The sequence below is a fragment of the Nomascus leucogenys genome, chromosome 17 (genome assembly GCF_006542625.1).
Source record: "Nomascus leucogenys isolate Asia chromosome 17, Asia_NLE_v1, whole genome shotgun sequence".
NCBI lineage: Eukaryota > Metazoa > Chordata > Mammalia > Primates > Hylobatidae > Nomascus > Nomascus leucogenys.
This window is the reverse complement of record NC_044397.1, coordinates 47,850,247-47,922,002: the sequence shown is the minus strand read 5'-3', so window position 1 is coordinate 47,922,002 and position 71,756 is coordinate 47,850,247. Positions and strand designations below refer to the sequence as shown.

Sequence of the window (71,756 nt, the reverse complement as noted above, 5' to 3'; positions counted from 1 at the left end):
CAACGGCCAGGGATGAAAGGAGGCCTTGAGCTCAAGGGCCCCGCAGTCTTCCGCGGACACCCTTCTCTGGGGTCGCAGGTATGAATCCATCACCCGGAGATCCCTCAACAACTCACCAGACTGCATTCCCAATCCCCTGGGACCCGATTCCTGCACACAGCCTTTTTCGGGATGGGGGTCCCAAGAGCAGTTTTCAGCGGCCGCCTCAGGGTCTCCAATCGCCTCTTCCTCCAGCGGAGCCGAACACGGAGAGGGCCCCAGGAGGCCCTGAGGTCGAGACTTTCATAGTCCCGCAATGGTAGTGGCAGGCAGCCCTTTTCCTGAGGCCAGGCCTGCTCTGCCTGCACCATTGTCCTTGCTTAGGCAGACTGACAGCCCCGACAGCCTGGCGCCCGAGGCAGCCTCACGAAAGCGCATGCGCCAGTGGCAGGGCTCCAGGCGCCAGCGGTGAGCATTGGCTTGCTTCACAGTGAACGCCTTCGTTGCCTGGCGACAATTCCCTGCCGCTTAGCGGAGAGGGGGAGCTCTGTGAGGGGCTCTCGCCTGTCTTCTCTGGGGGGATCGTCGGGATACTCCCACGACATAGGACAGGGCAGGGGCGAGCCAGCCTGAGGAAACGTCAAGGGAAGGCCCAGGGATACACCGCGAAATCCCTCAGGATCCCAAAGGATCCGCGGGAGGCGTCAGGCCTGAATAGACGGAGTGGGGGGTGAGTCTCCTTAAACGTTGCCCCCCTGTGATTTCTGACTACAGCAGGGCTGTGTTCCCCGGGGCTGCCCTCTCCCGGGAGGGGCTTCCTGGCGGAGCAGAACCGCGCTGTCTCAGAAGCTACCGGGCTGTGTGTTTCCGCGGGAGTGTTGCGAGTGTTAGCTGCCGGCGTGTGTATGCGGCTGTGTGTGTGTGTGTGTGCGCGCGCGTGTGTGTGTCTGTGTGTGGATGTCTCTGTGTTGTGTGTCTGTGTGTGGGTGTCTGTGTGGCTGAAGGTGGCGTCCGCTGAAAGGTTTATGGCTCAAGCACTGCAGCGCTCGCTGTTTTTTTTCGGAGTGGACCGACCTTGTGGTCCGCCTCTCTGTGCGACTCTGCTTGGGCTGCGGGGCTCGGCGTCCTGTACTTTTTCCGTGGATCCTGAATCTGCGGTTAATTGGGGGGCTGGCTGAGAGGCTCAGGAGCCCAAATCACCACCCCCTGCTGAGCAGCAACTCTTCTAGAAAGAAGAGGAGTTCAGTACCCCCAAGAACGGAAACCTCCGAGTGCCTCCTTTCCCGGTGGCCAAACCAGGGCCAGACCCTGGCAGTCCTGTGCGCAGGCTCCTTGAATCCACCTCGAATTCGGTTCGCAGCCGAGCAGGCGCTTCACTTCGTGAGGCGGGAACTCCTCCGTCGTCTCGGGATTTCATTCCGGGGACGGAGAGTGTGAGCGGCAGTTAGGTCAGATGGGGTGAGGATGCAATCTGATGAGGTGTGGATGGGGTCCCGCACCTTCAGCTGCTAACTAGGTGGTGACAGATGACTCAGAAGGTGCTTCCCACTCCACCCCCGCATTCACTTCGTCGCACAAGCCGTCCACACCATGGCCCGATGCCCAGCTGGGAGTACTCCAAGGTGCCGTTCCGGGGAAGAGTTGGAGCGCAAACCTGGGCCATTCTGTCCAGCTCCCTATTTCGGCTGTCATTCTGTCATTCCGGGAGCCACAGGGGAGTGCGATGGACTGAGGCTGGGTGGGATGTGGCCCGCACACCGGCCTCCTCTTTTTCTGACTTCCGTGTTTCTCGTGGGCCTAGGGTTTCCTCTGTATGGCTCAAAGGCTTCCACAGGAAACGTTTCCCTGTTGACGGAGGATGACCCTCATGGGGACCATGGCATGAGTGTTTCCTTCTAAACACTGTCAGGGTTTGAGCACTAGGGTGCTGTGATTCTTTGGGAAGGGTAAATTCTCGTTACATCCGCCAACAAGGAAACTCTGGTTCTCCCACTTCTATCGAAGTGCTGCATGATTCCTGTAGGATGAGAAGCAGGCAACCGTGTCTGGCTTTCGTCGGCTAATCCAAGCTCTGTTTCGTTTCATGTACGCATCCATCGTCCATGTGGAGGGGCTGTTGGTGGGTGGGACTTCCTTTCGCCCCAGATCTTTTGGCTGCCAGGGACTTCATGGGGCACAAGGGACTTGCAGTAGGCTGACGTCACTCCAGGTCTTGGTTCCTGGTGTCTTTGTGGGGGTGGGGTTGTTTGCGCCCTGCGGGATGCTCTTGGGTCCTCTGGCAAGGATCCCTGAACTTGACTTGGACTCCAGCCCAGATCCCCTCGTTCTCCCAGGCGAGTCTTGATTTTCTTGCGCTTTCACGGGGGATCCACCGTGCCCCTCAGCAGCACTCGTGGACACCCATTTCAGTCTTGCAGTCGCCGCAGACGGCCTCTGAGACACTCTCTGATCCTCACGTGCCCCCGTGGGATGCTAGTTCCGGGGGTGAGACCTCTTCTCCACCGTGTCCTTCCCTTTGTCGTGGTTCCTGCTTCTCCCGGACTGCCCGTGGGTGCTGAGAAGCGGGAGCCCCTCAACGGCCAGGGATGAAGGGAGGCCGAGAGCTCAAGGGCCCCGCAGTCTTCTGCGGACACCCTTCTCTGGGGTCGCAGGTATGAATCCATCACCCGGAGATCCCTCAACAACTCACCAGACTGCATCCCCAACCCCCTGGGACCCGATTCCTGCTCACAGCCTTTTTCGGGAAGGGGGTCCCAAGAGCAGCTTTCAGCGGCCACCTCACGGTCTCCAATCGCCTCTTCCTCCAGCGGAGCCGAAAACGGAGAGGGCCCCAGGAGGCCCTGAGGTCGAGACTTTCATAGTCCCGCAATGGTAGTGGCAGGCAGCCCTTTTCCTGAGACCAGGCCAGCTCTGCCTGCAGCATTGTCCTTGCTTAGGCAGACTGACAGCCCCGACAGCCTGGCGCCCGAGGCAGCCTCACGAATACGCATGCGCCAGTGGCAGGGCACCAGGCGCCAGCGGTGAGCATTGGCTTGCTTCACAGTGAACGCCTTCGTTGCCTGGCGACAATTCCCTGCCGCTTAGCAGAGAGGGGGAACTCTGTGAGGGGCTCTCGCCTGTCTTCTCTGGGGGGATCCTCGGGATACTCCCACGACATAGGACAGGGCAGGGGCGAGCCAGCCTGAGGAAACGTCAAGGGAAGGCCCAGGGATACACCGGGAAATCCCTCAGGATCCCAAAGGATCCGCGGGACGCGTCAGGCCTGCCTAGACGGAGTGGGGGTGAGTCTCCTTGAACGTTGCCCCCCTGTGATTTCTGACTACAGCAGGGCTGTGCTCACCGGGGCTGCCCTCTCCCGGGAGGGGCTTCCTGGCGGAACAGAACCGCGCTGTCTCAGAAGCTACCGGGCTGTGTGTTTCTGCGGGAGTGTTGCGAGTGTTGGCTGCCCGCGTGTGTATGCGGCTGTGTGTGTGTGTCTGTGTGTGTGTGCGCGCAGGTGTGTGTGTGTCTGTGTGTGGGTGTCTGTGTGGGTGAAGGTGGCGTCCGCTGAAAGGTTTATGGCTCAAGCACTGCAGCGCTCGCTGTTTTTTTTCGGAGTGGACCGACCTTGTGGTTCTCCTCTCTTAGCGGCTCTGCTTGGGCTGCGGGGCTCGGCGTCCCGTACTTTTTCCGTGGTTCCTGAATCCGCGGTTAACTGGGGGGCTGGCTGAGACGCTCAGGAGCCCAAATCATCTCCCCCTGCTGAGCAGCAACTCTTCTAGAAAGAGAAGGAATTCAGTACCCCAAGGAACGGAATCATCCGAGTGCCTCCTTTCCGGGTGGCCAAACCAGGGCCAGACCCTGGCAGTCCTGTGCGCAGGGCTCCTAGAGTCCACCTCGACTTCGGTTCACAGCCGAGCAGGCGCTTCACTTCGTGAGGCGGGAACTCCTCCGTCGTCTCGGGATTTCGTTCCGGGGACGGAGAGTGTGAGCCGCAGTTAGGTCAGATGGGGTGAGGATGCAATCTGGTGAGGTGTGGATGGGGTCCCGCACCTTCACCTGCTAAGCAGGTGGTGACAGATGACACAGAAGGTGCTTCCCACTCCACCCCCGCATTCATTTCGTCGCACAAGCTGTCCACACCATGGCCCGATGCCCAGCTGGGAGTACTCCAAGGTGCCGTTCCGGGGAAGAGTTGGAGCGCAAACCCGGGCCATTCTGTCCAGCTCCCGATTTCGGCTGTCATTCCGGGAGCCACAGGGCAGTGGGATGGACTGAGGCTGGGTGGGATGTGGCCCGCACACCGGCCTCCTCTTTTTCTGACTTCCGTGTTTCTCGGGGGCCTAGGTTTTCCTGGGTCTGGCTCAAAGGCTTCCACAGGAAAGGTTTCCCTCTTGACGGAGGATGACCTTCATGGGGACCATGGCATGAGTGTTTCCTTCCAAACTGTCACGATTTGAGCACTAGGGTGCTGTGATTCTTTGGGAAGGGTAAATTCTCATTACATCCGCCAACAAGGAAACTCTGGTTTTCCCACTTCTATCGGAGTGCTGCATGATTCCTGTAGGATGGGAAGCAGGCAACGTGTCTGGCTTTTGTCGGCTAATCCAAGCTCTGTTTCGTTTCATGTGCACATCCATCGTCCTTGTGGAGGGGCTGTTGGTGGGTGGGACTTCCTTTCTCCCCAGATCTTTTGGCTGCCAGGGACTTCACGGGGCACAAGGGAATTGGAATAGGCTGGCGTCACTCCAGGTCGTGGTTCCTGGTGTCTTTGTGGGGGTGGGGTTGTTTGCGCCCTGCGGGATGCTCTTGGGTCCTCTGGCAAGGATCCCTGAACTTGACTTGGACTCCAGCCCAGACCCCCTCGTTCTCCCAGGCGAGTCTTGATTTTCTTGCGCTTTCACGGGGGATCCACCTTGCCCCTCAGCAGCACCCGTGGACACCCATTTCAGTCTTGCGATTGCCGCAGACGGCCTCTGAGACACTCTCTGATCCTCACGTGCCCCCGTGGGTTGCTAGTTCCGGGGGTGAGACCTCTTCTCCACGGTGTCCTTCCCTTTGTCGTGGTTCCTGCTTCTCCCGGACTGCCCGTGGGTGCTGAGAAGCGGGAGCCCCTCAACGGCCGGGGATGAAGCTAGGCCGTGAGCTCAAGGGCCCCGCAGTCTTCCGCGGACACCCTTCTCTGGGGTCGCAGGTATGAATCCATCACCCGGAGATCCCTCAACAACTCACCAGACTGCATCTCCAACCCCTTGGGACCCGATTCCTGCTCACAGCCTTTTTCGGAAAGGGGGTCCCAAGAGCAGCTTTCAGCGGCCACCTCACGGTCTCCAATCGCCTCTTCCTCCAGCGGAGCCGAACACGGAGACGGCCCCAGGAAGCCCTGAGGTCGAGACTTTTATAGTCCCGCAATGGTAGTGGCCAGGCAGCCCTTTTCCTGAGACCAGGCCGGCTCTGCCTGCAGCATTGTCCTTGCTTAGGCAGACTGACAGCCCCGACAGCCTGGCGCCCGAGGCAGCCTCACGAATGCGCATGCGCCAGTGGCAGGGCTCCAGGCGCCAGCGGTGGGTGTTGGCTTGCTTCACAGTGAACGCCTTCGTTGCCTGGCGACAAGTCCCTGCCGCTTAGCGGAGAGGGGGAGCTCTGTGAGGGGCTCTTGCCTGTCTTCTCGGGGGGTATCCTCGGCATACTGCCACGACATAGCACAGGGCAGGGGCGAGCCAGCCTGAGGAAACGTCAAGGGAAGGCCCAGGGATACACCGCGAAATCCCTCAGGATCCCAAAGGATCCGCGGGACGCGTCAGGCCTGCCTAGAAGTTGTGGGGGTGAGTCTCCTTAAACGTTACCCCCCTGTGATTTCTGACTACAGCAGGGCTGTGTTCCCCGGGGCTTCCCTCTCCCGGGATGGGCTTCCTGGCGGGGCAGAACTGCGCTGCCTCAGAAGCTACCGGGCTGTGTGTTTCTGCGGGAGTGTTGCGAGTGTTGGCTGCCCGCGTTTGTATTCGGCTGCGTGTGTGTGTGCGTGTGTGTGTGAGCGCTTGTGTGTGTGTGTGTCTGTGTGTGGGTGTCTCTGTGTGTGTGTGGGTGGGTGGGTGGGTGTTTGTGTGCGTCAAGGGGGAATCCGCTGAACGGAATACGGCTCAAGCACTTCAGCGCTTTTTCTTTCTTTTCCGAGTGGCCCTACCTTGTGGTATGCCTTTCTGTGCGGCTCTGCTTGGGCTGCGGGTCCCGGCCTTCTCTATTTTTTCCGTCTTTCCTGAATCCGCGGTGAACTGGGGGCTGGCTGAGACGCTCAGGAGCCCAAACCATCTCCCCCTTGCTAAGCAGCAACTCTTCTATAAAGAAGAGGAGTACAGCACGCCCAAGAACGGAAACCTTCGAGTGCCTCCTTTCTGGGTGGCGAAACCAGGGCCAGACCCTAGTGGTGCTGTGCGCAGGGCTCCTTGAATCCACCTCGAATTCGATTCACAGCCGAGCAGGCGCTTCACTTCGTGAAGCGGGAACTCCTCCGTCGTCTCGGGATTTCATTCCGGGGACGGAGAGTGTGAGCGGCAGTTAGGTCAGATGGGGTGAGGATGCAATCTGGTGAGGTGTGGATGGGGTCCCGCACGTTCACCTGCTAAGTAGGTGGTGACAGATGATAGTGAAGTTACTTCCCACTCCACCCCCGCATTCACTTCGTCGCACAAGCCGTCCACACCGTGGCCCGTTGCCCAGCTAGGAGGACTCCAAGGTGCCGGGGAACAGTTGGAGTGCAAACCCGGGCCATTCTGGCCTGCTCCCGATTTCGGCTGTCATTCCCGGAGTCACAGGGGAGTGGGATGGACTGAGGCTGGTTGAGATGTGGCCTGCACACCGGCCTCCTCTTTTTCGGACTCCCTTGTTTCTCGTGGGTCTAGGGTTTCTTGGGTCTGGCTCAAAGGCTTCCACAGGAAACGATTCCCTGTTCACGGAAGACGACCCTCATGGGGACCATGGCATGAGTGTTTGCTTCTAAATACTGTCACGGTTTAACCACTAGGCTGCTGTGATTCTTTGGGAAGGGTAAATTCCCGTTATATCCACCAACAAGGAAACTCTGGTTCTCCCACTTCTATCGGATTGCTGTATGATTCCTGTAGGATGAGAAGCAGGCAACCGTGTCTGGCTTTTGCCGGGTAATCCAGGCTCTGTTTCATTTCGTGTGCACATCCATCGTCCTTGTGGAGGGGCTGTTGGTGGGTGGGACTTCCTCTCGCCCCAGATCTTTCGGCTGCCAGGGACTTCAGGGGGCACAAGGGACTTGGAGTATGCTGACTTCACTCCAGGTAGTGGGTCGTGGTCTCTTTGTGAGGGCTGGGGTTGTTTGCGCTCTGCGGGAGGCTCTTGTGTCCTGTGGGAAGGATCCGTGAACTTGACTTGGACTCCAGCCCAGACCCCCTCGTTCTCCCAGGCCAGTCTTGATTTTCTTGTGCTGTCACGGAGGATCCACGGTGCCCCTCAGCAGCACTCGTGGACCCCCATTTCAGTCTTGCAATCGACACAGAGGGCCTCTGAGACACTCTCTGATCCTCACGTGCCCCCGTGGGATGCCAGTTCCAGGGATGAGACCTCTTCTCCACCGTGTCCTTCCCTTTGTCTTGGTTCCTGCTTCTCCTCGACTGCCCGTGGGTGCTGAGAAGCGGGAGCCCCTCAACCGCCAGGGATGAAGGGAGGCCTTGAGCTCAAGGGCCCCGCATTCTTCCGTGGACACCCTCCTCTGGGCTCGGAGGTGTGAATCCATCACCCTGACATCCCTCAACAACTCACCAGACTGCATTCCCAACTCCCTGGGACCCGATTCCTGCACACAGTCTTTTTCGGGAAGGGAGTCCCAAGAGCAGATTTCAGCACCCACCTCACGGTCTCCAATCGCCTCCTCCTGCAGCGGAGCCGACCACGGAGACGGCCCCAGGAGGCCCTTTGGTCGAGACTTTATAGTCCCGCAATTGTAGTCGCAGGCAGCCCTTTTCCTGAGACCAGGCCGGCTCTGCCTGCAGCATTGTCCTTGCTTAGGCAGGGTGACAGCCCCAACAGTCTGGCGCCCGAGGCAGCCTCACGAATGCGCATGCGCCAGTGTCAGGGCACCAGGCGCCAGCGTGAGCATTGGCTTGCTTCACAGTGAAAGCCTTCGTTGCCTGGCGACAATTCCGTGCCGCTTAGCGGAGGGGGACCTCTGTGACCGGCCTGGGCGTTCGGCTGTCGTCTGTCTTCTCTGGGGGGATCCTCGTGACCCTCATGGGGACCATTGTATGAGTGTTTCCGTCTAAACACTGTCACGTTTTGCGTACTTGGCAGCTGTGATACTTTTGGATCAGTAAATTCCCGTTACATCCGCCAACAACGAAACTCTTGTTTCCCACTTCTATGGGATTGCAGCCTGATTCCTATAGGATGGGATCTAGGCTGCCAAGTCTGGCTTTTGCCTGGTATTCTAGGCCCTTTTTCATTTCATCTGCACTTCTTTTCTCATTGTGGAGTTCGTCGGTGTTTGGGCTGTTGCTGGGTGTGAGTGCCTCTCACCACAGATCTTTTGCTTGTCTGGGATTTTAGTGATCTCACGGGTTTTTCGGTAGTTTGACCGCACTCCAGGTTGTGGGTAGTCGTCTCATTTTTGGAGCCCGGATTTGATGCACTTTACAGTAATCTCTTGGGTCCTCTGCCAAGAATCCATGAACTTGGGTTTGACTCCAGCACAAACCCTCTCATTCTCCCATTTGAGCCTTTATTTCCCTTTGCTTTCTTTTTTTTTTTTTTTTTTTTTTTTGAGACAGAGTCTCGCTCTGTCACCCAGGCTGGAGTGCAGTGGCGCGATCTCGGCTCACTGCAAGCTCCACCTCCCGGGTTCGCGCCATTCTCCTGCCTCAGCCTCTCCAAGTAGCTGGGACTACAGGCGTCCGCCACCACGCCCGGCTAATTTTTTTTTTTGTATTTTTAGTAGAGACGGAGTTTCACCGTGGTCTCGATCTCCTGACCTCGTGATCCGCCCGCCTCGGCCTCCCAAAGTGCTGGGATTACAAGCGTGAGCCACCGCGCCCGGCCTCCCTTTGCTTTCATGGGGGATCCACAGTGCCCCTCAACAGCATTCCTGGGCACCCGTTTCAGTCTTGCAATCACTCCAGACTGTTTCTGAAACACTCTCTCAACCTTATGTGCCCTTGTTGGATGCCAGTTCCAGGTGTGAGACCTCTTCTTCTTGGACTTGCCTTTATTGTCGTTCCTGCCTTACCCAGACAGCCGTGCTGAGAAGCAGGACCCCCTGGGAGCCCCTGGATGAACGGAGGCAGTGAGCTCAAAGGCCTCGCAATCTTCCGCTGACACCCTCCTCTGGGGTCTCAGGTATGATTTCATCACCGGGAGATCCCTCAACAACTCACCAGACTGTATTCCCTTCTCCCTGGGACCGTATTCTTGCACACAGACTCTTTCGGGAATGGAGTCCAAAGAGAAGTTCCCAGCGCCCAACTCACATTCTCCAATCGCCTTTTCCTCCAGCGGGACGCGACTAATGAGACAGACCGTGGATGCCCTATGGTAGTTATTTTAGGCTTCCACAGTGATTGTCGCAGGCAGCATTTTCCTTAGACTAGGCCGGCTCTGCGTTCCCATTTTCCTCTGCTCAGGCAGGCTGACAGCCCTGACAGCCCTGACAGCCTGGCCCTGGCGCCTGCCTCGCAGATGCGCATGCGCCAGGCGCGGGACACCTGTCGCGAGCGGTGAGCCTTGACTCGCGAGTCAGTGTATGCCACCGTTGCCTGGTGACAAGTTTCTCCCTCTTGGTGGACCAGGGGACCTTTGTGGACATGTGTCGGCGTTAGACTCTCGCTCCTCTTCTCTGGGGGATCCACGGGGTAGTCCCACGATCCCAGGAGAAGGCAGGGATGAGCCAGCCTTAGGAATTGTCAACAGTGCCCCAAGGCCTCCCCAAGCTCTCTCTGTGGTCCTGGCTTTGCCTACTCCAAGGTGCTGTGACCTTAAGCAAGTCACTGCCTCTCCTGCAGGCCTTCTGTTAGGACAGGGATAAATGGATCAGAGAGAAAACAGAAAAGGTTCTTCCAGCCCTCCTCTCTTCCGCCCCTTCACTGTCTGCCTGGTAAAATGGTACCTCTTGGTCTCATTTGCTACTCATTAAGTCACCTGTCCTGTGGGAAAGTCCTCACGTTGGTGATATGAGGTCCCACTCTCTACCCTTTAGGAATTGCAGAGTCTCATGAATCTGTGTGTGTTCATCCCAGGGTCACTTCGCACCTACACCTCCAGACCTCTAGGTCGCCCTGGGTTAATACTGAGACTAGAGGGAGAAGCAATTACAGGAGAGAAGGAGAGGAAGTGAGGAGGCATAATAGGGGATCTGGGGTTTGGTGATGCAGGAGGGACAGGATCACAAAAGATTCACTGGATATGAGAAGCTCACCCACGGAAAAGCTTCTAAAGATGGGTAAGGTGGTGCTGGGGCCACAGTGCCATTGGCCAAGGCAGACGTCAGCTGGGAGGGAGTGGAGGAGATGAGAAAGTTAGAAGGAAAGGGAAGGCCCAGATCAGACCTTGATGCGCTCTTCTTCCTAGACCAGCATGGTTTTCATTACTCAAATTCTCACAGGGCTGAGATCTTGGTTTAAACAAATCACTCTGGCTTACCACTGAGCTCAGAAAAGACTGCAGGGGCCTTGGGCAGAAGCAGGGAGACTGAGACCAGAAAGGTAGCTACTGTGACAATTATGCAGGCTTAGGTGGGAGAAACCACACTGATGCTGACTAGGTACTCTGGATTTCCACCTCTGTAAGGCAGCTTCCTCACCTATTCAGTGAGGACACAGCCACCTGTTGCAGAGCAGTTTTGAAGAAGAAACAAGGTTCACAGGCCCAGCTCAGCACACAGTAGGCTCTGAAGAGGCCTCCCTTACTCAGTTGAATGAGCCCGGAACATTTGAACTGTTGCTTGCTGTGTGACCCCGGGAAGGTTACTTCACCTTACTGAGCTGGTTTTCTCCTTAAAGTGGGGTGGGGTAGACATGTCAGGATGCAGAATGGAGCTGGACAGAATGTAGGCATTTCTGCTGCATCTGGAAAGTAAGATAAGTGAGCTCACTGTCACAAACGGCACAGAAGAAACTAAATTTGCACTTGGTGGAGAAAATTTAACTCTACTAATATAAACTGACAATTGCTACATGTTTACTGGGCACCTGGTGCAGGGCTAAGAAATCTGCCATTATAATCTGATGCAGTGGCACTGAGCCTGCAGAGTCAATGTGCACTCACAAACTCAACCACTGTCATCTCACGTAACCCTCACACATCACCTGTCTGAGGTAATCCCCAATCTCCACAGTACAATTCAGGAGACTGAGACCAAGGTGGTGAAGGATCTTAACCAAAGCCAGGTACAGTGGAGTTCTCAATGCAAAAGGAACTCACCCCTGCTGCGTGAGGTGACCTATGATGCATTTTACTTTCCATCAAAACAGTAATTGCTGCTCATCGTGGTACAAGAAGGAAACCACAGAAGAGAATGAAAATGGAAAACACACATTATCACCAATGTTGTCTCCCAGAGATGAGCATGGTCCCCATGTGGAAGTCTCCTGTCCATTTCTCCCTTGGCCTGCACACATTATGATAGTGGCAGCAGATCTGTGCTGGGCATTTACCAGGCTGGGCACGATATCAAGCACTTTACAGATGTCCCTTCACTTATTCCTCAATAAGTGTTATGTCCCAAGGACACTGGGGCCCCTACAGAGACTACTTTTCCATAGTCGGTACTGGGTCTGGGTCAAATCCCTGTGTGTGTGCAAAGCTAGGTCTATCATTATTTTCTGATGGATGAAGTGGAGGCCATGCTGTGAATGTGTGCACCTGTAAGTCTTTGACACAGGCAGCTTTCTCTAAAATGCACAGCCTGCCTTACGAACTTAACTCCTCCCACACCTCAGACCAGCCCCTGTAATTGCCCTTTGTATGTTCTCACCTGGCCTCATGATCATCTCCTTCCAGGTGGGTCTCCCTCCTTCCATGTGGCCCTGCATGGCAGGCAGGGCGCATGCTAACCTGTCATCTGGTAGTTTGGAGTGAGTGGAGAGGGCCAGTGTCCTCTGGTTGAAGGACAACTGCTCCATTGTGCAGTGTTTTTGTTGTTTGTTAGTTTGTTTTTGAGATGGAGTCTAGCTCTGTTGCACAGGCTGGAGTGCAGTGGTGCGATCTCGGCTCACTGCAACCTCTGCCTCCCAGGTTTAAGCGATTCTCCTGCCTCAGCCTCCCAAGTAGCTGGGATTACAGGCACCTGCCACTACATGCAGCTAATCTTTTTGTATTTTCAGTAGAGACAAGGTTTCACTGTGTTGGCCAGGCTGGTCTTGAACTCCTGACCTCATGATATGCTTGCCTCGACCACCCAGAGTGCTGGGATTAAAAGCATGGGCCACCGTGCCCTGTCTTTTTTTTTTTTTTTTTTTTTCTTAATAGTTCAGGGCTCTGACTCTCAGCAAGGTGTCCTGCCCCAGGGTTCCCCTTGACCCATTTCAGAGGGGTGGTCGGGTGGGTCACTGGTTCCTCACCCTTGTGCGAATCCAGAACTTGCATCCTGATGGGGGAAGCAGGAAGCCCTACCTGCCCTGGAGGGCATAACCCCAGCCCCAGGGCAGGCGGAAAACTCTCCCATCCCTGAGAAGTCCCAGCCCCAATACTGGCACTCAGGCAGGACCTGCCCGAGTGGGACCTGTCTCCACCTTCCTCACACACCTCCCTGACCCTCACTCAAACTCCTGTTACCTGGGAACCTCTACCAGACCTGTGCTTCTTCCACCTGGGGAGCTCCCGGGGCCCTCATTTCACCCCATTCCCTGAAGCCTGGCTGCTGCTGCTGCCCCACCCTCCAGCCAGAGGAGGGCGCTCCCTCGTCAGATGTCCCTGTCACTATGGGCGTCCTTCCTGCTGTGAGCTCTGTGGCCTCGCACAGGCTGCTCAACACCTCTGAGCTCAAATTCCTGCTCCCAGAGGGAAGCGGGTTATGAAGATGAGAGGGGGAGAGAGCGAGCTGTAAGGGAAGCAGGTGACACGGGGCTGGACAGGGAAGGGCCTGGCTCTCAAGGAAGGGAGCTTCTCCAGGTGGCTTCCTCCTCTGTCAAATGGGCCCACGAATACCCTATTGATGGTGAGAATTAAGAGATACGAAACCCATTCGTTCTTTATTATGATGATTTTTATTTTCACAGTAGCACTTAGCACCTGCCCGCCCTCCACCTTCTCCACCACCCAGCAGGAGCGGGGCGGCCTGGATCTGTTTTCTGCCCCTGACCAGGGGGCCGCGTCTTCAGCAAAGTCTGCGGGGAGAAAGGTCCCGCTCCTGGAGGACAGCGGGATGGGAGAGTCCTCTTCACATGCAGCCCCGCAGAGTCGGATAGAAACGCTGCCACTGCCGACTCCATGCTGCCGGGAAGGGCACTGTGGAGGCCACTTTCTGGAAAGAAGAAACCGTCTGAACACAAAGTTGCTCAAGCCATGTTCATCTATCTGCCAGGGAAACGGAGGCCCTGAGTGCCAGAGCCCAAGTCACCCAGCAAAAGAAAACTCTGGTGGAGCCCAGGGTGTCCAGCCCCTGTCCACCCAGCCGCCGTGGTCAAGGTTAATAAGGGCAAGGGGCCAAGCAGAACCGCCTACAAGGAACCGAGTGTCCACAAAGCAGGGAGCGAAGAACGTTTCTCCTACCTAGAGCGCAGCCCTTTTGCGGAAGGCACAGTCCGGGCTCCGGGAGCCAGGCAGGGATCCGGGCCTGGTTGTGGAGGGGACGCCTGGGCTGAGCTCACCTGCTGGCAGCGGCAGCCCCTGGAGTCATGGGGTCACCGGCTTGTGGAGAGGGGCTGGCGCTGTTCCTTGGCCCCGTTCCCCGCCCGCAAAGGGCCAGGAGGTCGGGCTCCCGGCGGTGTCCAGGCTCTCGCCCGCCGGTGCCCAAGCCGTACCCAGCGAGTCCCCTCCGCCCAAACACCTGGTGCGGAGGGTCCGACCCGGGGTCATCTGGCAGGGCCCTGCGGCTCCTGCGGGTGCCCAGGAGCGCGGAGCCCCTTCCCACTCGGACTCGGGTGGCCTCACCTCTCCTGGGGCTGCGTCCCTGCGGGACGCCAGGTTCCCGGATTCTTCTAAGTCGCCCTGGCTCCTGGCAGCTCCTGGTGCCACGCGGTCCTCCACGGTCTCCTCTGGACCTGAGAGGGACAGTGAGATGGGGCTGGCGGGGATGGGGGTCCCCGCGCTGTGAGAAAGCCAGAGGGGCTGCTGCTGACCGGAGCCGCCTGGGTCTGTTCCGGAGCCGTCGCCCTGGGGCCCCTCCGCCCCGCAAACGCTCGGGATGCGGTTTGGGAGTGAAGCTGGACACCGAGCACCATCCACGCTCAGCCCCACGGGGCTCCAGGAGTCCCGAGCCCCTGCACTTGCATTTTATTTAAAAAACCTGAGGGTTAAATTCGGGCAAGTCAGTTGCCTCAGTGTTTGTCGCCTGCTGCCTCTATGTCGGCTTCTTTTGCTGGCAGTCAGAGACCAAGCCCCCACGCCCTCCAGGACTCCCTATCTGGTGAGGCCATCCTCCGCAATCATGAGCAGCACTGAGGTGCTTCCGACCAGGGGTCACTGCCCCAGCCGGTGAGAGGCCCTGCAGTGGGGACTGGAGATGTGCGACGCAGCCTCCCAGAGCCTGCATCCTCTTGCCCAAGGAGGCTGCACACCCTCACTCAGGGCTGTGAGGGGGAATGAGGTCAGCTCACAGGCTAAGGGGCCGCTGAAGGCAGTTTTTGTCGACAGGTGATTTAGGAGCCTGGAGGAAGCAGGTTAGGGGTGTGTGTGGGTGTGTGTGTGTGTGTGTGGGTGTGTGTGTGTGTGTGTGAGAGAGAGAGAGAGAGGGAATTCTCCCATGCCAGGACATCTGTGTGTCTCAGTAGAGTAGGAGTGAACAGCAGCATCCCTGCAGAGGAGCAGCATGTGGACAGAGTCACAGGCTGGTTGGATCACAACAAATCCTTGTGGGTCAAGGAGAGCGGGTTCCGTGGTCAGCTGCGGTCTGGGTTTTGTGTTTGTCTTTTCCTGCTGTTCCAATAAGCCAGGGCACTGGGGCCAGATTGCCCTCAGCCATGGCCAAGTGTTCCCTGACAAGCTGGGGAGGATGAACTCCCCTCCCAACACGGGGACATAGAAGATCAGAGCAGCCTGCCCAGTGGGGATCTGAGCTCAGAGAGTGGAAGCCACTGTCTCAGAGTCACAGAGCAGGTCAGTGGCAGGGCCCATGTCCCTGACCCCCAAGCTCTATTTCTCTGAGAAAATATTCCACCCAAGAGCATGAGAGTTCTCTGAGCATGGACTCCCTGGCAGCTGAGGTCATTTTACCTGTTAATCAGTTTTCATCCTCATTGTGTGTGTGGTTTGTATCAAAGTCCTCATTGTAAGGCAGAAAACAGGCTCAGTGATGGGGCAAAGGCTGGTGCAAGGCTACAGAGCTCAGAAGTGGCTGAGCTGAGACAAGAACCAGCAGGCTTCCTTCACCGTTGCTCTGCTCCATCTGGAGGTTGGACAATTTGCCTGTGTGCCAACAGCCACAAGCCTTTGTTGGCTCAGGGTAGATATGAAAAGCTGGAAACCATAAAGCTTTCAGCCCCACTCATTTCTGCAGGGGCAGGTGACTGTGCTTGGCATGGGCTCCCCATTGCTCAAAATAGAGCCTCCTCTTCCTGCTGGTGGTCCCAGAAATGAGTCATAGGTGGGTGAGGTTGGAGCCAGGCCTGGGCAGGATGATGTCTTCTGGGCTAGGCTGAAGACTCAAGCCTTGCAGCTGGACAAATTATGACTTTGGTTCTGCCTCAGTCACTCCGAGGCTGGACAACTCTGGCCATATCTCTCTGTAAGCTGTGGTTTCCTTACCTTTAAAATGGAGACAATGGCACCTCTCTCCCAGAGTAGCCACTGGGGCTTAATAAGGCCTCAGCATGAGAAGATGGTGTATTTGTGAGTTTTCCTTGGTCTACGGTGACCTTCTTGTGGGTAAGGACCAAGTATCACTTGGCTCAGGACCCAGACAGGCACAGCACAGCCAGAACCAGAGAGGCCTAGGCCTGGGTATGATTAGAATCCAGGCATCTGGCCCAGTTTTTCTGGCTCTGTCTCCTTCCCCGTCTTTTCCAAACTGGTCCAAGGACCAGATCTGCCATGCCGCCCAGACATCATGGTGGCCCTGTCTGAACAAGCAGCCTCAGAATTTCTCTGGTGCCAGCTGGATGACTCAGAGAGAAAAACTGGTCACCAATTTCTGCTTCAAGTGGGTAGGGAAGAAAGCTACCACTTGCAGCTACTTATTATGTATCACCAGCCAGGCACTTTTCCTATTTAGTGGTCACCTCAGCTAAGTCATAAAGACACAGAAAGGAGTGCCTTGCCCCAGGTTCACAGCTGATAAGTGGGGTGTGGGAGAGGAGGTGCTGAAATCCACATTTATCTAAACCTTTCAGACTCGTGCATTTCTCTATTTTTACCACATTGTCTCCTCCTTGGTGACAGCCTGGGCTGCTGCTCCTGCCTCTCACTGGCCTCTCTGCCTCCAAGCTGCCTGTGCCTTAGGAAGCTCCATGTTGCGCTTTCAAACCAGCAGCCCAATCCATCCCTCACCTACTTGGTGCCTTTCAGTGACTCTCATCCTGAGAAAATGACTCTGGCTCCTAGGTGTCCACACATTTGTGGCCCTGAGCATGCTGACCAAAATAAAACTGCATGCCTCCTTTCCTTCCAGTGAAAAGAAATCACTGGATATTGCAACAAAATTTAAACTTACTAATCATTTAGGAGAAATCAGAGTATCCTCTTTCATAGATAAAAAACAGTATTCAACACTAAAAAGAAAGAAAACAATTCTCTTAAATGCTGCCACACTTGGAAAAACAATGGAAAGTAAACACTGGAATCAGCTAGACCTGCCAGAGTTGCTGAGGGAGGATTAAATGAGTTATTATGTAATTTGCTTAGCAACAGCGCTTGGCTCATAGTGCTCAGTAGTATCAGCTATTCTTGTTTTTATCGTAAATAGAAGAGAAGCTAGGAATGAATCCATGACCTTAGATGGGCATCCTCTGTCTTCCCCAGGACAGGGGTTCAGTGTCATTTTCAAGGAACCTAATGAAGCAGCCTTGTTCTTCTGGGGTGATAACCGAGATTTGTTGCCTAATGGTCATAAAAAACTAGGATGTGAACACACAAGAGTGAGGTTAAAAGCAGAAGTTTAATAGATGGAAGAAAGAGAAAAGCTCCCTCTGCTGCAGAGAGAGGGGTCCCAAATGGGCTGCAGGATCCACAGTGAAATGCAGGGGATTTTATAGATGCCTGATTCGGGGGGGCAGTGTTTGATTTACATAGGGCACGAAAGATTGGTTGGACCAGGTATGTCATTTGCATGGAGCATGAAAAATTGGTTAGAGGTACGTCATTTGCATGGATCATGGAAAGTTTGCATAGGAGGCAAATTTGTGTCCATCCCCACCCTAATCTTGTATTATGTAAGTGGGTCTTAAGTGGGTCTTCTTCCTGAGCTGCATCATATTGCCCATTCCTTTAAATGTAGTAACAACAACAACAAAAATTGAGCCTCTATGTTGGACATGCCTGGCCCACAGGTAGCCCTTCTCTATTGGTACAGCTGCCAGCATTCACCCTTCCAAGCTTCCAGCTTGCTTATCTATGTTTGCAGCTGCATCTTTCAGGCTGATGTTTGTTAGTAAAAAAAAAAAAAAAAACTATTTGTCTTCCTTTTGCTAAAGGGAAGCTCTGCCAAGTACTCTTTTATGCTCACTATCTGTCAAATAATTTTTTTCTACTTTCTGTATCATTAAGACTCATCACTCAGAGACAACAAAACACTGTGACATTTTGATATAACCCTTTCCAAAGGTGTATATTTTTCACAACTTTGAGCATGCATTGCATACCATTTTTTCACTGAACACAATCTCTCATGAACATCTTTCCATAACTTAAAAGAAGCTGTGTGCCAGAACAGTCCATCATGTTCTGTTTTCTTTCAGTAAACAGAAATCTTTAGAGATGGATCATTTTCCTTACAAGCAGACACCAAGTAAGAGAAGCAGGCTTTAAAGCAGAGAATAGCAGCTCATGTATGCTAATTATTTGCTTACTTATCTGGCTCCCCTATTGATGGCATCTTGAGGGCCAGTATGAACACGTCATACAGTCTCCAAGCAACCCACAGTAAGCCCACCATAAATAGATGTTGTGGCCAGCATGGGAGGTGCAATGGTGAGTTGCTCTCCTTCCTCCCTCCTGTCCCCCTCCCCTCCTCTCCCCCTCCCCTCCTGTCCCCTCCCCTCCTCTCCCCCTCCCCTCCCCTCCCCTCCCCTTCCCTTCCCTTCCCTTCCTCTCTCACAAAACTTAGTCACAGAGAGAGGACAGCAGGGAACATGGTGAGGTGCTGACGATTCTGGTCCACTGGATCCCACCATCCCTAGGACACTAAATACCGTCCTAGTCACCACCCAGCAAGTTACCACCACATCATTTCCTGCATGTTCCAAAATGAATAAAGGTAATTAAGCATAAGTGCAAATAAAAAGTCATTTCTCATGTTTTTAGTCTAAACTGTCACAGTTTAGTTTACTATTTTAAGTTCTTTTCGTGCTAAAACATTTGTTTTTGTTTATTTATTTATTTGAGACGTAGCCTTGCTCTGTCGCCTAGGCTGGAGTGCAGTGGTGCAATCTGGGCTCACTGCAACCTCCATCTCCCGGGTTCAATTAATTCTCCTGCCTCAGCCTCTAGAGTAGCTGAAACTACAGGCGCGTGCCACTACACCTGGCTACTTTTTGTATTTTTAGAAGAGACAGGGTTTCACCGTGTTTGTCAGGCTGGTCTCACACTTCTGACCTCAAGTGGTGCACCAGCCCCGGCCTCCCAAAGTGCCGGGATTACAGGCATGAGCCTCCATGTCTGGCCAATCATTTGTTTTTTTAAAGTGGCAGCCATAGGTCCTGTCCGTCTGGATATATTTTGAACTTTTGTATGTTAAATATAACACTAAAAAACTTTATTATGTTTTAGGTAATCTAAGATTGGTGTACACAAACAAACTTTACAGATTACTGTAGGGTTCAGGAAATGATGTATATAATATGACATTTATATCTTTAGTTTCTTATGTATAAATCTTCCTTTAGAAAAGATTGGCTTCTTTAAAAAATGTCTCCAAAAATTTAGGCTTATTTTATAAAATGGCACAACAGTAAAAAAAATAATAATTTTTACCTTTCTAAAAAAGTAAAATACTCTTTTGCCATTTCATAAAACAAGCCTGAATTTTTCATACTATATAAATACTGGTACTCAAATCAAATACCAACTATTTTAATCAAAATTATTTAGACAGTCTATTTATATAATTTTATGATTTTTGACTACAGTGATAGGCATTCACAAATCTTTCATAAATCAAGCATATTAGTATTAGGTTTTACGTAGTAGTTATACACGAAAGATTGGGCCGGGCACAGTGGCTCACGCTTGTTTAATCCCAGCATTTTGGGAGGCTGAGGCGGATGGATCACGAGGTCAGGAGTTCAAGACCAGCCTGGCCAACATAGTAAAACCCCATCTCTACTAAAAATACAAAAAAAAAAATTAGCTGGCTGTGGCAGCATATACCTGTAATCTCAGCTACTCAGGAGGCTGAGGCAGGAGAATCACTTGAACCCAGGAGGCAGAGGTTGCAGTGAGCCCAAATCATGCCACTGCACTCCAGCCTGGGTGACAGAGCGAGACTCCATCTCAAGAAAAAAAAATTTGAAGATCTTTTCAAAATGGAGATTTTTAATTAAAAATTTGGTGCTTTCAAATACACCAAAGTCTTGTGTTAATCACAGTAAGTCTGGGGATAGTGAATTAATTTTATTTTTTTATGATGTGTTCAAAAATTTTTAGTTTAACCTAATATTGATTGATGATGAGTAAACACATTGAGTTTTTTCAAATTTCATAGGTCTATTAAATTGTCAAAGATATTTTTAATCAAAAAATTGTCTTTCAATATTGTTTCAGGGATTTAGATCTAGTTGAATCCGCTCAACCTGTTAATCAGTGTCATGTGCCAGATTCCAATTCACTAACAGTGTGCCTGTATGACTTTTCTTTCCATAGTCTTTGAATTAAATTTTTATTACTTATTTGAATGTTACATAAGACAGCTCATACATTTCAAACGAAACCACAAGGTAAAATGAGTTCTGGCTTAGTATAAAAAAGCTGTTGGCAACTCAGTATTACATATACGGATGGATGTGGCTCAACAAGAATTTAGACAAAAATATTAAACTATAATGTGTTGCCATGATTTAGTCTCTAATAAGGTTATAAATAAATCCATATTTCAGCACATATATCCAGTTGTGTTCAAATACCTCTAAAATTGGTATATCAAGAATTCTTAGGCTACTGAGAAAACAGATTCTGCTATTACCCAAGAAATCAACTGGAAGGCATTTTTATAACCTTACACCACATAAGGAAAAATTGAAAGGTAGTACTAATAAATGCAAACTACATCACCTAGAAAATGGTAATCTAGAATGTCACTGTCAATATTTAAGAATTTGAAATTTTAGTATGAAAAATTTGGTAAAATAAAGCTTTTATTTTCTTTTTTCTTTTTTTTTTTTTTTTTTAGATGGAGTCTTGCTCTGTCACCCAGGCTGGAGTGCAATGGCATGATCTCGGCTCACTGCAACCTCCGCCTCCCGGATTCAAGCGATTCTCCTGCCTCAGCCTCCTAAGTAGCTGGGATATACAGGTACACACCACCATGCCCAGCTAATTTTTGTATTTTTAGTAGAAATGGGGTTTCACCATGTTGGTCAGGTTGGTCTCAAACTCCTGACCTTGTGACCCACCCGCCTGAGCCTCCCAAAGTGCTGGGATTACAGGAATGAGACACTGCACCCGGCCTCTTTTTTTTTTTTTTTTTTTTTTTTTTTTGAGACAGAGTTTCGTTCTTGTTGCCCAGGCTGGAGTGCAATGGCGCAATCTCGGCTCACTGCAACCTCCGCCTCCCCAGTTCAAGTGATTCTCCAGTCATAGCCTCCTGATTAGCTGGGATTACAGGCACATGCCACCATGCCTGGCTAATTCTTGTATTTTTAGTAGACACAGGGTGTCATCATGTTGGTCAGGCTGGTCTGGAACTCCTGACCTCAGATGATCTGCCTGCCTCGGCCTCCCACAGTGCTGAGATTACAGGTGTGAGCCACTGCGCCCGGCCAAAATAAAGCTTTTCATAAGTTTTGTGGAGCTTAAAATCAGCATAAAGTGGGAAAATATCTTAAAAATGAAAACAAATCCTACACCAAAAAAAAATGTATCTAATGCATACATATCAATCTTTATGTGGGGGCGTCTAAAGCAAAACATTTGGTGAACTTTATACAATTATTTTGAACATGTTGGCATACTGATAAAATCATTTTTATTTAATTTGAGTGAAACATGTCCACATCTTAAAAATGCAGTTTTGTATTATGAATAATAAATGTAAAGTCTTTATCCTCAAGAGGATTCTGATTCTCAACCAAACATATATGGCAATGCTTTCCTCTGGTTCCTCCAAACTGAGGCCTCATGAAGGCTCAAATACGGAGTGAGAGGGACCCAGCAACAGACAATGTAAGACAAGAAGGAAGAGGTAGGATGGTCAGCTCTAAGGCTCAGGAATTGCCTGGGGAAGGCCAATGTAATGACGTCAACTATGAAGCTTACTGGGTAAAAATAAACATCAAAAGCTGAAAACTCCATGGGTTGACTTTGGTGGGAAGGAGACTCTAGAATCATAAACAGTTGTACCAAAAGGACTGAGTCAGAATGACATTTATCTAAGGATTAAGGCAAAGGTTTACAAGCACGTAAGTATTTGTTCCAACTCTTACTACAGTAGCAATATTCTTTTCTGTAATGTCAGCTACCCCAAGCAAGGGATGTCATAAACAAACTCAGACAAGTGCCTAAGTATTCAGTACCTCTAAGAGTGGTATACTAAGAATTCTTAGGCTACTGAGAAAACAGATTCTGCTATTACCCAAGAAATCAACTGGAAGGCATTTTTATAACCTTACACCACAAAAGGAAAAGTTGAAAGGTAGTACTAATAAATGCAAACTACATCACCTAGAAAATGGTAATCAAGAATGTCACTGTCGGCCGGGCGCGGTGGCTCACGCCTGTAATCCCAGCACCTTGGGAGGCCGAGGTGGGCGGATCACGAGGTCAGGAGATCGAGACCATCCTGGCTAACACAGTGAAACCCTGTCTCTACTAAAAATACAAAAAAATTTAGCCGGGCGTGGTGGCGGGCGCCTGTAGTCCCAGCTACTCGGGAGGCTGAGGCAGGAGAATGGCGTGAACCCCGGGGGGTGGAGCCTGCAGTGAGCCGAGATCGTGCCACTGCGCTCCAGCCTGGGCAACAGCGAGACTCTGTCTCAAAAAAAAAATAAATAAATAAAAGAATGTCACTGTCAATATTTAAGAATTTGAACTTTCAGTATGAAAAATTTGGTAAAATAAAGCTTTTCTTTTCTTTTTTCTTTTTTTTTTTTTTGAGATGGAGTCTCACTCTGTCACCAATAATTGCCTACATATGTTGTAGGCAATTATTTTCTAAATTCAACAAAGTTGGAATAAACTCGTTTCATGTATAAATCTCACTGAAAGGCATTATCCAGTAGCTATTTCCCTCAGTCTTTTCTGGAATTTTCTATCACTTGATTCAAAACCAACCTTATTTGAATCCTAGCAATTTCTAAAGCTCCAAAGGTAATAACAAAAAGAGAGTAGAAAAGAAGCCAACTTACCCCAAACACTAAATGTCTAATATATTTGGTTCCGCAAATGAAATATATTTGGTTCCGCAAATGAACCAAAAACCACACAAACTAAAAAACAGTGGGTTTAAAACTCAGCCTAAATTCAATGGTAGCAGTCAAATCTATATGCAAAAATTAGCAAAGACACAATACAGAAACCCAGTCTGTTATTCCAGGAAAAATAATAAAATTCTTATTTTGGCATTTTTCAAAATAATAAATACATTAAATATGACAAAATATACCCAGTCAAGTATAAGAAAATCTTTGAAATATAAATGATTTTATTCTTATTCTTATTCTTAAATATTTACTATAATATATTTAGAAGAGCTTTTCAGTGAAAAATGCTTATAGCTACTATGTATAAATTAAAACAGCCCTTGGAAAAATAGTATCTTTTATTAATAATGTAGATTGCAGCTCCAAGGATGTAAATCTGGGCTTATAGCTCATGACCCAAATCAATCTCAGATGAAGATATGTAACAATCATAAGTTATAGTATTAAATTAAAATGCTTCTGGAAATAAAAATAAAAAGAGTTAAAAGCCAATGTAAAAAAGGGGAAGTGGATTCCTCACAATTACTCCTAAGGTATGGAATCAAACTAAGTGTTAATTAACAGGTGAATAAATATAGAAAATGTGGTATATTTACACAACGGAATGCTATTGAGCCCTTCAAAAGAAGCAACTCTTGTTATTTGCAACAACATTAATGAACCTGGAGGACATTATGCTAAGTAAAATAAGTCAGCACAAAAACTATAGAAGCAGAGAGTAGAATGATGATTGCCTGGGGCTGGGGGTGGAGGAGATGTGGGTCAAAAGTAATGGGTCTTCCCCATGTCTCTTACCTTAACATAAAATTTATTCTTCTCTCAGTTTTGATTCACCAGGGAATGGAATTATATGCCGAGGAGTCAAAACTGAAGGAATTATATATTTGTTAAAGCAATGCAGGTGGTATATTGAAATTTCAGAGGCTTAGAAAAATAATACATTTTCTGCTCACATCACTATCCCCTGTGGTTTTTTTCGTTTTTTTCTTTTTTTGTTTTGTTTTGTTTTTTGTTTTGTTCAGGTTAAGAGGACTTCATGATCTTACAGGAATCATATTATTTTTCATCTACTATCTGCATTCTTCTTTTTCTTCAATGAATAAATTTAAAAAGAGATGCAGAGAAGACACATTTGCTTCTTATCCACATATCACTTTCACTCACTATTAGTCAATGTTGGTAGAGCTGAGAATAGCAGTTTCCTGGTAGAACAACCACTTCTCAGCAGTATAGAAATCACTGAAAGAAAAGTGTGTCTCTCATAAAAAGCTAATGTTTTTGTTTGTTTGTTTGTTTGTTTTCAGACGGAGTCTTGTTCTGTCGCCCAGACTGGAGTGCAGTGGCGCAATCTCAGCTCACTGCAAGCTCTGCCTCCCATTTCACGCCATTCTCCTGCCTCAGCCTCCCGAGTAGCTGGGACTACAGGCGCCCGCCACCACACCCAGCTAATTTTTTGTATTTTTAGTAGAGACGGGGTTTCACTGTGCTGGCCAGCATGGTCTCGATCTCCTGAGCTCGTGATCCACCTGCTCGGCCTCCCAAAGTGCTGGGATTACAGGCATAAGCCACCATGCCCAGCCAAAAAGCTAATGTGTTTTAAGCAAAATAAGCATATGCATCAATAGTAAAATGCTTCTGGTAAAATAAAGGTTCATTTTGTTGATTTCTTTTTTTTTTTTTTTTTTGAGACGGAGTCCAGTCTGGAGTGCAGTGGCACGGTCTCTGCTCACTGCAAGCTCTGCCTCCTGGGTTCACACCAGTCTCCCGTCTCAGTCTCCCGTCTCAGCCTCCCGAGTAGCTGGGACTACAGGCGCCTGCCACCACGCCCGGCTAATTTTTTGAATTTTTTAGTAGAGACAGGGTTTCACCGTGTTAGCCAGGATGGCCTCGATCTCCTGACCTCGTAATCCTCCCGCCTCGGCCTCCCAAAGTGCTGGGATTACAGGCGTGAGCCACCGCGCCTGGCCTCATTTTGTTGATTTCTATTGAGCTCAGGCAATATTTCACCAAAAGGCTGGCATATATTTAGCTAAAAAAGGGATATTGTTTGAAATAAGAATATTGTGAATAAACTTATTCTGTCAATAGAATAACATTATGACTTCCTACAAGTCTTACCTGTAGTTGTACATCAAATGCCACTTTTCTTAAAAATTGTATTTTATATAAGTATTCAATTTCTATCACCTTTCTTCTCTATTTCAACACCTTCTTCACTTTACACCAATGGAAAGCAAGCCAGCTGGTGACAGGAAAGCACGTGTTGTTAGTGCCATTTTAATGATGACAATGAAGAACACTCATTTGAGTGTTCTTCGTTTGAGTAGTACTCGCGTGCCAGACACTGTTCATTTAACACAAAGTACTGGTTGGTTTTCTATTTTATGCTAAATTTACTGATAACATTTTTAGCTAAGAAGACTTTGTCTCATTCAGGTGTGTTTTATGGAATTTGGTTGACATTTAAGTGTCTCTGACTTTCCTGGAATATATTATAATTTTTCATGAATCCACATTGAGTACTATAAATAAACAATCTTTTACTAAAAGCCTTTCTGAGGTAGAGTAGGATACATCAAATTTTATTATAATATGGTAAAAGTGTGTTAACCATGTTCCCAGTAATCCCTCTGAACACAGCATTCTCAGTTTCCAGTATTCACATTGAGTCACTTAGGGGAAATTGGTATCTCTGTAAACAAGCAGAAGAAGGTGCCCAGTGGAGGTGCACCACATTGCATGGAAATGCTGTCCACATGCACCTATGGTGTCTTAATTTAACTGGGCTGTCATTTGCATGGCTAGATACTTACTGAATCTGGTCATATTGTTTTTGGCAGCTAATGGCATTTGTTCCCCATCAGTTTTCTACAATTATTTGCTTTGCTGAAAAATAAATCTTTTGTTAACTTACTCTAAATTGAGAGACTAGATTTGCAATTTTCAATTTTTAAAGATGAAAGCAAAGCAGAGAAGAACAATATGTGTATATAGCATGCATTTTCCTGCCTATCAATATTCTTCTTGTATTGCCTTGGAAACCCTAGTAAGCCACCTAAAGAATTCTCCCTTCAAATTGTTTAGCCAGAATTTTAAATTTCAAAAGATCCCAAACTTAACAATTGAGCAAAGCAAAAATCTTGTCTTTGCTTCTTGTTAGTAATCTGTCATTTCAGAAAACATGGCAATTATGCCAAGCCATTGGAAAAAAAATGTGGTTTTGGTTAATTTTATCCCATTTAAAATGTTGTCTTTAATTTTTACTTTTATCATGTTAATCTGAGAGAAACTATCTACATAACTATTTATGCCTTCAGGAAATATTATGCCAGGCGCGGTGGCTCACGCCTGTAATCCCCGACACTTTAAGAGGCCAAGGTGAGTGGATCACTTGAGGTCAGGAGTCCCAGACCGGCCTTGCCAACATGGTGAAACCCCATTTCTACTAAAAACACAAGAATTAGCCAGGTGTGGTGGTGTATATCTGTAATCCCAGCTATTTGGAAGGCTGAGGCAAGAGAATTGCTTGAAACTGGGAGACAAATGTTGAAGTGGAGCCAAGATCTTGCCACTGCACTCCAGACTGGGAGATAAAATGAGACTCCATCTCAAAAAAAAAAAAAGAAAAAATACTTCTATTAAGGTGTTTAAAGTTCAGTATTGTAGTACAGTATAGCAGAATTCTCTAAAATTAGCAGAAGTTCATTGTAATTTCAAGGTTTTTCTTTTTTTTGAGACAGAGTTTTGCTCTTGTTGCCCAGGCTGGAGTGCAATGGCGTGATCTTGGCTCACAGCAACCTCTGCCCCCCGGTTTCAAGTGATTCTCCTGCCTCAGCCTCTTAAGTAGCAGGGATTACAGGCATGCGCCACCAAGCCCGGCTAATTTTGTATTTTTAGTAGAGATGGGGTTTCTCCGTGTTGGTCAGGCTGGTCTCAAACTCCCAACCTCATGTGATCCGCCTGCCTCAGCCTCCCAAAGTGCTGGGATGAGCCACCACAACCCGGCCTGGTTTCAAGGGTTTTTAACTGTGAAAACAAACGATTAGGTGTGCTTTATGCTTTTTCTTTTCTCTTTTTTGTTTGTTTGTTTGTTTGTTTGTTTTGAGATGGAGTCTCGCTCTGTTACCCAGGCTGGAGTGCAGTTGTGTAATCCCGGCTCACTGCCACCTCCATTTTCAAGGCTCAAGTGATCCTCCCACCTCAGACTTGTGCCACCATGCCGGGCAATTTTTGTACTTTTAGTAGAGATGGTGTTTTGTCATGTTGCCCAGGCTGGTTTCAAACTCCTGGGCTCAAGTGATCATCCACTTTGAACTCCCAAAATGCTAGTGGTACAGGAGATAGAAAGAAATTGTTTAGGCAGATATCGAGGGTAAAAGAGTCCCTGGCAAAGTTTCCCTTTTAACCAAAAGCAGCCTGAAAAATCGAGCAGCGAACATGGATAAGAAAACCGGAAGCTTGCACTAGTGAATGCCAGCAGCTAGCCAGGTATGTTCAACATGGAGCCTCCATCCTCCGTTTCCTCACCATGTGAACGTTAAAGAAATAGGCAACATGGCTGCTGGCCAGGCAGAGAACCCATCTGCATAATAAAAAATTAGGGTGGTGGCGGCCAGATTTTCGCACCTATGCAAATGGCACAACTAGTCCTAACCAGTTTTTTGCACCGTATACAAATGGCACACCTAATCCAATCAATCTTTCATACCCTATGTACATCAGACATTACCTTCTCAAGATCATCTATAAAACACCTTGCATTTCACCATGAAACCAGCAACCCACTTCTCCAAGGACCCTCTCTGTCACAGAGAGTTCTTTTCTCTCTTTTGCCTATAAACTTCTGCTCTGAACCTAACTGTGTGTGTCCATGTTCTAGTTTTCCATGCCGTGAGGATTATAGGCATGAGCCAAGGCACCAAGCTAGTATGTTTTTTTTTTTTGGAGACAGAATCTTGCTCTATCTCCCAGGCTGGAGTGCAGTGGCTCCGTCTCGGCTCATTGCAGCCTCCGCCTCCTGAGTTCAAGCGATTCTCATACCTTAGCCTCCCGAGTTGCTGGGACTACAAGCGCACACCACCACACCCCGCTAATTTTTGTATTTTTGGTAGAGACGAGGTTTCACCATGTTGGCCAGGTTGGTCTCGAACTCCTGACCTCAGGTGATCTACCTGCCTCAGCCTCCCAAAGTGCTGAGATTACAGGCATGAGCTACCGTGCCCAGCGCTGGTATGCTTTTTCATAATAACTTCAATTCTAGAAGGGTACTCACTGGTCTTTATGGAGTTTCTGTAACGGATACTGTAACCCTATGCCACCAGAATGGTGCAGACATGCTGATTTTATTAGAATGAGTTCAGCCTTCATGGTAGACTATTGGTATCCCAGAGGCTGACCATTCACTGCAGCTTGTTAAATGTAGCTTCATGATGCCAATGAGTCCTTTCAGCCAGGTTGCCTTTTTCTTCTCATTGATGTAGTCATGTCGTGATCTCTTTTGCTTGTCTTTTTGTGCTATTCCAGATGATAGGTGATTATTTCTTCCGTGAGACCCTCTTTTCTTTTCTCTGCCATGGGATCCTCCTATGACGTGTCTCTTTCTCTTAAAAGCACTTGTAATCCCAGCACTTTGGGAGGCCGAGGCAGGCGGATCACATGAGGTTGGGAGTTCGAGACCAGCCTGACCAACATGGAGAAACACCGTCTCTACTAAAAATACAAAATTAGCCAGGCATGATGGCGCATGCTGGTAATCTCAGCTAGTCGGGAGGCTGAGGTGGGAGAATCGCTTGAACCTGGAGGTGGAGGTTGCAGTGAGCCCAGATCGTGCAAGTGAAACTCCTTCTCAAAAAAAAGCACCGCTGCTTCGGGCGCGGTGGCTCACGCCTGTAATCCTAGCACTACTTGGGGAGGCCAAGGCAGGCAGATCACTTGAGGTCATGTATAGTATTATACATAATATTATATATTATTATACATATTTTATATTATTATATACAATAATATTATTACATGAAAAATTACATACTGCTCACATATTAAAATAATATTTTGAATATTAGAATATTTGAATTCTAGAATTAGAATATATAACGATGAAATTGTTACAATAAAGTCCACCTGTTTCTTCCTTTTTTTTTTTTAAGTTTGGCTACTAGAATATTTAAAATTCACATGTGGCTTACATTTTATTTCAGAGGATTGCTTCCGTTTTAAAATCTCAGGCTGCCTGCTTAAAGGACCAGAAGCTAGGAAGGTCGTAAAATCGGAAATTAAATAATGTTATTATATTTTTTCCATTTGTTAATAGCCATATAATTGTGAACCTGAAATATCTGAGACAGATCTCAGTTAATTTAGAAAGTTTATTTTGAGGCCAGGCGCGGTGGCTCACGCCTGTAATCCCAGCACTTTGGGAAGCCGAGGCGGGTGGATCACCTGAGGTCAGGAGTTCAAGACCACCCTGTCCAACATGGTGAAACCCGGTTCTTTACTAAAAATAGAAAAATTAGCCAGCTACTCTGGAGGCTGAGGCAGGAGAATCGCTTGAACCCCGGAGGTGGAAGTTGCAGTAGCAGAGATCGGATCGTGCCACTGCACTCCAGCCTGGAAGACAGAGCGAGACTCCGAAAGAGAGAGAGAGAGAGAAAGAAAAAGAAAGAAAGAAAACTGGAAGTGGGGAGGGGGCTTCCAGGTCCTAGGAGATAAAAGACAAATAGTTGCATTCTTCTGAGTTTCTGATTAGCCTGGGAAAAGGAGGCAATCAGATATGCAATCATCTCAGTGAGCAGAGGGGTGACTTTGAATAGAATGGAAGGCAGGTTTTCCCTAAGCAGTTCCCAGCTTGACTTTTCCCTATAGTTTAGTGATTTTGGGGCCCCAAAATTTATTTTCCTTTCACACACTATACTATTTATTAATATAAATGCACATGACCTTATACACAAGGTTAAATGCAAATACCCTGTGGGTGGGCCTGGCTCAGTTCAGGGAGAAAGCCCCCTGACTGAAAAGCCTGCAGTTTAGGTTTCATTCTATCTTCTTTCAGCCCAGCAACTGAGCACATCTTCTGTCATTCAGGGACTGAGGGGGCGGGTCCTTAAACATTCTCCAATCAGGGACGCTGGGCCGGGATCCGTCCAATCAGGCACGCAGCTGGAGCGGACAGGACGGCTTCCGGGATTTGGCGGGGCCTTTGTCTCTCGCTGCAGCCGGAGCTCCAGGTGTCGTCTTCAGTGCTCTGTGTCCTCTGCTCCTAGAGGTCCACCTTCTGTGGCCCCGTTACCTGCAGGTATTGGGGGATCCACAGCTAAGACGCCAGGACTCCCTGGAAGCCTAGAAATGGTGAGAGTGCCGGGTCCCAGATCCCGAGAGAGGGGGAGGGGCTGGTTGGAACTGGTGGGAAGTGGATGTGGCGAGACTCCGGCCTCCTTGCAGTAGACTCCAAAATCCGCGGCCGGGAGTTCTCCTTGGCGCAGCTCGGCCCTCAGTCCCCTTCAGTCATAAGATGGCTGCTAGGCTGGCAGCTGGGATCCCGGGCGTCCTGCCTCCTCCCTGCGCAGTGACTGTTCCCTGGCCTGGAGCCCTCCCGGGGCAGCTCTGCTCCCGCAGCGCCGCATCTCTCCCCGATGACTCGGGGTGCAGGGTTCATGAATAGGAAGAGCTTTGGTCCATGGGGTTCCCAGACCCTCCTTTTTTCTATTAAAAATGTATGGAAGTCACCGCGAAAATATTAAAGAATTTAATCAGACAGTCATTCACAAATTATAGAGCACCCAGCTGTGGTTTGTAGTTTGTGGTCCATGGGAGGGGCTTGAAGGAAAGACTTTTATAAGGTGTATGATGAAGAAAACCAATAATTGGTTAGGTACCGTTATGTAGTTTCTAAATTTGTAAATTCAGGGTGGACATTTCCTGGTTATGTCATCAGAGGTTAATTGGCAGTTTATGGTTGGTTAAGCCTGAATTTTGTTTCCCTCAATGTTGTAATTTACAAAAAGTTTGAGTTAGATTTTTTTTTCTTTCTTTCTGAGACGGAGTCTCACACTGTCGCTCAGGCTGGAGTGCAATGGCAGGGATCTCGGCTCACTGCAACCAACGCCTCCCGGGTTCATGCAATTCTCCTGCCTCAGCCTCCCAAGTAACTGGGATTACAGGCGCACGCCGCCACGCCCAGCTAACTTTTTTGTATCTTAGTAGAGTCTGGGTTTTACCGTGTTGCCCAACCTGGTCTCGAACTCCTGAGCTCAGGGAATCCACCCGCCTCCGCCTCCCAAAGTGCTAGGATTACAGGCATGAGCCACTGCGCCTGGCCAGTTTGAGTTAGATTTGTTAAAAAATGGGGACCCTGGGACTGGAGCTACCTCAGTCTAATTGCCTGCTACTTCATTATGTACACACTCTACAGGGGATAGATTTTCCCCTGAAATTTTCACATGTGGCCCAAGCAGAGTCTCAAGACTACTCCCCACCCCCAATTCCTCCAGTGTAACTCTGGCTTGCAGTAAAATACCAAATTTCCAGTTTTTTCTGACATTCCGCAATGCCAACTTCCTCATCCTAATTCACATTATTTTAGTGTACATTTTAGATACTGTATTTTAATTAATCATTTTTTGACAAAGCATCGGATAGCGCTGTAGAAAAATTTTTTTCTGTTTGAAAATATTTCCCAGGAGAAGAAAGCAAAGAATCATCCCCTGACACTGTATTGTAAAAAATCTCTGTGCCTCTTTTTAAAAACATCTTCCCTAGGCACAGGGATCTTACCAAAATGTTTTTGGGTCAAGGTTTCCCTTTGGAAACTTTATGGAGTGATGTTTCCTCAGCCACTCCTCAGTGTTTTCCTGGTTTTGAGTTTTAGTGTACTGTCTGGGGATAAACCAGGATACCCACAATCGCTATGTCTGCTACAATGTTTAGTGAGTATCAGCTCCTGGGTCATTTTCTCCCATAGGACAGTCTCAGGTATGGAGTGTAGCTTCTCAAAAGAGCAGGTGGATGTCGTGGGGCTGAGAGGCATCTCCTGGTGCACTTTTTTTTTTTTTTTTTTTTTTTTTTTTTTTTTTGAGGCAGTCTCACTCTGTCGCCCAGGCTGGAGTGCAGTGGGGCAATCGCGGCTCACCGCAACCTCCGCCTCCCAGGTTCAAGCGATTCTCTAGTCTCAGCCTACCAAGTAGCTGGGATTACAAGTGCACGCCGACACACCTGGCTAATTTTTGTGTTTTTTGTAGAGACGAGGTTTCACCATGTTGGCCGTACTGGCGTTGAACTCCTGGCTCTAAGTGATCCGCCCACCTTGGCGTCCCAAAGTGCGGAGATTACAGGCACCCCACGCTGGCCACACTTTTTTTTTTTTGAAAAGCTAACCCATTGAGACATTAAGATTGTCTTCACCCAACCCAGCTTTCATTTCTTGGAGACAGATTGCTGGTCAGCCAATTAGATGCTGGTATTAAGGGGAAAACAGAAATAATTTCTTCCCCCTGAATTCTCTAACATTTGTGAAAGAAAAAATAGTGTACCAAAAAAACTAAAAAAAACTTACTCCAGTGAGATGGTGCAAGAACTTGCAAACTAAAATGCATCTAGAGCAGTAACTGAGGTACAGTGTCTCTGAAGAGGGTGGTCATTGAGCACTTAAGTGAGCAGGATGGGGTGGGAGAATCAAGGGATTGTGGCCTGACTTGACATGAGTCAAACACATCAGTTTTCTAATCAGCACTGCCACTCTCTGGGGGTTTATCATCTTGAAAAGATTTGTTCACTTTTTTTGACTTCAGTTTTTTACCGTAAATTGCATTTTATTAGTAAAACTTGAAAGGTAAAAAATTTACAAAAAGGTGGGTTTCAGGGAGAGAAATCGTATCTAATTATATAGTCCATTTGTTAAAAATTCTCATTTATCTTTTTCTTTCCCAGAATGAGTTTAAGAATTTTCTCGGGTGTGTCTTTTATGGGTGAGATCAAACAGAATTCCAAGTCTTGGCTTTTAGAATGCTAACCAAGGAAAAAAATAGGGTGAATCTCTTTTTAATTTTGGCTGTAGAAAATAAATGCTTTTCCACAAGAATATGTAGTAGATACTTGGTGAGTTACTTAGATTTGTGAAAACATCAGTTCCTCTTTATGCAGAGTACATTTGTGACAGTAAATATCTCTAGTCTATGTCCTGTTATCTTGATTTCTGAGTTTAATGCTGAATTATATGGTAAAACTTGGTACTTCCCAGAAGTGTTCCCATATGACTGATTGTTTACTACATGATTTTTAATAAAAATTATAAAATAATACATTTATCATCTAAAAGGAATGGATACTTTTGCTTTTCTTGTTGAGGTATAACATGTAAACACCTTAAAATGTCTTCCCCTTATATGATCACTGTGTTTGAGTAATTTTGCTGGATTTTTTAAACACTTACTTTCAAAAACCAAGTTAATACCTCTGACATGGAAATTGAAGCTTCAGCCCAGTGACTCTAAGCTAAGGCTAATATGGAGCCTGCAAAAGGAGGTTATTAAAGGCCCAGTTAGGTTCTTTCTGGAGAGCCGCCCCTGCAGATGTCCCAGCCTGCCCACATCAGCCATGGAAGAAGCCTTTATACTGAGAGAAGCTACAGAGCCCAGGAAAGCTGGGGACCCACAGGCAGATGCAGTTAAGGTTAACATGGAAGGGGATTAGTAAGGTCTTACTGGAGATGAAGTTGTTACTGTTTTAAGGCAGTTTCTAGACTTATAAAATAAAACAAAGTTATGTAAAAAAACTTTGAATTCCAAAAGAGTATTGCAACAGGCAAAGTACCAACTATAAGATCTTGAAGGACTGCAAAGTTTAGGCAGACAAGATTAGAAAGAAGGTGGGAGGGGATGGCAAATAGAAGGTGGGAAAATTAGATTTTATATCAGAGAATGTTTCACCCTGAAGTCAGCGTGTTCTTAGCTGGGACATAAAATGGTGTATGTTGGTTCAGACTGAGGGTAGCTCAAAGTTCTGAGCCTGTGGGAGGAAGAGAAACTTAAGTAACGTTTGATTAAGAAATATTTTCTCTTAGCCACTGAGACCAATTCAGCTGTTTTTTGTTTGTTGTTTGTTTTTAATGAGAAAAGGAAATGTGGAGTCTGTATTTGGTTATGTGATAGGTAAGAAAAGAGAGCACCATCTAAGTCATAATGGGAGGGTGTTTCCATCAACTGTTCCTGGAGAACACAAAGAATGGATAATTTTATTAATCACAGCTATTTACCAGGATTATCTATGTGCTTCATCTTTCCCCACCTCTTTTCTTGGTCCTATACATTTCTTCCATTTGAGTTTTCCTGCGTTGTGTCTTTTATAATAAACTGGTCAACATAACTACAGTGTTTGCTGAGTTCTGTGAGTAGCTCTATCAAATTATTGAACTTGAGGGAGGTTATGGGAGTCCCAAATTTTTAAACAGTAACCCCAGTGCATAGATGGGCCTATGGAATTTGTGACTGGCATCTGCAGTGAGGATAGTGTTGTGGGACTGAGCCCTGAATCAGGGTCTTTGCTGACCCTGGGTGGTGTCAGAATTCAAATGTTAGACAATTAGTTGGTGTTAGAGAATTGCTGGGTATTCTACAAACTCTAGAGATTTGGTACCAGAGGAAAGATATCACAGAAGCCTGGCCTGGAATGGAACTCTGGGTGTCTGGGAATGGGAGGCTCTGCTCTCCTGTACACAGACTGTCACACTGCCCATTGTCCTGTGATTCCAGGTCTCCTCCCAGGGTGAGCGAGAACTGAGAACTTAGAGGAAATGAGCTGTGATAACAGACCCCTTTTTTTTCCACAGCTGCCACCACAGGATTCCCACCCACTCTCAAACATACACACTAGACATTGATGTGTCCACACCCCTCCCAGGACTAGGCACCACCCTCAGGAATTTCACCACAACATTTTTGATCCTAGTATTTTTTGCCAAAAATCCACAAAAGTGTCTGCATGTCTCTGGGTATATCCCTACCCCCAGACACTGAATCTGCAGTAGCAACCTGCTTCCTCTACCAAAACGGTTCTGCACCACCTGTTCATAATCTCGTCTGCCTGCATGGACACAAATCAGAGTACAGCCCCGCCCCCCGGCCACTATCTGATAGCACAAACAAATCCATCCACTTACATTGCACTATTCTCCACTCATGGATTTTTTTCCTTTTAACTTTTATATTTGGTTAGTGGTACACGTGCTGATTTGTTATATAGGTAAAATTGTTTTGTGAGGCTTTGGTGTGCAGATTATTTTGTCACTGAGGTAGTGAGCATAGCACCAAATAGGTACTTTTTCTGATCCTCTTTGTCCTCTCACCCTCCACCCTCAACTTGGGCTCTGTGTTTGTTGTTCCCCGCTTTGTGTCCATGTGTTTTTGTTTGTTTGTTTTGAGTCTTGCTCTGTTACTCAGGCTACAGTGCAGTGGCATGATCTCACTGCAACCTCTGCCTGCCAGGTTCAAGTGATTCTCCTGCCTCAGCCTCCTGAGTAGCTAAAATTACAGGCACCTGCCACCACGCTTGGCTAATTTATTTATTTTTAAAAATAGTGACAGGGTTTCACCATGTTAACCAGGCTGGTCTCAAACTCCTGACCTCAACTGATCTGCTGGACTCTGCCTCCCAAGGTGCCATGTGTTATTATTTAGCACTTACTTATAAATGAGAACATGTATTTCGTTTTCCATTTCTGCATTAGTTTGCTAGAGATGATGGTCTCCAGCTCCAACCATGTTGCTGCAGAGGACATAACCTTATTATTTTTTTAGGGCCACACTGTATTTCATGATGTTTATATATCATATTTTGTTTTTATTAAATACTTTCTTTTATGTTGGAGACAGGATATTCTATTGCCCAGGCTGGAGTACAGTGGCGTGATCTTGGCTGACTGCAGCCTCAACATCCTGGGCTTAAGCAATCCTCCTACCTCAGCCCCCAAAGTAGCTGGGACTACAGGCATATGCCACCACACCTAGCTAGTTTTTCTTTTTGTATTTTTTGTACGTACGGGGTTTTGCCATGTTGTCCCAGGCTAGTGTCAAACTGCTGAGCTCAGGCAATCCAACTGCCTTGGCCTCCCAATGTGCTGGGATTACAGGTGTGAGCCACTGCACCCAACAATATGTTTTCTTCTTCTTTTTTTTTTTCTGAGGCAGTCTCCCTCTGTCGCCCAGACTGGAGTGCAGTGGTGCGATACTGGCTCACTGCAGCCTCCACCACCAAGGTTCGAGCAACTCTCCTGCCTCAGCCTCCCAAGCAGCTGGGATTACAGGCATGCACCACCATGCCTGACTAATTTTTTTTGTATTTTTTAGTAGAGACGGGGTTTCAACATGTTGTCCAGGCTGGTCTCGAACTCCTGACCTCAAGTGATCTGCCCACCTTGGCCTCCCAAAGTCCCGGGATTATAGGTGTGAGCCACCGCGCCCAGCCATAATGTTTTCTTTATCCGGTCTACTATTGATAGACATTTAGGTTGCTTCCAGTTCTACTATTGATAGACATTTAGGTTGTTTCCATGTCTTTGCTCACAAGTACTATTGTGAATAGTGCTGCAATAAACATGCATGTGCATGTGTCTTTACAATAGAATAATTTATATTTTGGGAGGTATATAGAGTATTTTTTGGGTATTCAGGTTGCTGAATCAAATGGTAATTTTGATTTTAGTTCTTTGAGAAATCATGACACTGCTTTCACAATGGTTGAACTAATTTATACTCCCACTAACAGTGTATAAGTATTCTTTTTTTTTTTTTTTTTTTGCAGCCTTGCAAGCATCTGTTTTTTTTTTTTTTTTTTTTTTGACTTTTTATTAATAGCCATTCTGACTGGTGTGAGATTGTATCTCACTGTGGTTTTTCTTTACATTTCTCTAATGATTAATAATGAGCATTTTTTAAATATGCTTGTTAGCCACATGTATGTCTTCTCTTGAAGAACATCTGTTCATGCTTTTTTCCTAGTTTTTTTTTTTTTTGTAAACTTGCTCAAGTTCTTTATCAATTTTGGATATTAGACATTTGGCAGAAGCACAGTTTGCAGATATTTTCTATTGTTCTATAGGTTGTCTTTTTACTCTGTTGATAGTTTCCTTTGGTGTGAAGAAGCTCTTTAGTTTAATTAGGTCTTATTTGTCCATTTCTGCTTTTGTTGCGATTGCTTTTGGTATCTTCATCATGAAATATTTGCCAGTTCCTATGTCTAGAATGGTCTTTCCTAGGTTATCTTCCAGGGCTTTTGTATAATTTTAAGTTTCAAATTTAAGTCTTTAATTTATCTTGAGTTGATTTTTGTATGTAGTGTAAGGAAGGGGTCCAGTTTCAATCTTATACGTAGTGCTAGCTAGTTATTCCAGCACCATTAAACAGGGAATTCTTCCCACATTCCTCTTGTCAGCTTTGTAGAAGAAGATCAGATGGTTGTAGGTGTGTGGCATTATTTCTGGGCTCTCTATCCTGTTGCATTGGTCTATGAGCCTGTTTTTTGTTTTGTTTTGTTTTTTGTACCAGTACCATGCTGCTTTGGTAACTGTAGCCTGGTAGTATAGTTTGAAGTTGGGTAATGTAATGACTCCAGCTTTGTTCTTTTTGCTTAAGATTGCCTTGGCTATTTGAGTTTTGTTTGTTTGTTTTGTTTGTTTTTGTTTCATATGAATTTTAAAATAGTTTTTTTCCTGTTAAGAATCTTTTTGGTAATTTGATAAAATAGCATTAAATCTGTAAATTTTTTTTTTTTTTTTTTTTTTTTTTGAGACGAAGTTTTGCTCTTGTTGCCCAGGCTGGAATGCAATGGCGCAATCTTGACTCACTGCAACCTCCGCCTCCTAGGTTCAAACAATTCTCCAGCCTCAGCCTTCTAAGTAGCTGGGATTACAAGCGTGCACCACCATGCCTGGCTAATTTTTGTATTTTTAGTAGAGATGGGGTTTCGCTGTGTTGGCCAGGTTGGTCTCAAACTCCTGACCCCAGGTGATCCACCCACCTCGGCTTCCCAAAGTGCTGGGATTACAGGTGTGAGTGAGCCACCGTCCTGGGCTAAAGTATGTACCTTTAATGCCTAGTTTGTTGAAGGTTTTTTACATTAAGTATGTTAAATTTTATCAAGAGCTTTCTCTGCATCTATTGAGATAATCTTGTGGGTTTTGTCTTTAGTTTTGTTTATGTGATAAATAGCATTTATTGATTTGTGTATGGTGAACCAACTTTGCATTTTAAAGACAAAGCCTACTTGATTATAGTGAACTAGCTTTTTTTTTTTTTTTTTTTGAGATGGAGTTTCACTCTGGTTGCAATGGCATGATCTCAGCTCACTGCAGCCTCTGCCTCCTGGGTTCAAGTGATTCTCCTGCGCCAGCCTCCCAAATAGCTGGGATTACAGGCATGCGCCACCATGCCGGCTAATTTTGTATTTTTGGTGGAGACAGGGTTTCTCCATGTTGGTCAGGCTGGTCTCGAACTCCCAACCTGAGGTGATCCACCCGCCTCAGCCTCCCAAAGTGCTGGGATTACAGGTGTGAGCCACCGTGCCTGGCCAAGTTATTTGTATTTTTGTATGTTCAGTGGTAATGTTCATTTTGTCATTGCTAATTGTATTTATTTGAATCTTTTTCATTAATCTCGCTATTGGTTTATTTTATTAATTTTTTCAAAGATTTAACTTCTGAATTTCTTAATATTTTGTATAGTTTTTTTATGTCTAAATCTCCTTCAGTTCACATCTGATTTTAGTTTTTTCTTGTCTTCTGCTAGTTTAGGAATTTGCTCTTCTCTTATTCTTTTATTTGTGATATTAGGTTGTTAAATCGAGAACTTTCTAACTTTTTGATGTGAGCATTTAATGGCATAAATTTCCCTCTTAACACTGCCTCAGCTGTGTTGCAGGGATACTGGTATGTTGTATTTTTGCTCTCATTTGTTTCAAAAAACTTCTTGATTTCTGTCTCAATTCCATTATTTACCGAAATATCATTCAAGTGCAGGTTATTTAAGTTCCATGTAATTGTATGGCTCACTGTAAACTCCGCCTTCTGCGTTCAAGCGATTTTTGTGCCTCAGCCTACTTAGTAGCTGGGATCACAGGTGCCCGCCACCATACTCAGCAAATTTTTGTAATTTTAGTAGAGTCGACGTGGTTTCACCATGTCTTGGTGAACAGACACCATGTCTGGTCTTGAACAGATCTGAGGTGATTTGCCCGCCTCGGCCTCCCAAAGTATGGGGATTACAGGCGTGAGCCACCATGCCCGGCCACTTATGTTGTTTTTAGATGGAGAGTTGTATAGATTTCTATTAGGATTATTTGATCAAGTATTGAGTTTAGGTCCTAATATCTTTGTTAATTTCCTGCCTCAGTAATCTGTCTAATAGTGTCTGTGGGGTGGTGTTGTCTCCCATTATTACTGTGCTAGAATTGAACTCTCTTCATAGGTTTCTAAGAACTTGCTTTATTCATGTGCACTCATGAATAACACCTCTTTTCTTCTGTTCCCCCCCCCCCAATAAACATTCTTTAAAGTGCACACAGTGTGCCCAAGTCTACTCCTTAGATGCCTGAATCCAGTTATCTACTGAGTTCAGATTTCCAAGAGTTCAAGAGCATGTCCTGAGGCCTGGCTGTTGTAGGAGAAAATATAAATTAGAAATAAGAGGCTTTATGATTCTGTTTCCTGAAAATAAGGGAGAATATTTTGCTCTTCTCTGTTTTCTTAAAGCATTTAGATTATCTGTAGATATTTTTCTGTTTTTTTGAAATATATGTAAATCATATGAACAGCTAAATAAACCCTTTGTTTTTCTTTTTGACTCAGGATTTTTTTTTTTTTTTTTTTTTTTTTTTTTTTAAGATTGAGTCTCACACTGTCACCCAGGCTGGAGTGCAGTGATGCGATCTTGGCTCACTGCAACCTCCGCCTCTTGGGTTCAAGCAATTCTCTTGTTTTAGCCTCCCGAGTAGCTGGGACTACAGGTGTATACTACCATGCCCAGCTAATATTTGTATTTTTAGTAGAGATGAGGTTTCTCCATGTTGGCCAGGCTGGTCTCAAACTCCTGACCTCAGGAGATCCATCCTCCTGCCTTGACCTCCCAAAGTGCTGGGATTACAGGCCTGAGCCACCGCACCCGGCCAGCAACTTATTTTCGATTCCTGCAGATCTAGTGGTTGTTTCACAAGTCACAAAAAAGTAAATATAAACACAATAAAAATTCCTTTAAACTACATTGAAATTTTCCTTTCTGTGTCTCTCTCATCTGTCTATATTTTGTTTTTATTCTATGCATTTTAAAAAAACTCAATGACAGAGAAACAGAAGAAGAAATAAAAATGCTGGGCCCTTCATCTAAATCCTGGGAATTATTGAACGTTTAGTACTAGCTCCCAGGGTGTTACGAGGATTCAATCACATAATGTGTGATTCCCAGTGAAGCGCTGTGTAACATACTCTTGAGAGTGAGAACACGGTGAACACAGTGTCTGCTTAATAAACATTGCAGTCGTATATTTGTACGTACTGTTTTTCAAATGCAGACTTATTCAGACATTGCTGCCTTCTGTTTAATCTGTAAACTTTAAAGAGACAGCGAAGAAGATACTTTAGGGTGGAGATGGATTGTCTTCACTTGTGTTGCGACAAGAGTGCTGAGTGTAAGGTACACTTTGCTGTGCCTGCTTCCTCTAACTAGTGCTAATAATGATCCTAAGGGGAGGAACATCAGCATTGACAAGGACTTGTTTAAAACACCCATTCATGGACCCTTTCCAAACCTGCAGAATCACATTACATAGAGTTGGGTCAAAATTACCAAGTGATTTATAAGCTTGTTGAAGTCTGAGAGGCAATGCTTAGCTAAGTGGTTATCAGCTCAGGCTTCTCATGAGGATTACCTGGCCAATTTGCAGAAATCTTTTTACTTGTGCCCTTTCCACAAGTTCTGTTTAATGTTCTTGATGGAAGCATACATGTTGTTTTAATTATTAGATTGTTGAAAAAGTAATTGTCGTTTTCGCCTTTTTTTGGTTTTGAGACAGATTTTTGCTCTGTCGCCCAGGCTGGAGTGCAATGGCTCGATCTCGGCTACTTCAGCCTCCGCCTCCTGGGTTCAAGCAATTCTCCTGCCTCAGCCTCCCCAGTAGCTGGGATTACAGGCCTGCACCACTACATCCTGGTAATTTTTTTTTTTTTTTTTTTAGTAGAGATGGGGTTTGGCCATGTTGGTCAGGCTGGTCTTGAACTCCTGACTTCAGGTCATCCACCCACCTTGGCCTCCCAAAGTGCTGGGATTATAGGTATGAGCCACCGCACCTGGCCTGTTTCTGCTATTTAAAAAAAAAAAAAAACAACAAAACACTATTATTATTACTTATTATTTTTATTTCTTTTACCTTGCCATTAAAAAAAAAATTGGCAACAACCACAGTTACTTTCACACCAGCCTAATAAGTGCCTCATGTGATTCTAGAGTGAGAACAGAATCAGCTATGAGGGGTTCAAAATACATTCATGAGAGTTAATTTCTGCCTTTGTACTAAAGGGTGGTCACAGGGCCAGTTCTGTTTGAGTTTGGTAGGAACAGGACAGTGCAGCCCATATTGCCATTACTGTAGCAGAAATTGCTGGTGTCTGTGGCAAGGGAGGGCACCTGAGGACAGATAAAGAGAAACTTTATTTTTATCTCTGTGGAGCAGCTTATTGTTCCTGAATCTTTGCTGTTATAAAGAACAGAAATGGGTGGACTTTATCTGTTTTGGACTTTTTCTTGTCATCTGCCTGTGGGTGTGGTGCTAGCAGATAAACAGGTGGTGCTGACGCTTCAAAAGCATATTCTCAAGATGCAGGTGTAATTTGTCCGGAGACTCATCTGAGAAGGAATCCCAGAGAAGGAGGAGAAAAGGGGAAAAAAATGGCCTTTTTTTTTTTTTTTTTTTTTTTTTTTTTTTTTTTTTTAGCTAAACATGTCTCAGATCAAGAGCTTTGTCCACTCTGCCTCCTGGAATGCCATGCGTTTAGTACTTGTAAACCTTTGCTTCTCTACTTGCATTTTTCTTCCCTAGTAAGTTTATTTTAACTACTTTAAAAAATTCTTATGATAGTCAAGCGTCTCTGAAAAATACTTCTTTCCTATATACCAGAGCCTACTCTACTTTCTCTACATCGTGGCTTCTTATATTCCATGCAGAATTCTCACCGTGAATTTGTGACGTGCAACATTAAAAATGTTTCCTTTGTGGCTGTGGATACTCAAAATTCCTATTGGGGAAAAGCTGGTGCCGAGACCAGCTCGGTCTGGGAGAACCTAACCCAGCGGCGCTAGAGGAATTAAAGATGCACACACAGAAATATAGAGGTGTGAAGTGGGAAATCAGGGGTCTCACAGCCTTCAGAGCTTAGAGCCTCGAACAGAGATTTACCCACGTATTTATTGACAGCAAGCCAGTGATAAGCATTGTTTCTGTAGATTATAGATTAAAAGTATTCCTTATGGGAAATGAAGGGATGGGTTGGGCTACTTATTTGCAGCAGGAGCACGTCCTGAAGGCACAGATCGCCCATGCTGTTGTTTGTGGTTTAAGAACGCCTTTAAGCGATTTTCCACCCTGGGTGGGCCAGGTGTTCATTCCGGTAAACCCACCACCTTCCAGCGTGAGCGTCATGGCCATCATGAACATGTCACAGTGCTGCAGAGATTTTGTTTATGGCCAGTTTTGGGGCCAGTTTCTGGCCAGATTTTGGGGGGCCTGTTTCCAACAAGCTGGGGTCCTTTGTAAATATGGAGAACATGTAATGTCGGGATTTCATTTGTGTTCTTCATTAGCTCTATGCAGAACAGAATTAACAAAATGCTTATTTAAACAGGATAACATTTATTACCCAAAAAGTTCTAAAAAATAATTACTCAGAGATGGCCAGGCATGATGGTTCATGCCTGTAATCCCAGCACTTTGGGAGGTTGAGGTGGGCAAATCACCTGAGGCCAGGAGTTCAAGACCAGCCTGGCCAACATGGTGAAACCTCGTCTATACTAAAAATACAAAAATTAGCTGGGTGTGGTGGCACATGCTTGTAGTCCCAGCTACTAGGGTGACTGAGTCAGGAGAATCGCTTGAGCCTGAGAGGCAGAGGTTGTAGTGATCAGAGATTGCATCACTGCACTCCAGCCTGGGCAACAACAAAAAAATTATTAGGAGAGAACTGCTCTCTACAGTGTTAAAGACTACTTAAAATTACTATTAAAAATAACAACATAAGCTAGGTGCGTGGCTCACGCCTGTAATCCCATACACTTAGGGAGGTTGTGGCAGACAGGAGTTGGAGACCAGGCTGGCCAACATGGTGAAACCCCATCTCTACTAAAAATGCAAAAAAAAAAAAATTAGCTGGGCATGGCGGCAGGTGCGTGTAATCCCACCTACTTGGGAGACTGAAGCAGGAGAATCGCTTGAACTGGGGAGGTGAAGGTTGCATTGAGCCGAGATCACACCATTGCACTGTAGCCTGGGCAAGGGAGCAAAACTGTCTCAAAAAAAAAAAAACAACCATACACACAAAACAACAACATAAGAGTTATCTGTATCTTGAAGAGGGCATAAAACTGATGTTTCTGTATGGTTAAATTCAGACTATAATTTACTTTTGCAAGGGGCAATATTGAAGCAGTGATGCTATGTTTTTCTGTGTGCCTCAGCACATCATACAAATCTGTCCTAGTTCAGTTGATGTTCATGATTCACTTGGTATACCTATGTAACAGAACATGTAACCTATGTTACATGTTTTGCACATGTAACCCAGAACTTAAAGTATAATAAAAGAGCTCTCTGACAGATTTATTTTTCTTACTATAGAGTTAATTATTTTTCTCTTCTTTATTAAGTATCTTTATGCAGCTGATGTGCATAAACCATCACATTTAATCTGGAAGCTGCCCTTTCTTAGGTTTCCTTCGTATATATTTGTCTTTGGAAAATAAAGGCTCTCATCTTTGTTTACAGGCCAGAAAAACTGGGACAAACACAGGCTCTTCCACTTACTGGATGTTTGACAAAATATTCTTCTTGGGCCAAAAACATTGGCATTACTGGTGAGCTTGTTAAAAATTTGGAAACTCAGACTTTATTCCAGATCTTCTGGAAAGAAAATCTGCATAACAAGATCTCCAGTTTATTACTGTACACATTAAAATTTTAAAGCTAGCTTGTAACACAGCATTTCTTTTCTATCTGAAAAATATACATTCTGTATGATGTAAATATAGCACTCACAAATGTACATGTTTGTGTTTGTGTTACTAATTTTATACTTTATTATCTAGAAAAGTATCATATATAAACTGCTATTGTGGATCTTATGCTACTCTTTTCTCAGAGTTAGAGAACACATTTGAGAATATTTCTGTTTTGAAAATTATTTTATTGGATAATTTTAGTCACTCCTATAAGTAAAAACCAGTTCTCTTTACTTCCACACCTTGAGTCAAATTAGAAATTCTGTCCAGGGCAAGTTGGTAAATAGTTTTTGTGTGTGTGTGTTTTTCAGGGACCACTGACATTTAGGGATGTGGCCATAGAATTCTCTCTGGAGGAGTGGCAGTGCCTGGACACTTCACAGCAGAATTTGTATAGGAATGTGATGTTAGATAACTACAGAAACCTGGTTTTCCTGGGTGAGGATAATTTTAATACATAATTTAAAGGTTTCACTTCTCCTTTCTGTAGAATGTTTTTTGGAAATTTCTGCTTTGCATAAATAAGTTTTAATCCCTGTTTTCAACAAAATCCTGGAGATTTGTTCATTTAGAAATGAATTTCTTCAAGATGTTTCATCTTGACCTGAACTTTCCACATTCCTGAGCTGCTCTGTATCCTTCACTCTAGATTAATGGTAATTCCAAAAATTTAGTGGCATAAAAGTTACCCACACCTTAAAATCTAATTGCCACCACCAATTTTTCATTCAGCAGTACTGAGTAGTGAAATTAAGAACATACAAATTTAAAATATTTTCAAAATATTTAGAAATTTATGTTACTAATTAGATATTTTGGGATTAATTTACTAGAATACTTAATTACATCCTCTTTACTGAGCACGTTACTGGTTGATAATTGGAGAATATGAGCAAGATTCATGTTACTCATTTTTAATAAAACAGGTATTGCTGTCTCTAAGCCAGACCTGATCACTTGTCTGGAGCAAGGAAAAGAGCCCTGCAATATGAAGAGACATGCGATGGTAGCCAAACCCCCAGGTAGGTGAGAGTGATAGTGAATATAACAGATGACATAGATGAAGGTCTAAAGGTCAAGGAGAAAGCCAGTTCTTAAAATGTGATTTGGGCCAGGCGCGGTGGCTCACGTCTGTAATCCCAGCACTTTGGGAAGCTGAGGTGGGCGGATCATGAGGTCAAGAGATCCAGAGCATCCTGACCAACATGGTGAAACCCTGTCTCTACTGAAAATACAAAGATTAGCTGGGCGTGGTGGCACACGCCTGTAGTCCCAGCTACTCGGAAGGCTGAGGCAGGAAAATCACTTGAACCAGGGAGGCAGAGGTTGCAGTGAGCCAAGATCGTGCCACTGCACTCCAGCCTGGAGACAGAGTGAGACTCTGTCTCAAAAAAAAAAAAAAAAAAAAAAAAAAAGTGTGATTTGGGAAGCTGCGTTCAAAAAAAGTAGTTTCTGGGGAGCTGGGGTTTTTTTTTTTTCCTTTGCTCTCACATAGGAGCATATTCTGTCTTATGCTTTTAAATTCTCTAAGGATTCTACTTTCCCTTCAGTGATTTTCCTTCAAGTTTATGGTGAAAGCTAAAGTCCTATTCCTGGCATATAGGAACCTGCACAATCTTACTGCTTTTCCATTGTTTTGGGGGACACACAGATACCTGCATAATTTTGAGAAACTCTGTGTTAAACTATTTTTCAAGTTCTCTTTTTGCATCACGTCTGAAATATGTGAGAGTAGTTTCTATTACACTGGGTTTTGTTCATTTTTCTGTACATTCAATCCTGTTTTTGTTACTATAGTCTTGAAATATAGTTTGAAATTATAAAATATGATGGCTTTCTACTTTGTTCTTTTTCCTCAAGATTGCTTTGGCTATTCAAAATTTATTGTAGTTTCATGTAAATTTTAGGATTGTATTTTCCATTACTGTGAATAAAATACCATTGCAATTTTGATAGGGCGTTTATTGAATCTGTAGGTCACTTTGGATAAATGGCACTTTAACAATATTTATTCTTTGAATCCATGTACATAAAATTTTTTTTTTTTTTTTTTCTTTTTTTTTGAGACAGAGTCTCGCTCTGTCCCCTAGGCACGATCTCGGCTCACTGCAAGCTCCGCCTCCCGGGTTCACGCCATTCTCCTGCCTCAGCCTCTCCAAGTAGCTGGGACTACAGGCACCCGCCACCACGCCCGGCTAATTTTTTGTATTTTTTAGTAGAGACAGGGTTTCACCATGGTCTCGATCTCCTGACCTCGTGATCCGCCCGCCTTGGCCTCCCAAAGCGCTGGGATTACAAGCGTGAGCCACCGTGCCCGGCCGTACATAAAATATTTTTAAGTTTATTTGCGTCTTCCTTAATTTTTTTCATTGATACATCTTTCATTATAAAGATTTTTTAGGCTGGGTATGGCTGCTCACGTCTGTAATCTCAACATGTTGGGAGGCTGAGGCAGGTGGATCACTTGAGGTCAGGAGTTCGAGGCCGGTCTTGCCAACATGGCGAAATCCTGTATTTACTAAAAATACAAAAAATAAGCTGGACGTGGTGGTGTGCGCCAGCTACTTGGGAGGCTGAGGCAGGACAATCACCTGAACCTGGGAGGCGGAGGTTGCAGTGAGCTGAGATCACCCCACTGCACTTCATCCTGGGCAACAGAGCAAAATGGTCAAAAAAGATTTTTTACCTGCTTGGTTAAATTTCTTCTCAGAAATTTATGATTTAATGCTAATGTAAATAAGATTGTTTTCTTCCTCTATTTTACCAGATAGTTTAAGTGTATGAAACCATAACGTACGCTCGTATGTTAATTTTATATTTTGCTGATATACTCAGTGTATTTATTAAACAGGTTTTCATGTACTAGTTGTGGTTTTTAAAAGATAAGATTATATGATCTACAACAGCAACTTTTTACTTATTTGTCCTCAATTTCAATGGCTATTTTTCTTTCTTTTTTTTTTAAACTAATTCTTCTAATACGTACTTCCAGTGCTATGTTAAAATAGAAGCAATTGACAATGGCACAATATAGTTTTGCACTGGTGTCTGTGAATTTGAAGAAACAAACACCTCTTCAAGTTTTTATAACCTGGTTTCAGTGGGTAAAGATCTTTTTATGTTGGGCCGCCAGAGTGATGGTTTGCCCTCTGGGTTTGTAGTGGAGAGGGGTTGTAGCTTGCTCACAAGGATACTGGGTCTGCACTAGGGCCCACCTTTAGTTGCCTTGTTACAAGGAGCTTGGGTAGTTGTAATTCCCATTATATTTTTGGACAGACTGAATCTTTCAGGACTTTGCTTTGTAGGGCAGACACCAGAGCAGGTTTTTACAGTTGGGTCTATATATGGTGGGCCTTTTATTAGGATATGGATGAGTATGGATTTCACAGAGTACCGGAGAGGATTTTCCCAGGTCACTGTGTGGATTTCTATGTAGGCAGAACTGGCCATGAACTGTAGCTCAGGGAGCTGGAACTGAGTCATTGAACTGCTTCCGGGACCATAGTAAAGCCCAAGGTCTGCAGGCCTGTCCGCATGGCTATAAATGCATGTCTTTCTCCAGGCCTCTGGAAGGGCAGGACCTCTCCCAGACTGTGGCTGGGAGGAGTTTGGGATGGTTACAGAGTAAGTTCAGAATTCTCAGTGAGACCAAGTTGGGTGGGCCATTTCATGGTCTGCAGCAAAGAACAGGGTTCCTGTAGTTTGCCTCCTGAATGAGGGCCTGCCTCCTGGAAAGAACGCTCCTCAATCTTGGGCTTTAGCAGAGTTTCATAACTCCCTCCCTGGATCTGAAAGATTCTTTAAAGGCACTTATTTTGAAGACGGGGTGTTGCTGCATAAACCAGGCTGGTCTTAAAATTCCTGCCTGATGCGATTCTCCAACCTTAATGTACCATGAGGCTGTCCTTACAGGTGTGAGCCATGATGCCTGATACTCTCATAGAGGCATTTTTGTCAGGGATGGCTGACAAATTTTCTTGTTGTGAGGGGATAAACGAATAAGGCACCTTTTATTTTTGCATCTTACTGATGTCACTCTCCCTACATAGTTTTACTTTCTATTTGCTAGTTCAAATTTTTCTGTTATTTTATATGTCTTTTTCTTTTTTTTTTTTCTTTGAGATAGAATTTTTAGCTCTTGTGTCCTAGGCTGGAGTGCAATGGCATGATCTCAGCTCACTGCAACCTCCGCTTCCTGGGTTTAAGCGATTCTCCTGCCTCAGTCTCCCGAGTAGCTAAGATTCAGGCATCTGCCACCATTCCCAGCTAATTTTTGTATTTTTAGTAGAGACGAGGTTTCACCATGTTGGTCAGGCTGGTTTCGTACTCTAGACTTCGTGATCCGCCTGCCTCGGCTTCCCAAAGTGCTGGGATTACAGGTGTGAGCCACGACGCCCAGCTGACAAATTCTTTTTTAATTGTACATCAATGTTGCATACCAGAGTTTATGAGTAAACATTTTCTCTTATTGTTTTGCCATTCCAGATTAGTGTTATTTTACTGTTGGTTTCTTAACATCAGTTTATTGCGTTTTTTGTTTTTACTTACATATAATTTTAGACAATTTACAATTCTGTTTGTATACTTTAAGACAATGTGAGGTTTAATTAAGAGATAAATTAGTCATGTCTATCACAATCAGATTATATATATGTGTTATTGCCTATAAATATGACCTCAATTTTGGTTATGGCTTATCTTGTATATATTCTTTCTTAGATGATTTTTAATAGTTGTTTTATCTAGGTGAGTAGTCATAGAAATAGTCTTCTTTTCACCATGTGTTTTTAACAATGAATATATGTTTTCTTTTTTTTTTTTATTTTTTTCGCTTTGTCGCCTAGGCCGGAGTGCAGTGGCGAGATCTCGGCTCACTGCAAGCTCTGCCTCCCAGTTCACGCCATTCTCCTGCCTCGGTCTCCCGAGTAGCTGGGACTACAGGTGCCCACCACCACACCCGGCTAATTTTTTTGTATTTTTAGTAGAGACGGGGTTTCACTGTGTTAGCCAGGATGGCCTGGATCCCCTGACCTTGTGATCCGCCCGCCTTGGCCTCCCAAAGTGCTGGGATTACAGGTGTGAGCCACCACACCTGGCCTGAATATATGTTTTCTTTATGTAAGAGAAACACTTGTTGTTTGAAGGTGATTTTTGGAAAGATTTATAATTGTGTATTTTTTCAGTTTTTCTTTTAAAAAAAAATTCTTGTAAAAACACATAACAGGCCGGGCGCGGTGGCTCACGCCTATAATCCCAGCACTTTGGGAGGCCGAGGCGGGTGGATCACGAGGTCAGGAGATCAAGACCATCCTGGCTAACATGGTGAAACCCCGTTCTCTACTAAAAATACAAAAAATTAGTCGGGCACGGTGGCGGGCGCCTGTAGACCCAGCCACTCGGGAGGCTGAGGCAGGAGAATGGCGTGAACCCGGGTGGCGGAGCTTGCAGTGAGCCGAGATCGCGCCACTGCAGTCCCACCTGGGCAAAAGAGCGAGACTCTGTCTCAAAAAAAAAAAAAAAAAAAAGAAAAAACTAAAAACATATAACATAAAATTTGCCATCTTAAATCAATTTAAGTGTACATTTCAGGGGCAGGTATGGTGGGGGCTCACATCTGTAATCCCAGGTTTTGGAAAGGCCAAAGCAGAAAGATCACTTGAGCCCAAATGTTTGAGACCACCCTGGGCAACATATGAAGACGCCCTTTCTACAAATAATTTTTAATAATAGCAAGGCATGGTGGTGTGCACGTGTGGTCCCAGCTGCTAGAGAGATTGAGAAGGGAGGATAACTTGAGCCTTAGAGTTTGATGTTGCATTGAGCCAAAATTGTGTACTCCAGCTTGGATGACAGAGTGAGACCCTGTCTCAGGAAAAAAAAAAAAAGCTGTACATTTCAGACATGTAAAGTGTATTCACATTGTTATGCTGAAAACTTCTAGAAATTTTATATTTTGTAAGACTGAAACTCAATACCCATTAACAACTGTCCATTTTACTCTCTCTTTAGCCCTTGACAAGCACCATTCCATTTTTTGTTTTGATCAGTGTGACCGTCTCTACTAAAAATACAGTGTGATACTTAAGATATCTCATATAAGTGGAATCATATAGTATCCATCATTTTGTCACTGGCTTATTTCAGGAGACATAATATTCTCAAAAGTTTATCTTAAAATGTGACAAGATTTCCTTTTTAAGGCTGAATAATACTCCATTGTATGTATATGTTACATTTTTTGATGTCTTCAAGGAACATCTGGGTTGCTTCAGCCTTCTGGGTTTTGTGAATAGTGGTACAATAAACGTGAATGTTCAAATATGTCTTTCAGGTCCTGTGTTGCATGTTTTGGATACAGATTCATAGATGGGATTGTTGTATTTGATGATTATTTCATTTTTAATTTTCTGAGGAACATTTATAACATTTTTAAATAATAGCTGCATCTGGTTTTTCACCAACCATCAACATGGGTTTTATTTTCCAATAAAAATGATAAACAGATTTGATGTTTTTAAAAATTAGTAGTGGCCATTCTGTTGGATGTGACATGATTTTGTTTTTTATTGTGATTTTTATGCATTTCTCTATAAATTAGTGATTTTGTGTGTCCTTTCAAATGCTTTTTCCCATTTGTGTGTGTGTGTGTGTAGGTGTGTGTGTGTGTATGTGTGTGTTTTGAAATGGACTCTGTTGCCCAGGCTGAAGTGCAGTGGCATGATCTCAGCTCATTGCAACCTCCAGCCTTCCCAGGTTCAAGAGATTCTCCTGCTTCAGCCTTCCAAGTAGCCGGAATTACAGGTGTGCACCACCACACCTGGCTAATTTTTGTATTTTTAGTAAAGATGGAGTTTCACCATGTTGGCCAGGCTGGTCTCGAGCTACTGACCTTAAATAATCCTCCTGCCTCGAACTCCCAAAGTACCGGGATTACAAGCACAAGTCACTGTGCCTGGCCTGTGTATCTTCTTTGATGAAAATATCATTCAATTATTCATCCGTTTCTAAATCAAGTTATTCAACTTTATTTTTCCGCTTTAAGAGTTGTTTATATATTCTGAATATTAACTCCCATCACATGTGATTTGCAAATGTTTTCACCCATTTAGTAAGAGGCATTGTCACATTATTCAATGTTTTCTTTGATGTGCAAAAATTTTGAAATATAGTGTAGTTAAATTTTTTTATTCTTTACCTTTGTTGCTTATGCATTTAATGTCGTATCTAAGAAAATGGTGCCAAGACCAATGTCATGTCTTTGCCCTATATTTTTTTCTAAGAGATTTGTTGGTTTTTTTGTTCTAAGTATCTTTTTTTTTTTTTTTTCTGAGATGGATTCTTGCTTTGTCACCTAGGCTGGAGTGCAGTGGCGTGGTCTTGGCTCACTGCAACCTCCGCCTCCCAGGTTCAAGCAATTCTCCTGCGTCAGCCTCTTGAGTAGGTAGACAGGCGTGTGCCACCACGCCTGGCTAATTTTTGTATTTTTAGTAGAGATGGGGTTTCACCATGTTGGCCAGGCTGGTCTCGAACTCCTGACTGTGTGATCCTCCTGCCTAGGCCTCCCAAAGTGCTGGGATTACAGGCGTGAGCCACCGCACCTGATCAGTTTTCTAAATATCTTATTTAAAATATTTTTCATATATGATTCAAGGAAATAATCCAATCTTCTGTTATCAGTGTTGAGATCCAGTTTTCAACATTATTTTTTGAAGAGAATATCTTTTCTCTATTGTGCTCATGACAACTTTGTGGAAGATCATTTGATCATATACAGAAGGGTTCATTTTTGAGTTCCCTGTTCTGCTCTTTCATCTGTTTATCTGTTTTTGTGTCAGTACCATGCTGTTTTGGTTATTGTATCTTTTAATATGTTTTGAAATCAGAAAGTATAATGCCTGTTTGTTCTTTTTCATGGATATTTGACTACAGTTCATAATCAAAATTTAGCAATATTTCTGTAAAATCTGTGCTATTGGGATTTTTTATAGAAATTATATTGAATTTATATGTTCAGGCTGGAGTGCCGTGGCACAGTTTCGGCTCACTGCAACCTCTGCCTCTCAGGTTCAAGCGATTCTCCTGCCTCAGCCTCCTGATTAGCTGGGATTACAGGTTCACACCACCACACCCAGCTAATTTTTGTATTTTTTTTGTATTTTTTTTTTTTTTGAGACGGAGTCTCGCTCTGTCGCCCAGGCTGGAGTGCAGTGGCGCAATCTCGGCTCACTGCAAGCTCCGCCTCCCAGGTTCACGCCGTTCTCCTGCCTCAGCCTCTCCGAGTAGCTGGGACTACAGGCGCCTGCCACCACGCCTGGCTAATTTTTTTGTATTTTTAGTAGAGACAGGGTTTCACCGTGGTCTCAATCTCCTGACCTCATGATCCGCCCGCCTCGGCCTCCCAAAGTGCTGGGATTACAAGCGTGAGCCACCGCGCCTGGCTGAATTTTTGTATTTTTTTTTAGTAGAGTCTGGGTTTCACCATGTTGGCCAGGCTGGTCTCAAACTCCTGACCTCAGATGATCCACCCACCTCGACCTCCTAAAGTGCTAGGATTACAGCTGTGAGCCACCATGCCTGGCCGACATTTTAAAAAAATTTAATGTTTTGACCCCTGAGCAAAAATATGTTGAAGAGTATTTTATTTTCATATATTTTAAGATTTGCCAGTTTTACTTTTGCTTTTAATTGCTAGTATCATTCATTTTTGGTCAGAAAACACACAGTGTATAATTTTGGTCCTCTACACTCGTTGTTTTGAGACAGGATCTTAATCTGTCATCCTGGCTGGAGTGCAGTGGCATGGTTTTCACTGGCTACAGCCTCAGCCTCCTTGGCTCAAGTGATCCTTTTACCTCAGGCTTTTCAGTAGTTGGGGACTACAGTCATGCACTACCATGTCTGGTTAATTTTTTTGGTTATTTGTAGGGACAAGGTCTCTCTAGGTTGTACATGCTGGTCTCAAAACTTTTGGCCCCACATGATTCTTTCACCTTTATCTCCCAAAGTGTTGAGATTATAGGGATGAGCCACTGCGCCTAGCTGGTATTCTTTTTTTTTTTTTTGAGACAGAATCTCGCTCTGTCGCCCAGTCTGGAGTGCTCTGGCTCAATCTCGGCTCACTGTAAGCTCTGCTTCCCAGGTTCACGCCATTCTCCTGCCTCAGCCTCCCAAGTAGCTGGGACTACAGGCGCCAGCCATCACGTCCAGCTATTTTTTTTTATATTTTTGGTAGAGATGGGGTTTCACCGTATTAGCCAGGATGATCTCGATCTCCTGACCTTGTGATCCGCCCCCCTTGGCCTCCCGAAATGCTGGGATTACAGGCGTGAGCCACCGTGCCCGGCCATGGTATTCTTAAATTAAATGAGTTGATATGTATCCTAACAGAATACACTAGGTGTAAATAAAAATATTGTGTAATCTCTTGCATTTGACTGGTAAGTTTTCTACGTGTTTGTTAAGCCTAGTTGATCTATAATATGGTGTGAATGTCCATGTTCTCCAAACCTCATGCTACAATGTAATCCTTAATGTTGGATATGGGAGCTGATGGGAGGTATTTGGGTCTGAGGCAAAATTCCTCATGAATGGCTTGGCACCATCCTCTTGGTAATCAGAAAGCTTACACTTTACTAATTCAAATGAAAGCTGGCTCATTAAAAGAACCTGGCTCCTTCACCTCACACTTGCTCTCTCTTACCATGTGATATGTCCAGTCTTTGCCTTTCATCGTGATTGTAAGCTTCCTGAGACCCTCACCAGAAGCAGATGCTGGCACACACTTCTTGTACAGTCTGCTAAAGGGTGAGCCAAGTAAACTTTATTTTCTTTATAAATTATCCCCTCTCAGGTATTCCTCTATATGCAAAATAATTAATATGGTCTATAATGTCTAAGGTTTCTTTCTTTTTTTTCTTTTGAGATGGAGTCTTGCTCTGTTACCCAGGCTGGAGTGCAATGCTGCGATCTCGGCTCACTGTAACCTCTGCCTCCTGGGTTAAGCAATTCTCCTGCCTCAGCCTCCCGAGTAGTTGGGATTACAGGTGCCCACCACCACACCTGGCTAATTTTTGTATTTTTGTTAGAGATGGGGTTTTGCCATGTTGGTCAGGCTGGTCTCGAACTCCTGACCTCAGGTGATCTGCCCGCCTCAGCCTCACAAAGTGCTGGGATTACACGTGTGAGCCACCACACATAGCCTCAAGTTTTCTTTGTTTTATTAATTTATTTGAATTTTCTATTTTTGAAAATGGGGTCTTGATGTCTACTATTATTATGTTGGTATGTATTTCTTGCTTCACTTTTGTCAGTAATTGCTATGTATATATCGGAGCCCTGATGTTATGCATACATACACAGATAGATACATATAATAGTTATGGATTCCTGGTAAATTGACCTATTTTACCATTATATAATATCAATCTTTGCCTCATGCTAATGCTTTCTTTTCTTTCTTTCTTTTTTTTTTTTTTTTTGTGAGACAGAGTCTTGCTCTCTTGCCCAGGCTGGAGTGCAATGGCACGATCTCGGCTCACTGCAATCTCCACCTCCCAGGTTCAAGTGATTCTTCCGCCTCAACCTCCCAAGTAACTGGGATTACAGGCACTCCCCCACCAACATGCCTGGCTAATTTTTGTGTTTTTGTAGAGATGAGGTTTCACCATGTTGGCCAGGCTGGTCTCGAACTCTTGACCTCAGGTGACCCACCCACCTCAGCCTCCCAAAGTGCTGGGATTACAGGTGTGAGCCACCATGCCCAGCCACTAATACTTAAAGCATATTGTGTCAGATATGATTATGACCACCTCACCCAATTGTGGTTACTATTTTCACGGAACATAGATATTTCCAATCGGTTACTTTCAGCCTATTTGACTCAATGCTAAAATGAGTCTCTTGTGGGCAGCATATTTTATGCTTTTTTCTTAAGCCACTCTGGCATTCTGTTTCCTTTTTTTTTTTTTTAAATTGTATTTATTTTCGAGATAAGGTCTCATTCTGTCAACCACGCTGGTTTGCAGTGGTGTGATCATGGCTCACTGCAGCCTCAACCTTCCAAACTCAGATGATTCTATCATTTCAGTCCCTCAAGTATCTGGGTTACAAGTATGTACCATTATACCCAGTTAGTTTCTTTGTTTTTGTTTTTTTGTTTTTTTTCCCCGAGACAGAGTCGCCCTCTGTCGCCCAGGCTGGAGTGCAGTGGCATGGTCTTAGCTCACTGCAACCTCTGCCTCTCAGGTTCAAGTGATTCTCCTTCCTCAGCCTCCTGAGTAGCTGGGATTACAGCGACTAATTTTTGCATTTTTAGTAGAGATGGGGTTTCATCATGTTGGCCGGGCTGGTCTTGAACTCCTGACCTCAAGTGATCCTCCTGCCTCCGCCTCCCAAAGTGCTGGGATTACAGGTGTGAGCCACTGTGCCTGGCTAGTTTCTTTGTATTTTTTGTAGAGACAGCTTTGCCATGTTACCCAGGCTGGTCTCAAACTCCTGGGATCAAGTGATTAGTCCATGTCACACCTGTAATCCCAGCACTTTGGGAGGCTGAGGCAAGTGGATTACATGAGGTCAGGACTTCGAGGCCAGCCTGGCCAACATGGTGAAACCCTGTCTCTACTAAAAATAAAAAACATTAGCCAGGTGTGGTGGTGCATGCCTGTAATCCCAGCTTTACTGGAGGCTGAGGCATGAGAATCGCTTGGGCTGAGGATGTGGAGGCTGCAGTGAGTCAAGATGGTGCTGCTGCACTCCAGCCTAGGTGAAAGAGCAAGACTGTGTCTCAAAATTAAAAAAAAAAAGAAAAAAAGAAAATCGCAAAATTTACAATAAATATTCTTAAATATTCAGTTTAGTCATACTAATTATATTATGCAACATTTTACTAAGTGTTTTTATCTTACAAAGCTAAGTCTCAACACATATTAAACAACTACCAACTTTTCCCATTTTCATGGCACTTTTCAAACACTACTGTTTTTTTTCTAGGAGTGTAACTGCATCATATATCTCATACAAACTCTGTATTTTTGTGGCGGCTCATTTTATTTTGCATAATGTCATCAAGATTTATCGTTATAGTTGTTAGAATATCTTCTGCTTTTTGAAAACTGAGTGACAGTCCAGTTTTGTTGTTGTTGTTGTTGTTTGTTTTGTGTGTGTGTGTTTATTTATTTTTATTTTTTATACAGATTCTCATTCTTTCACCCAGGTTGGAGTGCAGTGGCGTGATCCTGGGTCACTGCAACCTCTGCCTCTTGGGATTCGAGTGATTCTACTGCCTCAGCCTCCCGAGTAACTGGGATTATAGGCGAGTGCCATCATGCCCGGCTAATTTTTGTATTTTTAGTAGAGTCAGGGTTTCACCATGTTGGCCAGGCTGGTCTCGAACTCCTGACCTTGTGTGATCTGCCCTCCTCAGCCTCCCAAAGTGCTGGGATTACAGGCATGAGCCATAGTGCCTGGCCAAGTATTTTTATATTTCAGATCATATGTACTGAATGATTTGGTGACAGAAATTTGCATTGCTTTTACCTATTAGCTTTCAGTAGCAATGGTATAATAATTATGGGTATGAAAATGGCTCTTCATATGACCATATATGTGAAAGTATATATATGTGCTGCATTCTATTTTATTAGTCTCCTTTTTTTTTACCTTTATACTTGTAGCAAATGGTTTTAATTCTGTAACTTTGTAATATGTTTTAAAATCAGAAACTATAATGCTTCCAACATTGTTCCTTTTTTTGAAGATTGTTAGGTACTTTATTGTCTCTTGAGATTCCATATACTTTAGGGGTTGCTGTTTTTATGTCTTCAAAAATGCAATGAGAAGTTGAGAAAACATTGCATTAAATCTTGTAGATTACATTGAGCAGTATAGACATCTTCACAATATTAATTTCGACTTTTGAACAAAAGCATGCTAAAGAATGTGGTTTAATTTACTATATATTTGTAAACTTGTTAGCTTTTAATATTATTGTTTTATATTGTCATTCCATTTTTGTTATGGAAAGTAATCCATAAAATTTCAGTTCTAAAATACTTTTTAAGACTCTTGACTTATTTGGTGGTCTATCAAGAAGAAAGTTGTATGAGCTATCGATAAGGGTGTGTATCTTAATGTTGAGTTTTGTATATCTATGTCAGGAATATTTGTTTTATACTGCCTTCAGGTCCTCTCTTCTCTTACTAATATTCTGTCTTGTTTTATTCTTACTATAGAAAATGGGATATTAAAATAGTCTATAATTATATTGTTCTCTATGTGTTTCTTCAATTCTGTTGATATTTGCTTTATATATTTGGAACCCTAATGTGAGACACACACTCACACATACACACACACACGTGCGTGTGCGCAAATTTGTCATAGGTTCTCATGAATCTATTATTGTTTAATGTCCTTACTTGTCTCTTTGGAGTTTTGACTTAAAGTACATTTTATAAAATATGACAGTTACTTAAGATGTAGCTTGTGTAATACTATTTTGATGTCTGCTGCTCTCGTTTTGTTAATATTTGCATGGAATGTTACTTCCGTCTTGCCACTTTCAGTCTTTTTATTATTAGATCTTTGCTGACTCTTGTAGAAAGGCAACTTGGATCTTGATTTTTCAATTTTTTTTTTTTTGGGGGGGGAGTCTTGTTCTGTCACCCAGGCTAGAGTAGTGCAGTGACACCATCTCAGCTCACTGCAACTTCTGCCTCCCAGGTTCAAGCGCTTCTCCTGCCTCAGCCTCCTAAGTAGCTGGGATTACAGGCGCCCACCACCATGCCTGGCTAATTTTTGTATTTTTAGAAGAGATGGGGTTTTGCCATGTTTGTCAGGCTGGTCTCAAACTCCTGACCTAAGGTGATCCACCGCCTCGGCCTCCCAAAGTGCTGGGATTACAGGCATGAGCCACCGCGCCTGGCCGATTTTTCAATTTTTTAAATAAATCGCTTTATTGAATGTATGTCTCTTGATTGGAAAGTTAATTATATATATTCAAATAATTTTCTGAAGGAGAAAGTCTTACTGATGTCGTTTTATTAGTTGTTTTATTTGATTCTTGTATCTTTGTCTCTCATTTTCTTTATCTTCCTTTGTGTCTTTGCAATTTTTGTAGTGATATGCTTTCATTTCTTTCTTGTTTGTGTATCCATGCAGATATTTTGGGGGTACCTTGGGGATTACATAAAACCTCTAAAAGATATAACAATATGTTTAACCTGTTAAAAAAAATTAACTTCAGTTGCATACAAAGTTTTTTTTGTTTGTTTGTTTTTGTTTTTTTTGAGACAGAGTCTCGCTCTGTTGCCAAGGCTGGAGTGCAGTGACACAATCTCGGCTCACCACAACCTCTCTTTCCCAGGTTCAAACAATTCTCCTGCCTCAGCCTCCTGAGTAGCTGGGACTACAGGCACACGCCACCATGCCTGGCTAATTTTTGTATTTTTTTTAGTAGAGACAGGTTTTCACTGTGTTGGCCAGGTTGGTCTCGAACTCTTGACCTTGCGATTCACCCGCCTTGGCCTCCCAAAGTGCTGGAATTACAGGCATGAGCTACCATGCCTGGCTGCATACAAAGTTTTTTCCTCATTATATCTGCCCGCAACAGTGTTATTGATGGTGCTAATTATATCTTTTTATGTTATATGTCCATTAACAGTTGTTTATAATAATTTCTATGCTTTTATCTTTCAAATTCTAGAGAATAATTAAAAATGTGTACTGCACCATTATGATAATGCTAAGGAATAGTATTTTTGTGTATGTGCATATATCTCCCAGAAAGTTATGTATTTTCATATGATTATGTGTTGTTTTCTTGCATCATGTTATTTTCAGTGGAAATAACTCCTTTTCACCATCTTTGATATGTAGGGCAAATGGAGTGCCAATATACTTTTTCAGGATTTGGTTATTTTGGAAGATCTTTTCCTTTTTATCTGGTAGGATAGTTTTGCTGATGGTATTATTCTCACTTGGCAGCTTTTTTTTTTTTTTTTTTTTTTTTTAAGGACTTTGACTATATCACACAGTTTTTTCTGGCCTGCAAAATTTTCTTGACAAATTCACTGGTTTTCTCATAAGACTATCCTTGTAAATGACACATCGCTTTCATCTTACAGCTCCCAAGATTGTCTTGCCTGTGACTGTTTAAATCGTGCTTATATATGTGTGTTATAAATATCTTTGTGTGTATCCTAGTTTGTTGAGTATCTTCATTTTTACATCAGTTTTTCCTACTTTTAAAATTTTTTAGTTTTTTTGTCATTTTACCTTAACAATTTGTTTTTGATAATTTTAACACTTGTTTTTATCCTCATATTTCTGATTTTCAACAGTTGTCTGTGTTCCTATTTAATTCATTATTATTCAATTTATTTTAAATTTTTAAAATTAATTTTTACAGCTTCATTCTTTAATAGTTGCTTTCAGAAAATTTTACAATGTTTTTGATGAGGCCATGTTGCCTTCATATTTTGTATGCACTATAATTTCTTATTGAGATTTGGACATTAAAAACAAGCTACCCATCACAATCTTTATAACGTATCTTTGTCTTGGCATAGTCTGAAACCAACTGTCTTGGCTAGAGATTTTGGTAGTCTCTCAAACATGTTCTTAAAATGTGTCTTTTCTGAAATTTTTTGGGTTTAGTTTTAAGGAGTTTGTTCATGTTTCTTCTTTTTTTTTTTTTTTTTTTTTTTTTTTTTTTTTTTTTTTTTTTTTTTTTTTTTTTTGAGACGGAGTTTCGCTCTGTCACCCAGGCTGGAGTGCAGTGTGGAGTGCAGTGGCGCAATCTCGGCTCACTGCAAGCTCCGCCTCCCGGGTTCACGCCATTCTCCTGCCTCAGCCTCTCCGAGTAGCTGGGACTACAGGTGCCCACCACCACGCCCAGCTAATTTTTTGTATTTTTAGTAGAGACGGGGTTTCACCGTGGTCTCGATCTTCTGACCTCGTGATCCGCCCGCCTCGGCCTCCCAAAGTGCTGGGATTACAAACGTGAGCCACTGCGCCCGGCCATGTTTCTTCTTAATAGTCAGTAATCACTTGCTACACCTGTTCCTTGTCTGTGGTACTGCAGTTTCTCTGCTGCTGCAACATTCACCTTGGGTCTCAGCTGACTCAAACTGTTATTCCATAGTATATCACCATTTCTTTTGCATTTGTCAGGAGAGACAGAAACCAGTGTCTGGAAAGGCCCCTAGAAGTCTGAAATGAATATGTGTGTGCCACTATTTTTCTTCTCTGTTCAAAAACCAAGAGTTGGCAATTTACTCCTTTTTTTTTGAGACAGGGTCTTGCTCTTATCACCCAGGCTGAAGTTCAGTGGTGCAATCTCAGCTCACTGCAACCTCTACCTTCTGGGTTCAAGGGATTTTCCTGCCTCAGCCTCCTGAGTAGCTGGGGTTACAGGCATGTGCCACCACGTCCAGCTAATTTTTGTGGTTTTACCAGAGACAGGGTTTCACCATGTTGGTCAGGCTGGTCTTGAACTCCTGACCTTGTGATCTGCCTGCCTCGGCCTCCCAAAATGCTGGGATTACAGGCATGAGCCACTGCACCGGACCTGCAGTAGACTTTTCTTTTTGTTCTATATGGCTCTTTGCATTGTGCTCACCTGGGGCGCTGCACACACTTAACTCATTTATAAATTTTCCACAAATGTATCTTGGTCAGTATGTTTTTGTTACATTGATATGTCTGTGAAGGAATTAGGGCCTGTGGTATTTTGCTATACCATCTTGCTTATGTAGTTTGTATATTTTTATAGGTTAGATTTGTAAAGTATATTCATCTGAGTCTAGTAAGTGGAGTAATTGTTACTTTTATTTCTTTCAGTTGTGTGTTCTCATTTTGCCCAAGACCTTTGGCCAAAGCAGGGCTTAAAAGATTCTTTTCAAAAAGTGATACTGAGAAGATATGGAAAATATGGACATGAGAATTTACAATTAAGAAAAGGCTGTAAAAGTGTGGATGAGCATAAGATGCACAAAACAGGTTGTAATGGACTTAACCAATGTTTGACAACTACCCAGAGCAAAATATTTCAATGTGATAAATATGTTAAAGTCCTTCATAAATTCTCAAATTCAAATATACATAAGAAAAGACATACTGGAAAGAAACCTTTCAAATGTAAAGAATGTGGCAAATCATGTTGCATACTTTCACAACTAACTCAGCATAAGAAAACTGCTACTAGAGTAAATTTCTACAAATGTAAGACATGTGGAAAAGCCTTTAACCAGTTCTCAAATCTTACTAAACATAAGAGAATTGATACTGAAGTGAATCCCTACAAATGCGAAGAATGTGACAAAGCCTTTAACCAGTCCTTAACTCTTACTAAACATAAAAAAACTCATACTGAAGAGAAACCTTACAAATGTGAAGATTGTGGCAAAGTCTTTAGTGTATTTTCAGTCCTTACTAAACATAAGATAATTCATACAGGAACAAAACCCTACAATTGTGAAGAATGTGGCAAAGGCTTTAGTATATTCTCAACCCTTACTAAACATAAGATAATTCATACTGGAGAGAAACCCTACAAATGCAATGAATGTGGTAAAGCCTTTAACTGGTCCTCAACTCTTACTAAACATAAGAGAATTCATACTGGAGAGAAACCCTACAAATGTGAAGAATGTGGCAAAGCCTTTAACCAGTCCTCAACCCTTACTAGACATAAGATAGTTCATACTGGAGAGAAACCGTACAAATGTGAAGAATGTGGTAAAGCCTTTAAACGGTCCACAACTCTTACTAAACATAAGAGAATTTATACTAAAGAGAAACCATACAAATGTGAAGAATGTGGAAAAGCCTTTAGTGTATTCTCAACTCTTACTAAACATAAGACAATTCATACTGGAGCAAAACCTTACAAATGTGAAGAATGTGGCAGTGCCTTTAGGGCATTCTCAACCCTTACTGAACATAAGAGAGTTCATACTGGAGAGAAACCTTACAAATGTAATGAATGTGGCAGAGCCTTTAACTGGTCCTCAACTCTTACTAAACATAAGAGAATTCATACTGGAGAGAAACCCTACAAATGTGAAGAATGTGGCAAAGCTTTTAACCGGTCCTCAAACCTTACTCGACATAAGAAAATTCATACTGGACAGAAACCATACAAACCTAAAAGACGTGACAGTGCTTTTGACAACATCTCAAACTTTTCTAGACATAAAAGAAATCATATGGGTGAGAAATCCTAGAAATGTGAAAAATGTGACAGCCTTTAAGTGGTTGTCGCACTTGATTGTAGATAAGATAATTCATACTGGAGAAAACTCCCAGAAGTGTGACAAATGTGACAAAACATTTAATTAATTCTCATACCTTATTGCACAGGAAAGCATTTATACTTGAGAAAAATTGTATAAAGAATGGAAAAGTCATTAATATCTGCTCATATCTTACTCAGCATCAGTGAGTTGGTACTTGATAAAAAAAGCATTATCAATGAAATTACTGTCGAAAGATCTTTCAGACAATATAAGCCTGCGAAGTGCAGCAGAGTATTTATTTTGAAGAGAAACATGAAAAGTACAAAGAGGTTTGTAGTACCTTTGTTTGTATCATAGATCTTATTGTACACATTTTGTACTAGAGAAAAACCCTGAAGCAGTTGTTCAAATTTTGTTCAATACCAGGAAATTTATATTGGAGAAAAACCCTATGAGTGTAATGAATTTGGAAAAATTTTTTTTTCAACAACAGCTTAGAAAACATGAGAGGAATTACACTAAAATATATTTTTGCAAATGCAGCAGTAAATATGAAAGAAATGATCCAAAATTAGGTTTATATAAATATCAGAGAATTCACAGTACAGATATCTAAGATACTGACACTTCAGACATTACACAAAATCAGAGTGCTGAGTACAGAAAGTTATCCAAAACAGAAGTTGGTAGATAACCAATAGTGAACAAGTTTTTTGCAGAGGTATATTTACATTCAGAGTACACGTTTCTTGGGAAAAAAATTACAGGTTTTTTGAAAAGTGAATAATAATGTAATTCAACTCTCAAATTCATGTTTTTTGGTTTTGGTTTTGGGTTTTTTATAAAATTTAGTAGTGCACAAAAAGTAATTTTTAGATGTAATTTTACTATTAGTCTATTAAGTTATATTTTATTTATTTAGTTAAAATATTGCCCTTTGTTCTTTTAATTGGAGAACCCTATGTAAGCCTACTTTTTTAAAGTTATTCTTTCTTTCACTTTTCATAATTTACATAAGTAAAATTATTTATCTATTGAATTTGTTCAAGTAAGTACTAGGGAGGCTTCCTGAGTCATGAGGATGCTGTTATATATAAACATAGCAGACAAACATGACAGTGCTTGCTCTATAACGGATGCTCCATAGTAAGACATAAATATTCCTGTTGAAGTTAGTTTGTAACTTCAAGTCAGAAATGGAATATATCAGTGGTGAAACAGTAACATTGATTCTTCTTGTGGAGAGGACATTTTTTTTCCGGGCTGCAAAGCTGAATTCTGCTGAATATAAAGAGAAATTCTGGTTATTTTCTAATTATATTCAGTTTTGTTTGTCTTATGTGTATTCCAACAATGTATGCATCACAGCTCATCTTTTTCTGTGTTATGGTTACAGTTTTCTCGCTGTTGTCTTTATGCCATGTCATTTCACATGGTAATTTAGTAAGTTTTGATGAGAAATTTGGTATTTTTAGTGCACTGAAAAATTGGTTTTAATTGGTGAGTTTGTTTATCAATATAACTCTCAGATTGTTAATTAAGATAAAAGGCATACACTGTCCACAGGTGAGAGGATTAAATCACTTAGCATTGTTTTTAACTGTTTGTAAAAAAAAAAAAAAAAAAAAAAATCTTACTAGATTCTTAACAAAGTGTGGCAAATATAAAATTTGCTAGAAAATATGTTAGAAATTTATTTATTTATTTAGAGATGAGGTTTCACTCTTGTTGCCCAGGCTGGAGTGCAATGGCGCGATCTTGGCTCACCACAACCTCCACCTCCCGGGTTTGATTCTCCTGTCTCAGCCTCCCGAGTAGCTTGGATTACAGGCATGTGCCACCACACCCGGCTAATTTTGTATTTTTAGTACAGACAGGGTTTCTCCATGTTGGTCAGGCTGGTCGTGAACTCCCGACCTTAGGTGATCCGCCCACCTCCGCCTCCCAAAGTGCTGGGATTACAGGCGCGAGCCACTGCGCCCGGCCAGAAATTAAATTTTTAAGAGAGCTAATGGTAAATCTGGGCACGGTGGCTCATGCCTGTAATCCCAGCACTTTGGGAGCCTGAGCTGGGTGAATTACTTAAGACCAGGAGTGCGAAACCAGCCTGGCCAACATGGTGAAACCCTGTCTCTACTAAAAATACAAAAATTAGCCAGCTGTGGTCGTGTGCACCTGTAGTCCCAGCTACTTTGAAGGCTGAGGCAGGAGAATCATTTGAACGCGGGAGTAACGTTTTCACACAGAATCTATTTTTAAGTGTGACTGTAAAACATTGCAAAATAAAATGACTTCTGTTGACTTGAAATTTGGAATAGTATTTCTTTTCCATATTGATAATACAATTTGGAGGAATTTCTTTTTTAGATGGAGTGTCACTCTTGTCACCCAAGCTGGAGTGCAGTGGCGCAATCTCGACTCACTGCAACCTTCGCCTCCCAGGTTCAAGCTGTTCTCCTGCCTCAGCCTCCTGAGTAGCTAGGATTACAGGCACCTGCCACCACGCCTGGCTAACTTTTGTACTTTTTAGTAGAGACAGCGTTTTGCCATGTTGGCCAGGCTAGTCTCGAACTCCTGACCTCAGATGATCCACCCACCTCAGCCTCCCGAAGTGTTGGGATTACAGGCGTGAGCCACTGCGCCCGGTCTCACTTTCTTAATATACATATATTTTTTTGGTTGGTGAAGTTCAGTCTACAGTTTTTATTCTTAGTCATCTATCTGTAGCCAACTCCTTGTTCATTTTCTCTGGAAAACTTTTGGAGATCAGGGCAACTTTTGGATTAAAATGTTTTCTATTTTTTTGCAAGCATATTTGTTTTCTGCGTTCACGGAGTGGTGTCATGGGACCATAAGCAACACCTGTCCTTTTAATGTCTTTCATACCATTACCATCTGTACCAGAAACTCCAGGTACCCCAAGCTTGAAGTAAAAACCATAAAGTACATTGGCTTTTCCCATGGGCTGTACTGGGTCCAGAACATGCTGTTAAATATCAGAGTTTCTGTGATTATGACAGATGACAAAAACCACACAAGCACTAAGTATTTTTGATATTATTCAGCCAAGTTTATGAAAAAGACACAGTATTTGAAACATTGTTATCTTTCTATAATGTTTTAAAAATGAATTTTTTGACGTGACATAAAATGTGCATTTTTTTCTGTAAAACATGATGTTTTGAAGTATGTATACAATGTCAAATGCTTAATTCCAGGTTAGTGCTTTACCTCACATAGTTAACATTTTGTGGTGAGAGCACTTCACATTTTCTTAGCACTTTTCATTTTTCCAGTATTGTCTTAGCATATACAAATACATTATTATGAACTATAGTCACCGTGCTGTACAGAAAAATCTTTTGAACTTATTCCTCTTATTTAACTATAATTATGTATTCTTTGACAGACATCTTTCCAAACCTCACTTTCTTCTAAATACCTTGGCATCTGGTCATCACCATTTTGCTCTGTACTTCCGTGAGATTAATTTTTTTAGAATGCATGTGTAGGCTGGATGCAGTGGCTCACGCCTGTAATCTTTGGGAGGCCGAGGCGGACGGATCACGAGGTCAGGAGATCAAGATCATCCTGGCTAACACGGTGAAACCCCGTCTCTACTAAAAATACAAAAAATTAGCCGGGCGTGGTGGCAGGCGCCTGTAGTCCCAGCTACTCAGGAGGCTGAGGCAGGAGAATGGCGTGAACCCGGGATGCGGAGCTTGCAGTGAGCCGAGATCTCGCCACTGCACTCCAGCCTGGGCAACAGAGTGAAACTCCGTCTCAAAAGAAAAAAAAAAAAAAAAGCATGTGTAAGTGAAATTATGAGATATTAATCTTTCTCTGCCTGGTTTATTTCAACTAATATAGAGTCCTTCAGGTAATCCATGTGATTGAAAATAATACAATTTTCTTTTTAAAAGGTGAATAGTATTCCATTGTGTACATACACTACATTCTCTTTATTTACTCATTAGATGTTGAACTGTTGATTCCATGTTTTGGCCATTGTGAAGAGTGTTGCAAACAACATAGAAGTGCAGATGCTTCTTCATTCTGATTTTGTTTGGGATATATATACCATAGTGGAATTGCTATATTATACAGTAGTTTGATTTTTAATTTTTTAAGGAATCTCTGTTTTGTTTTTCATAATGGCTGTCCTCATTTACATTTAAGCCAACAGTGTGCAAACATTTCGTTTTCTTCTTATGTTTACCAATGCTTTTTTTCTTTTTAATAGGAGTAATTGTAACAGGAGTGAGTTGATATCTCATAGGTTTTTTTTGGTTTTTTGGCTTGCTTTTCCCTAATAATAATTGACATTTAGCATTTTTAAATGTATCTGTTGGCCATATGTATGCCTTTTCTTGAAAAATATTTACTTAGGCCTTTTACTCATTTTTAATAGTTATTTGTTTTTTATTGTGTAGTCATTTGAGTTTCATATATATACACACATACATATATGTATATATGTATATACATATATATGTATACAGATACATATATACATAACATATACACACACACACACACACACACACACACACACACACACATATATTTTGAGACAGAGTCTCACTCTGTTGCCCAGACTGGAGTGCAGTGGTGCAATCTTGGCTCACTGCAACCTCTGCCTCCTGGGTTCAAGTGATTCTCCCGCCTCAGCCTCCCAAGTACCTGGGATTACAGGCACCCACAACCATGCCTGGCTAATTTTTGTATTTTTAGTAAAGACGGGGTTTCACCATGTTGGCCAGGCTGGTCTCTAACTCCTGACTTCAGGTGATCTGCCTGCCTTGGTCTCCCAAAGTGCTGGAATTACAGGCATGAGCCTGTAGCCTGGCCAAGTTTCTTACATATTTTTTTATATTAACGTCTTGTCACATGTATGGTTTGCAAATATTTTGTTCCATTTTTTACTTTTCTTGTCCTGTTTGTTGTATTGGACTTTTTTCAGCAGCTTTTTATTAATAATTTGAAGTAATCTGACATCAATTTTACCTTTGATTCTCTGGGATTTTGAGGTTAAATCAAAAGAATTACTGCCTAGACCAATGTAATGGGGCTTTTACTCTATATTTTTTGTAGTAGTTTCAGAGATTCAGGCCTTACATTTAAGTAATTAAACTATTTGAGTAGATTTTTTATATATGGTGTGAAATGAGGGTCTTATTATATTGCTCTGCATGTTGCTATAATTTTCTCAGCACCATTTATTGAAGATACTACCCTTTCCCTAAGAAAGTGTTACCTATATTTAAATTGAGTTAGCTGTAAATACATGGATATTTTCGTGGTTTGTCTTTACTGCTCCACTGGCATATGTGTCTATTTTTATTCAAGTACCATACTGTTTTGAGTACTATAGCTTGGTAGTGTATTTCAAAGTCAGGTAGGGTAATAACTTTAGTGTTTTTTTTTTTTTTTGATTGCTTTGGCTATACAGGATCTTTTGTGGGATACCATATAAATTTTAGATATATATTTTTTTAATTTTTATTAAGTATGTCACTGGTATTTTGATAAATGTTATATCTGCAGATTATTTTCTGTAATATGGATATTTAATAATCTTAATGCCATTTCATGAATTAGTACTATTTTTTTATTGGTGTAGTATTTAATTTCTTCCTTTAATGTTCTTTAGATTATAATGTAAGGTGTTTTAACTTTTTGGTTAAACTGATTTCAAAGTGTAGTTATTACATTTATTGTAGATGAGATTGCTTTTAATTTCATTTTGAGATAGTTAATTGTTCTTGTGTAGAAAGACAATTTCTTTAATCACTTACTGACTGGTGTGTGTTGATTTTGTATTTTGCAAGTTTAATAAATTTGTTTATTAGTTCTAAGTGAAGTCTTAGGCTTTTCTATACCTAAGAGTATGTCATCTGTAAACAGGGATAATTTAGCTTTTTTTCCAAGCTGGATGCCTTTGATTTTATTCTCTAAATTTTCTGACTTGGACATTTAATACTATGTTTAATAAGACTGACCGAAGTGGGCATTCTTGTCTTGTTCTAGCTTTTAGAGTAAAAGCTTACATTTCCTTGCTTAATATGTTGTTAGCCGTGCATTTTTTTGGTATATCTGGCATATATTGGCTTGAGGTGCATTTGTCCTATACCTATTTTATTCAGAGATTTATCATGAGCGTATGTTGAATTTTGCCAAACGCTTATTCTGCACCTATTTTTTATTTATTTATTGAAACGGAGTCTCGCTCTGTCACCTATGCTGGAGTGCAGTGGTGATCTCAGCTCACTGCAACTTCTGCCTCCCAGGCGCAAGCTATTCTCCTGCCTCAGCCTCCCAAGTAACTGGGATTACAGGTGCGCACCACTATGCCCAGCTAATTTTTACATTTTAGTAGAAATAGGGTTTCGCCATATTGGCAAGGCTGGTCTGGAACTCCTGACCTCAAGTGATCCACTCACCTCAGCCTCCCAAAGTGTTGGAATTACAGGGGTGAATGCATAAACAGTTATGTAGATAGTTTCTCTTAGTTTAACAAGATAAAAGTAACAGTTAAAGAAAACACTTGAAATGGGATAAAATTAATCAAAAATTGATAAAAAATCAATAGCTTTGCATAATTTCCATGCTTTTTGAAATGACCAGATTACTAAAAAGAAGCAAAGACAAGATTTTTGCTTTGCTCAATTATTAAGTTCTGGATCTTTTGAAATCTAAAATCCTGGCTAAACAACTTGAAGGGAGAATTCTTCAGGTAGCTTCCTAGGGTTTCCAAGGCAATACAAGAAGAATTTTGATAGGCAGGAAAATGCATGCTACATACACATATTATTATTCTCTGATTTGCTTTCACATGTAAAAATTGAAAATTGCAAATCTGGTCTTTCAATTGGCAAAAGATTTATTTTTCAGCAAAGCAAATAATTGTAGAAAACTGATGGGGAACAAATGCCATTAGCTGCCAAAAACAGTATGACCAGATTCGGTAAGTAGCCATGCAAATGACAGCCCAGTTAAATTAAGACCCCATAGGTGCATGTGGACAGCATTTCCATGCAATGTGGTGCACCTCCACTGGGCACCTTCTTCTGCTTGTTTACAGAGATACCAATTTCCCCTAAGTGACTCAATGTGAATACTGGAAACTGAGAATGCTGTGTTCAGAGGGATTACTGGGAACATGGTTAACACACTTTTACCATATTATAATAAAATTTGATGTATCCTACTCTACCTCAGAAAGGCTTTTAGTAAAAGATTGTTTATTTATATACTCAACCTGGATTCATGAAAAATTATAATATTCCAGGAAAGTCAGAGACACTTAAACGTCAACCAAATTTTATAAAACACACTTGAATGAGATAAAGTCTTCTTTTTTTTTTTTTTTTTTGAGACAGAGTCTCGCTCTGTCGCCCAGGCTGGAGTGCAGTGGCGCAATCTCGGCTCACTGCAAGCTCCGCCTCCCAGGTTCACGCCGTTCTCCTGCCTCAGCCTCTCCTAGTAGCTGGGACTACAGGCGCCCGACACCACGCCCGGCTAATTTTTTGTATTTTTAGTAGAGACGGGGTTTCACCGTGGTCTCGATCTCCTGACCTCGTGATCCGCCTGCCTCAGCCTCCCAAAGTGCTGGGATTACAAGCGTGAGCCACCGCGCCTGGCCGATAAAGTCTTCTTAGGTAAAAATTTTGTCAGTAAATTTAGGGAAAAATAGAAAACCAGTACTTTGTGTTAAATAACAGTGTTTTGCACACAAGTGCTACTCAAATGAGTGCTCTTCATTGTCATCATTAAAATGGCAATAGCACCATGTGCTTTCCTGGCACCAGCTGGCTTGTTTTTTATTGGTGTAAAGTGAAGAAGGCATTGAAATAGAGAAGAAAGGTGATAGAAATTGAATACTTGTATAAAATACAATTTTTAATAAAAAGCATTTGATGTACAGCTACAGGTAAGGCTATTGTATGAAGTCATAATGTTGTTCTATTGACAGAATAACTTTATTCACAATATTATTTTAAACGATATTACTTTTTGGCTATACATTTGCTAGCCTTTGGTGAAATATTACCTGGCGCAATAGAAATCAACAAAATGAGTCTTTATTTTACCAGGAGTATTTTACTATGATTCATATGCTTATTTTGCCTAAAATACATTAGCTTTTTATGAAAGACTTATACTTTTCTTTCAGTGATTTCTATATTGCTAAGAAGTGGCTGTCCTGCCAGGAAACTGCTATTCTCAGCTCTACCAACATTGACTAATAGTGAGTGAAAGTGATGTGGGGATAAGAAGCAAATGTGTCTTCTCTGCATCTCTTTTTAAATGTAGTCACTGAAGAAAAAGAATGCAGATAGTAAACAAAATATAATGTGATTCCTGAAAGATCACGAAGAAGTCCTCTTAACCAGAAAGAAAGAAAGAAAGAAAAAAAAAGCAAGAAAAGAAAAGAAAAAGAAAGGAAAAAAGAAAACCAAAGGGGATGGTGATGTGAGCAGAAGATATGTTATTTTTCTAAGCCTCTGAAATTTCAGTATACAACCTGCATTGCTTTAACAAATACATAATTCCTTCAGTTTGGATTTTCAGGATATAATTCCATTCCCTGGTGAATCAAAACAGAGAAGAATAGCGTATATGTTAAGGTAAGAGACATAAGGAAGACCCATTACTTTGGACCAACATCTCCTCCACCCCCAATTCCAGGCAATCATCATTCTACTCTCTGCTTCTATGGTTTAAATTTTTTGTACACTCTACATAGAAAATAATATTATGTGGCCGGGCAGGTGGCTCTCACCTGGAATCCCAACACTTTGGGAAACCCAGGCGTTCAGATCACCTGAGGTCAGGAGTTCGAGACCAGCCTGACCAACATGGAGAAACCCTGTCTACTGAAAATGAAGAATTAGCCGGATATGGTGGCGCATGCTTGTAATCCCAGCTACTCTGGAGGCTGAGGCAGGAGAATTGCTTGAATCCGGGAGGTGGAGTTTGCGGTGAGCCAAGATCACGCCATTGTACTCCAGCCTAGGCAACAAGAGAAAAACTCCGTCTCAAAAAAAAAAAAAAGGAAAAGAAAAGAAATAATATTAAGTGGGTTCTTTTCTCTACTGACTTATTTTACTTAGCATAATGTCCTCCAGGTTCATTGATGTTGTTGCAAATAACAAGAGTTGCTTCTTTTGAAGGGCAGAATAGCATTTCATTGTGTAAATATGCCACATTTTCTATATTCATTCACCAGTTGATTAACACTTAGGTTTAGTTCATACCTTAGGAGTAATTGTGAGGAATCCACTTCCTTTTTTAAATTTGTTTTTGTTTTTATAACTCTGCTTTTATTTTTATTTCTAGAAGTATTTTAATTTAAT

At 43.5% G+C, this 71,756-nt stretch overlaps 2 protein-coding genes across 2 annotated transcripts; one reads left to right on the top strand and one right to left on the bottom strand.

Annotated features, from left to right (window-relative positions):
* Nucleotides 1-12,757: 12,757 nt before the first annotated feature.
* Nucleotides 12,758-14,551, bottom strand: LOC100584905. Its single transcript, XM_030795609.1, is given in 6 exon segments — nt 12,758-12,962; nt 13,148-13,435; nt 13,684-13,800; nt 14,051-14,169; nt 14,171-14,233; nt 14,235-14,551. Coding segments are annotated over 6 exon segments (912 nt in total). The 5' UTR covers nt 14,355-14,551.
* Nucleotides 14,552-30,096: 15,545 nt separating this feature from the next.
* LOC100604297 (zinc finger protein 273) lies at nt 30,097-71,160 on the top strand. Its single transcript, XM_012496445.2, has 5 exons — nt 30,097-30,263; nt 44,473-44,599; nt 45,088-45,183; nt 61,001-62,371; nt 70,574-71,160. Exons 1-5 carry the CDS (start codon nt 30,261-30,263, stop codon nt 70,654-70,656), a joined length of 1,680 nt encoding a protein of 559 aa, XP_012351899.2. The 5' UTR covers nt 30,097-30,260; the 3' UTR covers nt 70,657-71,160.
* Nucleotides 71,161-71,756: the final 596 nt, after the last annotated feature.

Bases quoted from the DNA above. Each gene is read 5' to 3' on its own strand.
- LOC100604297 (XM_012496445.2), top strand. The intron at 44,600-45,087 runs GTGAGGATAATT...TTAATAAAACAG, and splicing joins CAGAAACCTGGTTTTCCTGG to GTATTGCTGTCTCTAAGCCA. The intron at 62,372-70,573 runs GTGAGAAATCCT...CTTTTCTTTCAG, and splicing joins ACATAAAAGAAATCATATGG to TGATTTCTATATTGCTAAGA.